The sequence below is a fragment of the Ranitomeya imitator genome, chromosome 2 (assembly GCF_032444005.1).
Source record: "Ranitomeya imitator isolate aRanImi1 chromosome 2, aRanImi1.pri, whole genome shotgun sequence".
Classification (NCBI taxonomy): domain Eukaryota; kingdom Metazoa; phylum Chordata; class Amphibia; order Anura; family Dendrobatidae; genus Ranitomeya; species Ranitomeya imitator.
The window spans coordinates 295,197,149-295,269,237 of record NC_091283.1 but is presented as its reverse complement, the minus strand read 5'-3'; the positions used below and the strand labels follow the sequence as shown (position 1 = coordinate 295,269,237).

The 72,089-nt window shown below is 48.2% G+C and overlaps 1 protein-coding gene and 2 long non-coding RNA genes across 4 annotated transcripts; 2 read left to right on the top strand and 1 right to left on the bottom strand.

The window, feature by feature from the left end:
* The first annotated feature begins 2,367 nt into the window (after positions 1–2,367).
* LOC138663309 (uncharacterized) lies at positions 2,368–5,356 on the top strand. The gene is made up of 2 exons (XR_011318153.1): positions 2,368–2,427; positions 4,176–5,356. It is a non-coding gene; the product is annotated as an uncharacterized lncRNA (long non-coding RNA).
* Positions 5,357–21,031: 15,675 nt separating this feature from the next.
* Positions 21,032–24,642, bottom strand: LOC138663307 (uncharacterized). Its single transcript, XR_011318151.1, has 2 exons — positions 24,500–24,642; positions 21,032–22,216 (listed from the first exon to the last, which is right to left on the bottom strand). It is a non-coding gene; the product is annotated as an uncharacterized lncRNA (long non-coding RNA).
* Positions 24,643–38,342: 13,700 nt separating this feature from the next.
* On the top strand, positions 38,343–49,910 carry LOC138663300 (oocyte zinc finger protein XlCOF22-like). Of its 2 annotated transcripts, XM_069749482.1 has the most exons (7): positions 38,343–39,138; positions 41,654–41,746; positions 41,876–42,055; positions 42,139–42,262; positions 42,342–42,439; positions 42,638–42,728; positions 47,431–49,910. In XM_069749482.1, exons 1-7 carry the CDS (start codon positions 39,136–39,138, stop codon positions 48,525–48,527), a joined length of 1,686 nt encoding a protein of 561 aa, XP_069605583.1. In that variant the 5' UTR covers positions 38,343–39,135; the 3' UTR covers positions 48,528–49,910. The 2 variants fall into 2 exon arrangements, with proteins under 2 accessions (XP_069605583.1, XP_069605584.1); XM_069749483.1 differs by having other exon boundaries at positions 38,344–41,746.
* The last annotated feature ends 22,179 nt before the right edge of the window (positions 49,911–72,089 follow it).

The window sequence follows — 72,089 nt, the reverse complement described above, 5'->3', positions numbered from 1 at the left end:
TCCAGCATGCGCCTGCAGCCCCATGCAACATCACTCCTTTCTCCCCAGGCAGACCCCAGTCCAGCATGCACATGCAGCATCACCCCTTTCTCCCCAGGCAGACCCCCGTCCAGCATGCACATGCAGCCCCATGCATGCATCACCCCTTTCTCCCCAGGCAGACCCCCGTTCAGCATGCACATGCAGCCCCATGCAAGCATCACCCCTTTCTCCCCAGGCAGACCCCCCGTCCAGCATGCACATGCAGCCCCATGCAAGCAGCATCACCCCTTTCTCCCCAGGCAGACCCCCGTCCAGCATGCACACGCAGCCCCATGCAAGCATCACCCCTTTCTCCCCAGGCAGACCCCCGTCCAGCATGCGCATGCAGCCCCATGCAAGCATCACCCCTTTCTCCCCAGGCAGACCCCAGTCCAGCATGCACATGCAGCCCCATGCAAGCAGCATCACCCCTTTCTCCCCAGGCAGACCCCAGTCCAGCATGCACATGCAGCCCCATGCAAGCAGCATCACCCCTTTCTCCCCAGGCAGACCCCCGTCCAGCATGCACATGCAGCCCCATGCAAGCATCACCCCTTTCTCCCCAGGCAGACCCCCGTCCAGCATGCACACGCAGCCCCATGCAAGCATCACCCCTTTCTCCCCAGGCAGACCCCCGTCCAGCATGCGCATGCAGCCCCATGCAAGCATCACCCCTTTCTCCCCAGGCAGACCCCAGTGCAGCATGCACATGCAGCCCCATGCAAGCAGCATCACCCCTTTCTCCCCAGGCAGACCCCAGTCCAGCATGCACATGCAGCCCCATGCAAGCAGCATCACCCCTTTCTCCCCAGGCAGACCCCAGTCCAGCATGCACATGCAGCCCCATGCAAGCAGCATCACCCCTTTCTCCCCAGGCAGACCCCCGTCCAGCATGCACACGCAGCCCCATGCAAGCATCACCCCTTTCTCCCCAGGCAGACCCCCGTCCAGCATGCGCATGCAGCCCCATGCAAGCATCACCCCTTTCTCCCCAGGCAGACCCCAGTCCAGCATGCACATGCAGCCCCATGCAAGCAGCATCACCCCTTTCTCCCCAGGCAGACCCCAGTCCAGCATGCACATGCAGCCCCATGCAAGCAGCATCACCCCTTTCTCCCCAGGCAGACCCCCGTCCAGCATGCACATGCAGCCCCATGCAAGCATCACCCCTTTCTCCCCAGGCAGACCCCCGTCCAGCATGCACACGCAGCCCCATGCAAGCATCACCCCTTTCTCCCCAGGCAGACCCCCGTCCAGCATGCGCATGCAGCCCCATGCAAGCATCACCCCTTTCTCCCCAGGCAGACCCCAGTCCAGCATGCACATGCAGCCCCATGCAAGCAGCATCACCCCTTTCTCCCCAGGCAGACCCCAGTCCAGCATGCACATGCAGCCCCATGCAAGCAGCATCACCCCTTTCTCCCCAGGCAGACCCCAGTCCAGCATGCACATGCAGCCCCATGCAAGCAGCATCACCCCTTTCTCCCCAGGCAGACCCCCGTCCAGCATGCACACGCAGCCCCATGCAAGCATCACCCCTTTCTCCCCAGGCAGACCCCCGTCCAGCATGCGCATGCAGCCCCATGCAAGCATCACCCCTTTCTCCCCAGGCAGACCCCCCGTCCAGCATGCACATGCAGCCCCATGCAAGCAGCATCACCCCTTTCTCCCCAGGCAGACCCCAGTCCAGCATGCACATGCAGCCCCATGCAAGCAGCATCACCCCTTTCTCCCCAGGCAGACCCCCGTCCAGCATGCACATGCAGCCCCATGCAAGCATCACCCCTTTCTCCCCAGGCAGACCCCCGTCCAGCATGCACACGCAGCCCCATGCAAGCATCACCCCTTTCTCCCCAGGCAGACCCCCGTCCAGCATGCGCATGCAGCCCCATGCAAGCATCACCCCTTTCTCCCCAGGCAGACCCCAGTCCAGCATGCACATGCAGCCCCATGCAAGCAGCATCACCCCTTTCTCCCCAGGCAGACCCCAGTCCAGCATGCACATGCAGCCCCATGCAAGCAGCATCACCCCTTTCTCCCCAGGCAGACCCCCGTCCAGCATGCGCCTGCAGCCCCATGCAACATCGCTCCTTTCTCCCCAGGCACTTACCTGATCTGTGACTATAGAGAACGACCCAAAACACTCCAAATCTTGCACGAAATCCCGCCATGACATCCACAGTTTCCTCCTGTCTGCTCTGCTCTATGGAGGAAGAGGCAAATCCTGCTCAAAACACTCAAAATCCAAATCCTGCACGAAATCCCGCCATGACATCCACAGCTTCCTCATGTCAGCTCGGTAAATGCTAGAGTGTATGGGCTCCTTCCAGGTGTGACGTCATTTCCGGGGGCGTGTCCGGGGCAAAGCAGCATGATTCTAGCTTGTGGACGCCATGGCACATGGAGGTTGGTGGTTTCAGGGTGAAAAAATGCTACTTGCTGCTCGCTATTGGGGGGAGGCTCTGTGGTGGGCGACCTGCTTGTCTGTGTGGGGGGCACCGCTGCTGCTGTGGGGGACCCCCGTGGTGGGCTTTGTGGGGGGGGGGGCACCGCTGCTGCTGCTGTGGGGGACCCCCGTGGTGGGCTTTGTGGGGGGGGGCACCGCTGCTGCCGGCTGTTGTGGGGGACCCCCGTGGTGGGGGGGGCACCGCTGCTGCTGTGGGGGACCTCTGTGGTAGGCTTTGTGGGGGGGCACCGTGGTGGGCTTTGTGGGGGGGGCACCGCTGCTGCTGTGGGGGACCCCTGTGGTGGGCTTTGTGGGGGGGGGGCACCGCTGCTGCCGGCTGTTGTGGGGGACCCCTGTGGTGGTGGGGGGCACCGCTGCTGCTGTGGGGAACCCCCGTGGTGGTGGGGGGCACCGCTGCTGCTGTGGGGGACCCCCGTGGTGGTGGGGGGCACCGCTGCTGCTGTGGGGGACCCCTGTGGTTGGATTTTGGGGGGCACCTGCTGGCTGTTGGGGGGGACCCCTGTGGTGGGGTTTGGAGGTGACCTGCTTACGGGGTGGACCCCTTTTAGTGGGGGACCCCTGTTGTGGGATTTGAGGGCTATCTCATTGTGGGATGTGGGGGGAGACCTGCTGCAGGCTATTGGGGGACCCCTGTGGTGGGACGTGGGGAGGCGACCTGCCTGTGGTGGGACGTGGGGAGGCGACCTGCCTGTGGTGGGACGTGGGGAGGCGACCTGCCTGTGGTGGGACGTGGGGAGGCGACCTGCCTGTGGTGGGACGTGGGGAGGCGACCTGCCTGTGGTGGGACGTGGGGAGGCGACCTGCCTGTGGTGGGACGTGGGGAGGCGACCTGCCTGTGGTGGGACGTGGGGAGGCGACCTGCCTGTGGTGGGACGTGGGGAGGCGACCTGCCTGTGGTGGGACGTGGGGAGGCGACCTGCCGCTTACGGAGGGATCCCCTTTATTGGGGGGTGACCTGCTTATGGGTTGGGTTTGGGGGGCTGATGAGGGCTTAGGCTGGGTGGAGTGGACGTCCGATAAGAGTTTAGGCTGGGTCGGGGGTGGACGTCCGATGGGGGGTTTGTGCTGGGTGGGGTGTCCGCGTCTGATGGGGGTGTGTGCTGGATGGGGGGGTCCACATCCTGTGGGGGTTTGGCCGTCCGGTGGGGGTTTATTATTGGGTGGGCGTGGTGTGCGATGGGAGTAATGCTTGGAGGAGGGGTGGACGTCCGATGGGGGTTTATGCTGGGGGGTTAAGCTGGGGTGGCATCCAATTGGGGGGGTGTCTGATGGGATTTATGGTTGGGGGCAGGGGGCGTCATATGGGGATTTACGCTTGTGGGAGGGAATGTCTGGTGGGCTTTGGGTTTATCCTGTGGGGTCCGCTGGTTAATGTGAGGTGGAGGTTTCTGACTGGAGGAGTGAGGTTATGCTGTGTGGCCTTCTGGTTGATGTGGGGGAGCTAATGCTTCATTGGGGTACACAAAAAAAAAATGGGTGTATGCTGCTTATGCTATGCAAAAAAAATTTTTAGGTATTTCCTGTAGAGGAGGGTACACCACCAACTAGCACGAAGCTAATCTGTTTTAACTTAATGTCAGTAGGAGGAAGACATGGGTCTGGACCGCCCAGCCCAGTTTAGGCCTTAGGTTTTGGGAGGTTTTTTTATTAACGATTTTTCTTTTTAATTTTTTTTTTTTCTTCCCAGATATGGCTTTTGAGGGCGACAGTGGAATTGTCACTCTAATCTCCCACCTAGAATTGTCACTACCATATCATCTGTGGTCTACGAGGAAAGGCCCTAACACATCAAGAGTGTTTGGGGTTCCCCGGAGGACCGTTCATGCCACGAATCGCCCTACCCTCTCGCCTCTCTGCGTCCAGGTTATTCCATGCCCATCTTCATCATCGCTCTGCGTAAAAGGATTTGTGATCTTAAGGACTGGTATATCCTACGAGGCAGTAAGGGGGCTACTTTAAAAAAAAAAAAAAAACACAGGACAAATATGTCCTAGTTTTCCCCTGAGCAATGTGGACGTCTCCTGAGGAAACCTTCCTATTCATGCAGCCTCCACGTTTTCCAGAGGCTCCAGTGACCTTGCTCTTAAAATATCCAGGCTTTGGTCTAGGCCTTCTCTGGTGGCCGGTCCACACCGCCAGCGCCCTGAACAATCATGCACGCCAACTTTCTAGTGCGTCCTACTCTGCGCCTATCAGTTTAAGAGTACTTCGCTTCTGCAACAGAGGACTAAAGTCTGCCTCCCAAGAGATCTGTTCAAATTTGGTTGTTTTGGAAATGTTCTGTCCAAAAAAAAAAAAACCACGGGACAACTTCCTGACCCGCCAGGAAAAGACGAGACCTTCCTTTAGGCCAGCTCCCTCCTGGCATCCATGAACCCACCAGTACTGGTCTGCTAGGCCTGGATCTAGCAGACTCTCTTTGACATGATGGGGCATTCCCACCTTGGATGTTTCTCAGGATCGGCTGCCGTGTCCTTCACAATTCAAGGCCGGCATTATGATCTCAGGTCCGGGACACCGAAATCTCAGACACCGGAGGCAGGCCTGAGGGGGGGGGGGCTTCAGAGCCGCATACCCTACCGACAGTCCTGCCCGCATGCACCAACAGCATATTACATTTTTACAATACTTTAGAAATGCATAAAATGAAACAAGCAAAGGCATAAAATGAAACAAGGAAAGGCATAAATTTTTCTATGCAAAAAAAGGCAGTTTTATAAAATTAGAAATATTTCTATATCTATTGTTAAAATGATATTTATCCAGTATTTCTATAAGTAAAAGTCTGAGATTTCTGTGAGAAATGGTAATTGTTTACCTCTTAAACCAGTTCTGAATGTAAATAAAACATTGCTCTGATTAAGTCTCCACATTGTATTTGTCTTTCATTTCATGCGTAGGGCAGGACAAGCCCATGATGTATCTGTGTAAAGCTAGGTTCACATTGCGTTAATGGGTTAACGCTAACGGACTGCGTTGCACGGCGAAAATGTCGAAATTAACGCCGTGCAACGGGTCCGTTAGCGCACCCATGGACAGCAATGTTACTTTTAGCTGAAGCGCATCACTAGCGCATGCCATTTTCGGCACGCGCTAGGGATGTGCCGTTCTTTTGAGGCCCGTTCCTCGCTACCGCAGATCGGGGATCTGCGCTAGCGGGGAGGGTGAACGCCGACCCTCTAGAAACATTGCGTTAGCGCAATCCGCTAGCGCTATGCGCTTAACGGATTGCACTAACGCAATGTGAACCTAGCGTAAGACGTAAGGTGCTATAATAACAGCCTTGGGCTGGTTTAACACCAGCATTCGGCAGGGCTGTGGATGGCAGCCTTCTTCCTCCGTTAAGCCCCGCCCAATGCCGCACCTCTTCCTTCAGTTCCGCCTACGTCTGCATGCGTCCTGCATCTGCATGCGTCCTGCATACCCTATCTTTAACATTGGGTACGCAGGCCAAGCGGATGCCTCTGCATGCGTTGTTTTAATGCTGCGCCGACCGCAACAAAATGCAACATGTTGCGTTCGACGCAGTTCAGTGCATCGTCAAAACGACACGTGCCTGTGTACCCAATGTTAAAGATAGGGGATGCATGCAGACGTAGGCGGAGCTGAAAGGTGTAGCAGTGGGTGGGGCTTAACGGAGGAAGAAGGCTGCCGAACGCTGGTGTGAAACCAGTCTTAGACAGGTAAACCACTTTTGAAACAATGTTCACTTGTACAAGCATTTAACCCCTCAGTGACGGGGCCAATTTTTTAAAATCTGACCAGTGTCACTTTATGTAGTAATAACTCTGGAATGCTTCAACATATTCCATTGATTTTGAGGTTGCTTTTTTTCCTGACATATTAGACTTTATGATAATGGTAAACTTGGGCTAATGATAAACTTGGGTTAATGTTTTGCTTTATTTTGTAAAAATATCAGAAATTTTAAAAAATTGAAATTTTCAAATTTTGAATGATTTTCCCTTTAAGGCCGGAGTCACACTAGAGAGGAATACGGACGAGTGCTATGCGAGAAAAAAAAATTGCATAGCACTCGGACCAATGTTAATCTGTTGGGCAGCTCCCATCACTTTTTTTTTTTTTTTCACGGCCGTATTATATGTGCGAGTGAAATTGCACTATGCTGCGATTTGCACCGTATATCAGCCGAGAATCCCCAATGAAAGTCTGTTTATGCAAGAAAAACTCATACCACACGGGCCATCAGTTTGACTTGCGAGAAATACGCAATGGTGTCCTTTTAAAGGCTTGCAATTCAGGTGCAGTGTACAGTAAAATCACACTGACAGCTTACAATACAGGTCCTTCTCAAAAAATTAGCATATAGTGTTAAATTTCATTATTTACCATAATGTAATGATTACAATTAAACTTTCATATATTATAGATTCATTATCCACCAACTGAAATTTGTCAGGTCTTTTATTGTTTTAATACTGATGATTTTGGCATACAACTCCTGATAACCCAAAAAATCTGTCTCAATAAATTAGCATATTTCACCCATCCAATCAAATAAAAGTGTTTTTTAATAACAAACAAAAAAACCAACAAATAATAATGTTCAGTTATGCACTCAATACTTGGTCGGGAATCCTTTGGCAGAAATGACTGCTTCAATGCGGCGTGGCATGGAGGCAATCAGCCTGTGACACTGCTGAGATGTTATGGAGGCCCAGGATGCTTCAATAGCGGCCTTAAGCTCATCCAGAGTGTTGGGTCTTGCGTCTCTCAACTTTCTCTTCACAATATCCCACAGATTCTCTATGGGGTTCAGGTCAGGAGAGTTGGCAGGCCAATTGAGCACAGTAATACCATGGTCAGTAAACCATTTACCAGTGGTTTTGGCACTGTGAGCAGGTGCCAGGTCGTGCTGAAAAATGAAATCTTCATCTCCATAAAGCATTTCAGCCGATGGAAGCATGAAGTGCTCCAAAATCTCCTGATAGCTAGCTGCATTGACCCTGCCCTTGATGAAACACAGTGGACCAACACCAGCAGCTGACATGGCACCCCACACCATCACTGACTGTGGGTACTTGACACTGGACTTCAGGCATTTTGGCATTTCCTTCTCCCCAGTCTTCCTCCAGACTCTGGCACCTTGATTTCCGAATGACATGCAAAATTTGCTTTCATCAGAAAAAAGTACTTGGGACCACTTAGCAACAGTCCAGTGCTGCTTCTCTGTAGCTCAAAAGTGGCTTTACCTGGGTAATGCGGCACCTGTAGCCCATTTCCTGCACACGCCTGTGCACGGTGGCTCTGGATGTTTCCACACCAGACTCAGTCCACTGCTTCCTCAGGTTCCCCAAGGTCTGGAATCGGTCCTTCTCCACAATCTTCCTCAGGGTCCGGTCTCCTCTTCTCGTTGTACAGCGTTTTCTGCCACATTGTTTCCTTCCAACAGACTTACCATTGAGGTGCCTTGATACAGCACTCTGGGAACAGCCTATTTGTTGAGAAATTTCTTTCTGGGTCTTACCCTCTTGCTTGAGGGTGTCAATGATGGCCTTCTTGACATCTGTCAGGTCGCTAGTCTTACCCATGATGGGGGTTTTGAGTAATGAACCAGGCAGGGAGTTTATAAAAGCCTCAGGTATCTTTTGCATGTGTTTAGAGTTAATTAGTTGATTCAGAAGATTAGGGTAATAGGTCGTTTAGAGAACCTTTTCTTGATATGCTAATTTATTGAGACAGGTTTTTTGGGTTATCAGGAGTTGTATGCCAAAATCATCAGTATTAAAACAATAAAAGACCTGACAAATTTCAGTTGGTGGATAATGAATCTATAATATATGAAAGTTTAATTGTAATCATTACATTACGGTAAATAATGAAATTTAACACTATATGCTAATTTTTTGAGAAGGACCTGTATTTACAAATAGTTAATTTGTCGGCTTCTGTCAAATCATTGCAGGATAGGAGACATGGTTTGCATACAGTAAACCATTGCAGAACGGTTAGATTTATATAGGTCAGTGACTAATACGGTTAGTAGTATGTGTGTGTGCAAAATTTGGGACCTGTATGTATTTAATAAAAATGTTTTCACTGAAAAAACTGGCGTGGGCTCCCACACAATTTTCTGTGCCACAGAGGGAAAGTCAGTGACTGAGGACAGATATTATAGCCTAGAGAGGGACCATGGTTATTGCCACCCCAGAAAAGGTGCATCTGTAAGATGCGCCAATTCTGGCACTCAGCCTCTGTTCTCACTGCCCTGTAGCGGTGGCATATGGGGTAATAAGGGGTTAATGTCACCTTTTGTATTGTAAGGTGACAGTAGGCCAGCTTACTTATGGAGAGGTGTCTGATAGATGCTTCTCCATTACTTACCTGTGGGCTTGATGTTACTTGACAATAAAATGGTGACATCAACCCCACAAATCTGAGCCCCACTGCTACAGGGCAAGTGGGAAGAGCGAGGCTAAGTACCAGAATTGGCAGATCTATAAGATGCGCCATTTCTGGGATGGCTGAGAGCTGATGGTTTTTAGCCTCTGGGGCTGCCAATATCCATGGCCTCTTCACAGACTATTAATATCAGCCTACAGCTTTTATAGGGGGACCCCATGTCAATATTTTGTGTCCCACTGTAAAATAGCCAGTAAAGGCTAAGCAAACAGCTGTGAGCTGATATTAATAGCCTGGGAACCTTTATGGTTATTGGCTCCTTTCCAGAATATTAACATCAGCTGTCAGCTTTCCCTCTGCTGGTTATGAAAATTATGCCGTGCTAGATATAGACACTGACATTCACAGCAGCGCGTCCGCCCCGATGCTCTTTTCTGACTCCTTTCTCAGGCCCCCAAAAAAGTGTTAACTAAGTACCCTTTATTTTCTTGCACTGTAGCCGTTCACTTACTACAGGGTATTCAAACATTGTTTCTGCGCCCCACCCCCCCCACATAAAGTACGACCACTATCTATATGCCTTTATATACAGCATTCTAGAATGCTGTGTATATATAGTAGGCCCACTGCCTGTATACCCTTATATACAGCATTTTATAAAGCACAACCACTATCTGTATGCCCTTAAGACTTGCCTAGCCCCATACAATGGGCTTTGCTAGTCTTAATCCGGGGCCTTCTCCTCTTCTATCACCGTCCTTCTTTCTTTGAGTCGATGATGCGTCCTATGTCATCCACACGGTGTCTTCCATCGTGCTCCTGTGCATCGCACTTCTTTCTGCTCGTTGCAGTACTTTGCTTTGTGCTCGGCAGAGAAGTGTTCCTGCACAGAAGCGTGATGAGGGAGGTTGTGTGGATGATGTAGAACACATCATCCACGGGAAGGACTGTGCCGGATGAAGACCAGCGCCAAACATAACACCGGACCGCCCCGTAGGTGAGTATAAGAAGTTATTTACATTATGCACGTTGGCTTAGGGACATACCGTATATACTCGAGTAGAAGCTGACCACCCCCCCCCCCCTAATTTTGCCACAAAAAACTGGGAAAACTTAATGACTCGAGTATAAGCCTTAGGGTGGAAAATGCAGCAGCTACTGGTAAATGTCAAAAATAAAAATAGATACCAATAAAAGTAAAATTAATTGAGACATCAGTAGGTTAAGTGTTTTTGAATATCCATATTGAATGAGGAGCCCCATATAATGCTCCATAAAGTTTATGATGGCCCCATAAGATGCTCCATATTAAAATATGCCCCATATAATGCTGCACAAATGTTAATAATGGCCCCATAAGATGCTTCATAGAAACTTTTGCCCCATACAATGCTGCATAAAGGTTGATGGCCCCATAAGATGCTCCATAGATTTTACTCCATAGATTATGCCCCATGAGATGCTCCACACATTATGCCCCATTTGCTGTTGCTGCGAATAAAATAAAAAAAAAAACACATACTCGCCTCTCTTCGCTCAGGCCCCCGGCACTTTCCACTGCTGTGCGCTGCTCTGTCTTCCATCCTCTGCACTGACTGTTCAGGCAGAGGGCAGCGCGCACACTAACTACGTCATCGTGCCCTCTGACCTAAACAGTCACAGCCAGAGGACAGAGCGGCCCGCAGCGGTGGAAAGGAGAGAGGTGAATATTGCGCAATGCTCACCTCCCCCGTCATACTCACCTGCCCCCGACGCGGTCCCTGGCAGCTTCTCACTGTCAGATGGTCTCCGGGAGTCGGCAGCGTCTTCCTATGTTCAGCTGTCACGGACAGCTCATTAAAGTAATGAATATGCATCCATATTCATTAATAAGCGGTTCCACGTGACCGTTGAACAAAGGAAGAGCTGCCCGGAGACCATCGGACATGCAGGGACCGCGCCGGGAGCAGGTGAGTATGTGACAGCCGCCGCTCCCCCTCCCCCGCCGACAATGACTTGAGTATAAGCCGAGAGGGTCACTTTCAGCCCAAAAAAGTGGGCTGAAAATCTGGGCTTATGCTCGAGTATATACGGTATGTACGGTACAGCACTGTAGAAGGGTGTGTATAAGGGCATATAGGTTCTGGTGGTACAATATATGGGGAAAACCTGGTGACAGGTTCCCTTTAAGAAACTTATGGAACTAGGTAAAAAATAGCATTTTTTGGATGGTGAAAAACTTGTAATTTAAATATTGATGAAGGCTGAGCTGCAGGTGGTCTGTGTCTCTTCATAAGTTTAAGGCCGGGGTCACACTAGCGTAGAATACGGACGAGCGCTATGTGAGAAAACATCGCATGGCACTCGGACCAGTGTTAATCTATGGGGCAGATCACATCTGTGATTATTTTTTCATGCCGAATCGGCATACGAGAACAATCGCAGCATATATACCTGACAGGGGCCCATACATTCTGATATCATCAGTAATATATACCTGACAGGGGCCCATACATTCTGATATCATCAGTAATATATACCTGACAGAGGCCCATACATTCTGATATCATCAGTAATATATACCTGACAGGGGCCCATACATTCTGATATCATCACTAATATATACCTGACAGGGGCCCATACATTCTGATATCATCAATAATATATACCTGACAGGAGCCCATACATTCTGATATCAATAATAATATATACCTGACAGGGGCCCATACATTCTGATACCATCAATAATATATACCTGACAGGAGCCCATACATTCTGATATCAATAATATATACCTGACAGGAGCCCATACATTCTGATATCATCACTAATATATACCTGACAGGGGCCCATACATTCTGATATCATCACTAATATATACCTGACAGGGGCCCATACATTCTGATATCATCAATAATATATACCTGACAGGAGCCCATACATTCTGATATCAATAATAATATATACCTGACAGGGGCCCATACATTCTGATACCATCAATAATATACCTGACAGGGGCCCATACATTCTGATATCAATAATATATACCTGACAGGAGCCCATACATTCTGATATCATCAATAACATATACCTGACAGGGGCCCATACATTCTGATATCAATAATATATACCTGACAGGAGCCCATACATTCTGATATCATCAATAATATATACCTGACAGGGGCCCATACATTCTGATATCAATAATATATACCTGACAGGAGCCCATACATTCTGATATCATCACTAATATATACCTGACAGGGGCCCATACATTCTGATATCATCACTAATATATACCTGACAGGGGCCCATACATTCTGATATCATCAATAATATATACCTGACAGGGGCCCATACATTCTGATATCAATAATATATACCTGACAGGAGCCCATACATTCTGATATCATCACTAATATATACCTGACAGGGGCCCATACATTCTGATATCATCAATAATATATACCTGACAGGGGCCCATACATTCTGATATCAATAATATATACCTGACAGGAGCCCATACATTCTGATATCATCAATAATATATACCTGACAGGGGCCCATACATTCTGATATCAATAATATATACCTGACAGGAGCCCATACATTCTGATATCATCACTAATATATACCTGACAGGGGCCCATACATTCTGATATCATCAATAATATATACCTGACAGGGGCCCATACATTCTGATATCAATAATATATACCTGACAGGAGCCCATACATTCTGATATCATCAATAACATATACCTGACAGGGGCCCATACATTCTGATATCATCATTAATATATACCTGACAGGGGCCCATACATTCTGATATCATCACTAATATATAAATACCACAACCTCAGTGACATAATAGCTATGCCACACCTATATGGCTCAATTGAGCCAGGCTATCATAAACAACCTTGCTCAGAATAACATATTGTGTTTACGGAGAAAAAAGAGCAATCAGGTATCACTTAAAATTCAACAAAATTTATTAATACCATTAAACTACAACATACAATAATACAAAAAATGGCAAGAGGAAGCACCATACGGGAAACACAGGGCTCCACACCAAAAGCCTAGCCAGAAAATGCAAAGCAGGTAACATATATAGTATAAGGTGCAAGTGCAATGTCCATGCTGCATATAGGCAGCATCCCCATACGCCCCAAGAGTAATCACAGTATAGATATATCAAAAAGAAGCCATTGGGGGTGGAATGCTTACCAAGGGCCAGAGTGTGGAGGTCCAGGACCGAGTGTGCGTGCCCCGACGCGCGTTTCGCGGGTAAAACGCCCCGCTTTATCAAGGGGATACAGTGCTTTGCCCAGACAGGACCTTATATTGAACTCTGAACCGGCATGTGATAACCGTCCGGCCAATCACGGGTGAGGTAAGCGGCGCATGCGCGTCGCGGATCCCAGACTCCCGGCCAGTGAGGCAGAGCGTCAGCATCGTCTCGCGCGAGGGGGGAGGAGGAGCAATCCCCCCTCGCACAGACGAGGACAAAGACGCGCCGCCGCACAGCCCGGAGACGGGACCGCGGCACGCACGCGCACCCCCACTGTGACACCAATGGTAAATACATGCCCCAGGAACATATGCAAACAAATAAATACATAAAAGGGGGCAGAGGACAACAGAGATAAGACAGTATGAAAGCGATGTGCACATAATTGATCATAGTGACACAACAACAGCAGGTAAGTTTTAGTGTGATCCAGTCCAGTGCACATCGCAGCGTCCTGAATCATCCTCGGTCCCTTTGTTGTCATGCTCCAGGGGTAGAAAATGATTCCATCATTGGCAAGTCCATAACAGATGATCATGGCCAGATTTCAAAGTCCTGCTTGGAACAGATGGTAAATCAAAAAGAAGAAAAATAAGGAGTAAAAAACGACAAATAGCAATAATAAAAACAATAAATTAAAAACAAAAAACCGCACACCCAAACCCGAGGGTATAGGAGACAAGAGAGGATAACTATATATACATATAACTAATTTTGGGTGAAATCAGAAGAAAATAAATAACTTATATTCACAGAAAAGAGGAAAAGGAAAGTGACTCGTTTAGACCCCTAGGGGTCATAGTGTCTAGAGTCACTATCCACTTTGCTTCGACCTGCGCTAGTTTCTTTTTGTAATCACCCCCTCTAATCCCCAAATGAATCATATCAATACCCCGCACCATAAATGATGAGGGGTCACATCCGTGAAACTGCCTAAAATGGCGTGGGATTGTTTTGAGGAGGGAAACATCAGTCACTGTCTTGGCCGCACGAATGTCCCGCACATGCTCACGCACCCGTATCCTAAGTTCTCTAGAGGTCAAACCGACGTAGATTTTTGCACAGCCACAAGTGGCATAGTAAATAATATTGATGTTCCCACACGAAATACGATGTCTAATATCGAACTTTCTTTTACCGTCGGAAGAGCAGAAAGTAGTGCAGCGCAGGACATTCGTGCAGGCAAGACAGTGACCGCAAGGTATGGATCCAGCGTTAGGCCCTTTGGATCCAAACGGATTCTCTCGAGATGGAACATAATGACTACTCGTCAAAAGATCCTTTAAGTTCTTGGACCGCCTGGCCGTCATGGACGGACCCGTCCCCAATGATACCTCCAGAGAGGATTCGACACCTAAAATGGGCCAGTGTTTTTTTAAGATGTTTCGCATCTCCTCCCATTCATGATTGTACGTAGAAATGTATCTAATCGGGCCGTTGTTAGAAAACCCCTTTCTCGTCCTAGGAGGTCGTAGCAGATCACTGCGCGGAGTGGCCTTAGCTCGTTGGTAACCACGTCTAATGCATCTATTAGAATAGCCACGTACAGAAAAGCGTGATCTTAGGTCTGCAGCTTGATTTTCAAATCTAGCATCGGACGAGCAAATCCGCCTCATCCTCAGGAACTGACCGACCGGGACAGCCCTAATCGTAGATGGATTGTGAGCTGAGGAGGCATGAATAAGTGCATTAACAGATGTTGGTTTGCGATATACATCCGTCTGGATGCGACCAGTCTGGTCTACCTCAAAAGTGACATCCAGAAAATCCACCTTCTTGATATCATAGGTGTATGTTAAGCGGATGTTCAGAGTGTTTTGATTAAGCGTCTCCATAAATTCCCCGAGCTGCCGCACCGTCCCGTCCCACAAGAAAAAAACATCGTCTATATAACGATGCCAGCACAGCACATGGGAGGCGGCCCGCGGGCCCTCGTCGCCAAACAGAAATCTCTCCCATGAACCAAGGAAGAGATTTGCATACGAGGGCGCGCAGGCCGCGCCCATGGCTGTGCCACGCATCTGGAGATAGAATAAATCCTTAAAAACAAAAAAATTGTGGGTAAGGACATAGTGCAGCAGCTCGAGGATAAACTCACAAAAAGGGCCGGCCCGGTCGGACGCCCCGAGGAAGAGGCGGACGGCCTCGATACCATGCTGATGGTCAATACAAGTGTAAAGACTTTCTACATCCGCCGTTACTAATAACGTATCATGATCCACAAGAATGCCGTCGACCCTCGTCAGAGCATCCGTAGTGTCGCGTACATAAGATGGAAGGGTTTCTACGAGTGGTTTCAAATAAAAGTCTATAAACTGGCATATTGGATCACATAAACTGCCAATTCCAAGTCTTTACACTTGTATTGACCATCAGCATGGTCCCGGCTCACTACTGTAGATGCTAGAGTGTATGGGCTGCAGTCAGGTATATATTATTGAAGATAGCAGACTTTATGGGCTGCTGCCTGGCCCTGACTGCAGTAAATACATGACACTAGACTGTATGTGCTCCTTCAAGGTATAAATTATTAAAGCCAGCAGAATATATGGGCTCCTGCCAGGTCCTGACTGCAGCCCATACAGTTTAGTCAGCTCACTGGTGAAGACACTAGACTGTATGGGCTCCTGTCAGGTATATAGTATGGTAGATACAGACTATACGGGCTCCTGTCAGGTATATAGTATTGTAGATATAGACTGTACGGGCTCCTGTCAGGTATATAGTATTGTAGATACAGACTGTACGGGCTCCTGTCAGGTATATATTATTGTAGATATGGACTGTACGGGCTCCTGTCAGGTATATATTATTGTAGATATGGACTGTACGGGCTCCTGTCAGGTATGTATTATTGTAGATACAGACTGTACGGGCTCCTGTCAGGTATGTATTATTGTAGATACAGACTGTATGGGCTCCTGTCAGGTATGTATTATTGTAGATACAGACTGTACGGGCTCCTGTCAGGTATGTATTATTGTAGATATAGACTGTACGGGCTCCTGTCAGGTATATATTATTGTAGATACAGACTGTATGGGCTCCTGTCAGGTATATAGTATGGTAGATACAGACTGTACGGGCTCCTGTCAGGTATATATTATTGTAGATACAGACTGTACGGACTCCTGTCAGGTATATATTATTGTAGATACAGACTGTACAGACTCCTGTCAGGTATATATTATTGTAGATATAGACTGTACGGGCTCCTGTCACGTGTATATTATTGATGTCAGAATGTATGGGCCCCTGTCAGGTATATATTAGTGATGGTATCAGAATGTATGGGCCCGTCAGGTATATATTAATGATGGTATCAGAATGTATGGGCTCCTGTCAGGTATATATTATTGATGTCAGAATGTATGGGCTCCTGTCAGGTATATATTATTGATATCAGAATGTATGGGCTCCTGTCAGGTATATATATTATTGATGGTATCAGAATGTATGGGCCACTGTCAGGTATATATTATTATTGATATCAGAATGTACGGGCCCCTGTCAGGTATATATTACTGATGATATCAGAATGTATGGGCCCCTGTCAGGTATATATGCTGCGATTGTTCTCGTATGCCGATTCGGCATGAAAAAATAATCACAGATGTGATCTGCCCCATAGATTAACACTGGTCCGAGTGCCATGCGATGTTTTCTCACATAGCGCTCGTCCGTATTCTACGCTAGTGTGACCCCGGCCTTAAACTTATGAAGAGACACAGACCACCTGCAGCTCAGCCTTCATCAATATTTAAATTACAAGTTTTTCACCATCCAAAAAATGCTATTTTTTACCTAGTTCCATAGGTTTCTTAAAGGGAACCTGTCACCAGGTTTTCCCCATATATTGTACCACCAGAACCTATATGCCCTTATACACACCCTTCTACAGTGCTGTACCGTACATACCGTATATACTCGAGCATAAGCCGAGATTTTCAGCCCACTTTTTTGGGCTGAAAGTGACCCTCTCGGCTTATACTCAAGTCATTGTCGGCGGGGGAGGGGGAGCGGCGGCTGTCACATACTCACCTGCTCCCGGCGCGGTCCCTGCATGTCCGATGGTCTCCGGGCAGCTCTTCCTTTGTTCAACGGTCACGTGGAACCGCTCATTAATGAATATGGATGCATATTCATTACTTTAATGAGCTGTCCGTGACAGCTGAACATAGGAAGACGCTGCCGACTCCCGGAGACCATCTGACAGTGAGAAGCTGCCAGGGACCGCGTCGGGGGCAGGTGAGTATGACGGGGGAGGTGAGCATTGCGCGATATTCACCTCTCCCCTTTCCACCGCTGCGGGCCGCTCTGTCCTCTGGCTGTGACTGTTTAGGTCAGAGGGCACGATGACGTAGTTAGTGTGCGCGCTGCCCTCTGCCTGAACAGTCAGTGCAGAGGATGGAAGACAGAGCAGCGCGCAGCAGTGGAAAGTGCCGGGGGCCTGAGCGAAGAGAGGCGAGTATGTGATTTTTTATTTTATTCGCAGCAACAGCAAATGGGGAATAATGTGTGGAGCATCTCATGGGGCATAATGTGTGGAGCATCTCATGGGGCATAATCTATGGAGTAAAATCTATGGAGCATCTTATGGGGCCATCAACCTTTATGCAGCATTGTATGGGGCAAAAGTTTCTATGAAGCATCTTATGGGGCCACTATTAACATTTGTGCAGCATTATATGGGGCATATTTTAATATGGAGCATCTTATGGGGCCATCATAAACTTTATGGAGCATTATATGGAGCTCCTCATTCAATATGGATATTCAAAAACACTTAACCTACTGATGTCTCAATTAATTTTACTTTTATTGGTATCTATTTTTATTTTTGACATTTACCAGTAGCTGTTGCATTTTCCACCCTAAGGCTTATACTCGAGTCATTAAGTTTTCCCAGTTTTTTGTGGCAAAATTAGGGGGGGGGGGGGGGTGGTCAGCTTCTACTCGAGTATATACGGTATGTCCCTAAGCCAACGTGCATAATGTAAATAACTTCTTATACTCACCTACGGGGCGGTCCGGCGTTATGTTTGGCGCTGGTCTTCATCCGGCACAGTCCTTCCCGTGGATGATGTGTTCTACATCATCCACACAACCTCCCTCATCACGCTTCTGTGCAGGAACACTTCTCTGCCGAGCACAAAGCAAAGTACTGCAACGGGCAGAAAGAAGTGCGATGCACAGGAGCACGATGGAAGACACCGTGTGGATGACATAGGACGCGTCATCGACTCAAAGAAAGAAGGACGGTGATAGAAGAGGAGAAGGCCCCGGATTAAGACTAGCAAAGCCCATTGTATGGGGCTAGGCAAGTCTTAAGGGCATACAGATAGTGGTTGTGCTTTATAAAATGCTGTATATAAGGGTATACAGGCAGTGGGCCTACTATATATACACAGCATTCTAGAATGCTGTATATAAAGGCATATAGATAGTGGTCGTACTTTATGTGGGGGGGCGCAGAAACAATGTTTGAATACCCTGTAGTAAGTGAACGGCTACAGTGCAAGAAAATAAAGGGTACTTAGTTAACACTTTTTTGGGGGCCTGAGAAAGGAGTCAGAAAAGAGCATCGGGGCGGACGCGCTGCTGTGAATGTCAGTGTCTATATCTAGCACGGCATAATTTTCATAACCAGCAGAGGGAAAGCTGACAGCTGATGTTAATATTCTGGAAAGGAGCCAATAACCATAAAGGTTCCCAGGCTATTAATATCAGCTCACAGCTGTTTGCTTAGCCTTTACTGGCTATTTTACAGTGGGACACAAAATATTGACATGGGGTCCCCCTATAAAAGCTGTAGGCTGATATTAATAGTCTGTGAAGAGGCCATGGATATTGGCAGCCCCAGAGGCTAAAAACCATCAGCTCTCAGCCATCCCAGAAATGGCGCATCTTATAGATCTGCCAATTCTGGTACTTAGCCTCGCTCTTCCCACTTGCCCTGTAGCAGTGGGGCTCAGATTTGTGGGGTTGATGTCACCATTTTATTGTCAAGTAACATCAAGCCCACAGGTAAGTAATGGAGAGGCATCTATCAGACACCTCTCCATAAGTAAGCTGGCCTACTGTCACCTTACAATACAAAAGGTGACATTAACCCCTTATTACCCCATATGCCACCGCTACAGGGCAGTGAGAACAGAGGCTGAGTGCCAGAATTGGCGCATCTTACAGATGCACCTTTTCTGGGGTGGCAATAACCATAGTCCCTCTCTAGGCTATAATATCTGTCCTCAGTCACTGACTTTCCCTCTGTGGCACAGAAAATTGTGTGGGAGCCCACGCCAGTTTTTTCAGTGAAAACATTTTTATTAAATACATACAGGTCCCAAATTTTACACACACACATACTACTAACCGTATTAGTCACTGACCTATATAAATCTAACCGTTCTGCAATGGTTTACTGTATGTAAACCATGTCTCCTATCCTGCAATGATTTGACAGAAGCCGACAAATTAACTATTTGTAAATATTGTAAGCTGTCAGTGTGATTTTACTGTACACTGCACCTGAATTGCAAGCCTTTAAAAGGACACCATTGCGTATTTCTCGCAAGTCAAACTGATGGCCCGTGTGGTATGAGTTTTTCTTGCATAAACAGACTTTCATTGGGGATTCTCGGCTGATATATGGTGCAAATCGCAGCATAGTGCAATTTCACTCGCACATATAATACGGCCGTGAAAAAAAAAAAAAGTGATGGGAGCTGCCCAACAGATTAACATTGGTCCGAGTGCTATGCAATTTTTTTTTCTCGCATAGCACTCGTCCGTATTCCTCTCTAGTGTGACTCCGGCCTTAAAGGGAAAATCATTCAAAATTTGAAAATTTCAATTTTTTAAAATTTCTGATATTTTTACAAAATAAAGCAAAACATTAGCCCACGTTTACCATTATCATACAGTCTAATATGTCAGGAAAAAAAACAACCTCAAAATCAATGGAATATGTTGAAGCATTCCAGAGTTATTACTACATAAAGTGACACTGGTCAGATTTTAAAAAATTGGCCCCGTCACTGAGGGGTTAAATGCTTGTACAAGTGAACATTGTTTCAAAAGTGGTTTACCTGTCTAAGACTGGTTTCACACCAGCGTTCGGCAGCCTTCTTCCTCCGTTAAGCCCCACCCACTGCTACACCTCTTTCAGCTCCGCCTACGTCTGCATGCATCCCCTATCTTTAACATTGGGTACACAGGCACGTGTCGTTTTGATGATGCACTGAACTGCGTCGAACGCAACATGTTGCATTTTGTTGCGGTCGGCGCAGCATTAAAACAACGCATGCAGAGGCATCCGCTTGGCCTGCGTACCCAATGTTAAAGATAGGGTATGCAGGACGCATGCAGATGCAGGACGCATGCAGACGTAGGCGGAACTGAAGGAAGAGGTGCGGCATTGGGCGGGGCTTAACGGAGGAAGAAGGCTGCCATCCACAGCCCTGCCGAATGCTGGTGTTAAACCAGCCCAAGGCTGTTATTATAGCACCTTACGTCTTACGCTAGGTTCACATTGCGTTAGTGCAATCCATTAAGCGCATAGCGCTAGCGGATTGCGCTAACGCAATGTTTCTAGAGGGTCGGCGTTCACCCTCCCCGCTAGCGCAGATCCCTGATCTGCGGTAGCGAGGAACGGGCCTCAAAAGAACGGCACATCGCTAGCGCGTGCCGAAAATGGCATGCGCTAGTGATGCGCTTCAGCTAAAAGTAACATTGCTGTCCATGGGTGCGCTAACGGACCCGTTCCACGGCGTTAATTTCGACATTTTCGCCGTGCAACGCAGTCCGTTAGCGTTAACCCATTAACGCAATGTGAACCTAGCTTTACACAGATACATCATGGGCTTGTCCTGCCCTACGCATGAAATGAAAGACAAATACAATGTGGAGACTTAATCAGAGCAATGTTTTATTTACATTCAGAACTGGTTTAAGAGGTAAACAATTACCATTTCTCACATAAATCCCAGACTTTTACTTATAGAAATACTGGATAAATATCATTTTAACAATAGATATAGAAATATTTCTAATTTTATAAAACTGCCTTTTTTTGCATAGAAAAACTTTATGCCTTTCCTTGTTTCATTTTATGCCTTTGCTTGTTTCATTTTATGCATTTCTAAAGTATTGTAAAAATGTAATATGCTGTTGGTGCATGCGGGCAGGACTGTCGGTAGGGTATGCGGCTCTGAAGCCCCCCCCCCCCCCTCAGGCCTGCCTCCGGTGTCTGAGATTTCGGTGTCCCGGACCTGAGATCATAATACCGGCCTTGAATTGTGAAGGACACGGCAGCCGATCCTGAGAAACATCCAAGGTGGGAATGCCCCATCATGTCGAAGAGAGTCTGCTAGATCCAGGCCTAGCAGACCAGTACTGGTGGGTTCATGGATGCCAGGAGGGAGCTGGCCTAAAGGAAGGTCTCGTCTTTTCCTGGCGGGTCAGGAAGTTGTCCCGTTGTTTTTTTTTTTTGGACAGAACATTTCCAAAACAACCAAATTTGAACAGATCTCTTGGGAGGCAGACTTTAGTCCTCTGTTGCAGAAGCGAAGTACTCTTAAACTGATAGGCGCAGAGTAGGACGCACTAGAAAGTTGGCGTGCATGATTGTTCAGGGCGCTGGCGGTGTGGACCGGCCACCAGAGAAGGCCTAGACCAAAGCCTGGATATTTTAAGAGCAAGGTCACTGGAGCCTCTGGAAAACGTGGAGGCTGCATGAATAGGAAGGTTTCCTCAGGAGACGTCCACATTGCTCAGGGGAAAACTAGGACATATTTGTCCTGTGTTTTTTTTTTTTTTTTTAAAGTAGCCCCCTTACTGCCTCGTAGGATATACCAGTCCTTAAGATCACAAATCCTTTTTCGCAGAGCGATGATGAAGACGGGCATGGAATAACCTGGACGCAGAGAGGCGAGAGGGTAGGGCGATTCGTGGCATGAACGGTCCTCCGGGGAACCCCAAACACTCTTGATGTGTTAGGGCCTTTCCTCGTAGACCACAGATGATATGGTAGTGACAATTCTAGGTGGGAGATTAGAGTGACAATTCCACTGTCGCCCTCAAAAGCCATATCTGGGAAGAAAAAAAAAAATTAAAAAGAAAAATCGTTAATAAAAAAACCTCCCAAAACCTAAGGCCTAAACTGGGCTGGGCGGTCCAGACCCATGTCTTCCTCCTACTGACATTAAGTTAAAACAGATTAGCTTCGTGCTAGTTGGTGGTGTACCCTCCTCTACAGGAAATACCTAAATTTTTTTTTTGCATAGCATAAGCAGCATACACCCATTTTTTTTTTGTGTACCCCAATGAAGCATTAGCTCCCCCACATCAACCAGAAGGCCACACAGCATAACCTCGCTCCCCCAGTCAGAAACCTCCACCTCACATTAACCAGCGTACCCCACAGGATAAACCCACAGCCCACCAGACATTCCCTCCCACAAGCGTAAATCCCCATATGACGCCCCCTGCCCCCAACCATAAATCCCATCAGACACCCCCCCAATCGGATGCCACCCCAGCTTAACCCCCCAGCATAAACCCCCATCGGACGTCCACCCCTCCTCCAAGCATTACTCCCATCGCACACCACGCCCACCCAATAATAAACCCCCACCGGACGGCCAAACCCCCACAGGATGTGGACCCCCCCATCCAGCACACACCCCCATCAGACGCGGACACCCCACCCAGCACAAACCCCCCATCGGACGTCCACCCCCGACCCAGCCTAAACTCTTATCGGACGTCCACCCCCGACCCAGCCTAAACTCTTATCGGACGTCCACTCCACCCAGCCTAAGCCCTCATCAGCCCCCCAAACCCAACCCATAAGCAGGTCCCCCCCAATAAAGGGGATCCCTCCGTAAGCGGCAGGTCGCCTCCCCACGTCCCACCACAGGCAGGTCGCCTCCCCACGTCCCACCACAGGCAGGTCGCCTCCCCACGTCCCACCACAGGCAGGTCGCCTCCCCACGTCCCACCACAGGCAGGTCGCCTCCCCACGTCCCACCACAGGCAGGTCGCCTCCCCACGTCCCACCACAGGCAGGTCGCCTCCCCACGTCCCACCACAGGCAGGTCGCCTCCCCACGTCCCACCACAGGCAGGTCGCCTCCCCACGTCTCACCACAGGGGTCCCCCAATAGCCTGCAGCAGGTCTCCCCCCACATCCCACAAGCAGATAGCCCTCAAATCCCACAACAGGGGTCCCCCACTAAAAGGGGTCCACCCCGTAAGCAGGTCACCTCCAAACCCCACCACAGGGTCCCCCCCAACAGCCAGCAGGTGCCCCCCAAAATCCCACCACAGGGGTCCCACCACAATAGCCAGCAGAAGCAGGTGCCCCCCACAACAGCCAGCAGCAGTAGGTGCCCCCCCAAATCTCACCACAGGGGTCCCCCCACAACATCCCACCACAGGGGTCCCCCACAACATCCAGCAGCAGCGGTGCCCCCCAAAAAGCCCACGACGGGGGTCCCCCACAACAGCCAGCAGCAGCGGTGCCCCCCCAAGAGCCCACCACGGGGATCCCCCACAACAGCAGCGGTGCCCCCCCCCCCCCACAAAGCCCACCACGGGGGTCCCCCACAGCAGCAGCGGTGCCCCCCCCCCCACAAAGCCCACCACAGGAGTCCCCCACAGCAGCAGAGGTGGCCCCCCCAACAACAGCCGGCCGGCAGCAGCGATGCCCCCCCCCACAAAGCCCACCACAGGGGTCCCCCACAGCAGCAGCAGTGCCCCCCCCTACAAAGCCCACCACGGGGGTCCCCCACAGCAGCGGTGCCCCCCCACCACAGGGGTCCCCCACAGCAGCAGCGGTTCCCCCCCCCCCCACCACGGGGGTCCCCCACAGCAGCAGCGGTGCCCCCCCACAAAGTCCACAACGGGGGTCCCCCACGATGGTCCCCCACAGCAGCAGCGGTGCCCCCCCACAAAGCCTACCACAGGGGTCCCCCACAGCAGCAGCGGTGCCCCCCCCCCACCACGGGGGTCCCCCACAACAGCCAGCAGCAGCGGTGCCCCCCCACAAAGCCCACCACAGGGGTCCCCCACAGCAGCAGCGGTGCCCCCCCCTACAAAGCCTACCACGGGGGTCCCCCACAGCAGCAGCGGTGCCCCCCCACCACAGGGGTCCCCCACAGCAGCAGCGGTGCCCCCCCACCACAGGGGTCCCCCACAGCAGCAGCGGTGCCCCCCACCACCACGGGGGTCCCCCACAACAGCCAGCAGCAGCGGTGCCCCCCCACAAAGCCCACCACGGGGGTCCCCCACACAGACAAGCAGGTCGCCCACCACAGAGCCTCCCCCCAATAGCGAGCAGCAAGTAGCATTTTTTCACCCTGAAACCACTAACCTCCATGTGCCATGGCGTCCACAAGATATAATCATGCTGCTTTGCTTTGCCGCCTTCATGATGTGACTGAAAACACGCCCCCTCCCGATAGGACACGCCCCCGGAAATGACGTCACACCTGGAAGGAGCCCATACACTCTAGCATTTACCCTTAGCCGACTTGGATTTAGCCTCTACCGTGGAGGTAGGTGGTGGAGGCTCCATTATTCTCTATGTGGAGTGTGGCTCTGTGGGTGGAGGTCGGTGCTGGAGGCTCCATTATTCTCTATGTGGAGTGTGGCTCTGCGGGTGGAGGTCGGTGCTGGAGGCTCCATTATTCTCTATGTGGAGTGCGGCTCTGCGGGTGGAGGTCGGTGCTGGAGGCTCCATTATTCTCTATGTGGAGTGCGGCTCTGCGGGTGGAGGTCGGTGCTGGAGGCTCCATTATTCTCTATGTGGAGTGCGGCTCTGCGGGTGGAGGTCGGTGCTGGAGGCTCCATTCTCTATGTGGAGTGTGGCTCTGCGGGTGGAGGTCGGTGCTGGAGGCTCCATTATTCTCTATGTGGAGTGCGGCTCTGCGGGTGGAGGTCAGTGCTGGAGGCTCCATTATTCTCTATGTGGAGTGCGGGTGGAGGTCGGTGCTGGAGGCCCCATTATTCTCTATGTGGAGTGCGGCTCTGCGGGTGGAGGTAGGTGCTGGAGGCTCCATTATTCTCTATGTGGAGTGTGGCTCTGCGGTGGAGGTCGGTGCTGGAGGCCCCATTATTCTCTATGTGGAGTGTGGCTCTGCGGGTGGAGGTCGGTGCTGGAGGCTCCATTATTCTCTATGTGGAGTGCGGCTCTGTGGGTGGAGGTCGGTGCTGGAGGCTCCATTATTCTCTATGTGGAGTGTGGCTCTGCAGGTGGAGGTCGGTGCTGGAGGCTCCATTATTCTCTATGTGGAGTGCGGCTCTGCGGGTGGAGGTCGGTGCTGGAGGCCCCATTATTCTCTATGTGGAGTGTGGCTCTACGGGTGGAGGTAGGTGCTGGAGGCTCCATTATTCTCTATGTGGAGTGCGGCTCTGTGGGTGGAGGTCGGTGCTGGAGGCTCCATTATTCTCTATGTGGAGTGCGGCTCTGCGGGTGGAGGTCGGTGCTGGAGGCTCCATTATTCTCTATGTGGAGTGCGGCTCTGCGGGTGGAGGTCGGTGCTGGAGGCTCCATTATTCTCTATGTGGAGTGTGGCTCTGCGGGTGGAGGTCGGTGCTGGAGGCTCCATTATTCTCTATGTGGAGGTCGGTGCTGGAGGCTCCACTATTCTCTATGTGGAGGTAGGTGGTGGAGGCTCCATTATTCTCTATGTGGAGTGTGGCTCTGCGGTGGAGGTCGGTGCTGGAGGCCCCATTATTCTCTATGTGGAGTGCGGCTCTGCGGGTGGAGGTCGGTGCTGGAGGCACCATTATTCTCTATGTGGAGTGCGGCTCTGCGGGTGGAGGTCGGTGCTGGAGGCTCCATTATTCTCTATGTGGAGTGCGGCTCTGCGGGTGGAGGTCGGTGCTGGAGGCTCCATTATTCTCTATGTGGAGTGCGGCTCTGCGGGTGGAGGTCGGTGCTGGAGGCTCCATTATTCTCTATGTGGAGTGCGGCTCTGCGGGTGGAGGTCGGTGCTGGAGGCTCCATTCTCTATGTGGAGTGTGGCTCTGCGGGTGGAGGTCGGTGCTGGAGGCTCCATTATTCTCTATGTGGAGTGCGGCTCTGCGGGTGGAGGTCAGTGCTGGAGGCTCCATTATTCTCTATGTGGAGTGTGGCTCTGCTGGTGGAGGTCGGTGCTGGAGGCCCCATTATTCTCTTATGTGGAGTGCGGCTCTGCGGGTGGAGGTCGGTGCTGGAGGCTCCATTATTCTCTATGTGGAGTGCGGCTCTGCGGGTGGAGGTCGGTGCTGGAGGCTCCATTATTCTCTATGTGGAGTGCGGCTCTGCGGGTGGAGGTCGGTGCTGGAGGCTCCATTATTCTCTATGTGGAGTGCGGCTCTGCAGGTGGAGGTCGGTGCTGGAGGCTCCATTATTCTCTATGTGGAGTGCGGCTCTGCGGGTGGAGGTAGGTGCTGGAGGCTCCATTATTCTCTATGTGGAGTGTGGCTCTGCGGTGGAGGTCGGTGCTGGAGGCCCCATTATTCTCTTTGTGGAGTGTGGCTCTGCGGGTGGAGGTCGGTGCTGGAGGCTCCATTATTCTCTATGTGGAGTGCGGCTCTGTGGGTGGAGGTCGGTGCTGGAGGCTCCATTATTCTCTATGTGGAGTGTGGCTCTGCAGGTGGAGGTCGGTGCTGGAGGCTCCATTATTCTCTATGTGGAGTGCGGCTCTGCGGGTGGAGGTCGGTGCTGGAGGCTCCATTATTCTCTATGTGGAGTGTGGCTCTGCGGGTGGAGGTCGGTGCTGGAGGCCCCATTATTCTCTATGTGGAGTGTGGCTCTGCGGGTGGAGGTAGGTGCTGGAGGCTCCATTATTCTCTATGTGGAGTGCGGCTCTGTGGGTGGAGGTCGGTGCTGGAGGCTCCATTATTCTCTATGTGGAGTGCGGCTCTGCGGGTGGAGGTCGGTGCTGGAGGCTCCATTATTCTCTATGTGGAGTGCGGCTCTGCGGGTGGAGGTCGGTGCTGGAGGCTCCATTATTCTCTATGTGGAGTGTGGCTCTGCGGGTGGAGGTCGGTGCTGGAGGCTCCATTATTCTCTATGTGGAGGTCGGTGCTGGAGGCTCCATTATTCTCTATGTGGAGGTAGGTGGTGGAGGCTCCATTATTCTCTATGTGGAGTGTGGCTCTGCGGTGGAGGTCGGTGCTGGAGGCCCCATTATTCTCTATGTGGAGTGCGGCTCTGCGGGTGGAGGTCGGTGCTGGAGGCACCATTATTCTCTATGTGGAGTGCGGCTCTGCGGGTGGAGGTCGGTGCTGGAGGCTCCATTATTCTCTATGTGGAGTGCGGCTCTGCGGGTGGAGGTCAGTGCTGGAGGCTCCATTATTCTCTATGTGGAGTGTGGCTCTGTGGGTGGAGGTCGGTGCTGGAGGCCCCATTATTCCCTATGTGGAGTGCGGCTCTGCGGGTGGAGGTCGGTGCTGGAGGCTCCATTATTCTCTATGTGGAGTGCGGCTCTGCGGGTGGAGGTCGGTGCTGGAGGCTCCATTATTCTCTATGTGGAGTGCGGCTCTGCGGGTGGAGGTCGGTGCTGGAGGCTCCATTATTCTCTATGTGGAGTGCGGCTCTGCGGGTGGAGGTCGGTGCTGGAGGCTCCATTATTCTCTATGTGGAGTGCGGCTCTGCGGGTGGAGGTCGGTGCTGGAGGCCCCATTATTCCCTATGTGGAGTGCGGCTCTGCGGGTGGAGGTCGGTGCTGGAGGCCCCATTATTCTCTATGTGGAGTGTGGCTCTGCGGGTGGAGGTCGGTGCTGGAGGCTCCATTATTCCCTATGTGGAGTGCGGCTCTGCGGGTGGAGGTTGGTGCTGGAGGCTCCATTATTCTCTGTGTGGAGTGCGGCTCTGTGGGTGGAGGTCAGTGCTGGAGGCCCCATTATTCTCTATGTGGAGTGTGGCTCTGTGGGTGGAGGTCGGTGCTGGAGGCTCCATTATTCTCTATGTGGAGTGCGGCTCTGTGGGTGGAGGTCGGTGCTGGAGGCTCCATTATTCTCTATGTGGAGTGCGGCTCTGTGGGTGGAGGTCGGTGCTGGAGGCTCCATTATTCTCTATGTGGAGTGCGGCTCTGTGGGTGGAGGTCAGTGCTGGAGGCTCCATTATTCTCTATGTGGAGTGCGGCTCTGTGGGTGGAGGTCGGTGCTGGAGGCTCCATTATTCCCTATGTGGAGTGCGGCTCTGCGGGTGGAGGTCGGTGCTGGAGGCTCCATTATTACCTATGTGGAGTGCGGCTCTGCGGGTGGAGGTCGGTGCTGGAGGCCCCATTATTCTCTATGTGGAGTGTGGCTCTGTGGGTGGAGGTCGGTGCTGGAGGCTCCATTATTCCCTATGTGGAGTGCGGCTCTGCGGGTGGAGGTCGGTGCTGGAGGCTCCATTATTCCCTATGTGGAGTGCGGCTCTGCGGGTGGAGGTCGGTGCTGGAGGCCCCATTATTCTCTATGTGGAGTGTGGCTCTGTGGGTGGAGGTCGGTGCTGGAGGCTCCATTATTCCCTATGTGGAGTGCGGCTCTGCGGGTGGAGGTCGGTGCTGGAGGCTCCATTATTCTCTATGTGGATGTCGGTGCTGGAGGCTCCATTATTCTCTATGTGGAGTGCGGCTCTGCTGGTGGAGGTCGGTGCTGGAGGCCCCATTATTCTCTATGTGGAGTGCGGCTCTGCGGGTGGAGGTCGGTGCTGGAGGCTCCATTATTCTCTATGTGGAGTGCGGCTCTGCGGGTGGAGGTCGGTGCTGGAGGGTCCATTATTCTCTATGTGGAGTGCGGCTCTGCGGGTGGAGGTAGGTTCTGGAGGCCCCATTATTCTTTATGTGGAGTGCGGCTCTGCGGGTGGAGGTTGGTGCTGGAGGCTCCATTATTCTCTATGTGGTGTGCGGCTCTGCAGGTGGAGGTAGGTTCTGGAGGCTCCATTATTCTCTATGTGGAGTGTGGCTCTGCGGGTGGAGGTCGGTGCTGGAGGCTCCATTATTCTCTATGTGGAGTGCGGCTCTGTGGGTGGAGGTCGGTGCTGGAGGCTCCATTATTCTGTATGTGGAGTGCGGCTCTGCGGGTGGAGGTCGGTGCTGGAGGCTCCATTATTCTCTATGTGGAGTGTGGCTCTGCGGGTGGAGGTCGGTGCTGGAGGCTCCATTATTCTCTAAGTGGAGTGCGGCTCTGCGGATGGAGGTCGGTGCTGGAGGTTCCATTATTCTCTATGTGGAGTGCGGGTGGAGGTCGGTGCTGGAGGCTCCATTATTTTCTATGTGGAGTGCGGCTCTGCGGGTGGAGGTCGGTGCTGGAGGCTCCATTATTCTCTATGTGGAGTGCGGCTCTGCGGGTGGAGGTCGGTGCTGGAGGCTCCATTATTCTCTATGTGGAGTGCGGGTGGAGGTCGGTGCTGGAGGCTCCATTATTCTCTATGTGGAGTGTGGCTCTGCGGGTGGAGGTCGGTGCTGGAGGCTCCATTATTCTCTATGTGGAGTGCGGCTCTGTGGGTGGAGGTCGGTGCTGGAGGCTCCATTATTCTCTATGTGGAATGTGGCTCTGCGGGTGGAGGTCGGTGCTGGAGGCTCCATTATTCTCTATGTGGAGTGCGGCTCTGCGGATGGAGGTAGGTGCTGGAGGCTCCATTATTCTCTATGTGGAGTGCGGCTCTGCGGGTGGAGGTCGGTGCTGGAGGCTCCATTATTTTCTATGTGGAGTGCGGCTCTGCCGGTGGAGGTCGGTGCTTGAGGCTCCATTATTCTCTATGTGGAGTGCGGCTCTGCGGGTGGAGGTCGGTGCTGGAGGCTCCATTATTCTCTATGTGGAGTGCGGGTGGAGGTCGGTGCTGGAGGCTCCATTATTCTCTATGTGGAGTGCGGCTCTGCAGGTGGAGGTCGGTGCTGGAGGCTCCATTATTCTCTATGTGGAGTGCGGGTGGAGGTCGGTGCTGGAGGCCCCATTATTCTCTATGTGGAGTGCGGCTCTGCAGGTGGAGGTCGGTGCTGGAGGCTCCATTATTCTCTATGTGGAGTGCGGCTCTGCGGGTGGAGGTAGGTGCTGGAGGCTCCATTATTCTCTATGTGGAGTGTGGCTCTGCGGTGGAGGTCGGTGCTGGAGGCCCCATTATTCTCTATGTGGAGTGTGGCTCTGCGGGTGGAGGTCGGTGCTGGAGGCTCCATTATTCTCTATGTGGAGTGCGGCTCTGTGGGTGGAGGTCGGTGCTGGAGGCTCCATTATTCTCTATGTGGAGTGTGGCTCTGCAGGTGGAGGTCGGTGCTGGAGGCTCCATTATTCTCTATGTGGAGTGCGGCTCTGCGGGTGGAGGTCGGTGCTGGAGGCTCCATTATTCTCTATGTGGAGTGTGGCTCTGCGGGTGGAGGTCGGTGCTGGAGGCCCCATTATTCTCTATGTGGAGTGTGGCTCTGCGGGTGGAGGTAGGTGCTGGAGGCTCCATTATTCTCTATGTGGAGTGCGGCTCTGTGGGTGGAGGTCGGTGCTGGAGGCTCCATTATTCTCTATGTGGAGTGCGGCTCTGCGGGTGGAGGTCGGTGCTGGAGGCTCCATTATTCTCTGTGGAGTGCGGCTCTGCGGGTGGAGGTCGGTGCTGGAGGCTCCATTATTCTCTATGTGGAGTGTGGCTCTGCGGGTGGAGGTCGGTGCTGGAGGCTCCATTATTCTCTATGTGGAGGTCGGTGCTGGAGGCTCCATTATTCTCTATGTGGAGGTAGGTGGTGGAGGCTCCATTATTCTCTATGTGGAGTGTGGCTCTGCGGTGGAGGTCGGTGCTGGAGGCCCCATTCTCTATGTGGAGTGCGGCTCTGCGGGTGGAGGTCGGTGCTGGAGGCACCATTATTCTCTATGTGGAGTGCGGCTCTGCGGGTGGAGGTCGGTGCTGGAGGCTCCATTATTCTCTATGTGGAGTGCGGCTCTGCGGGTGGAGGTCAGTGCTGGAGGCTCCATTATTCTCTATGTGGAGTGTGGCTCTGTGGGTGGAGGTCGGTGCTGGAGGCCCCATTATTCCCTATGTGGAGTGCGGCTCTGCGGGTGGAGGTCGGTGCTGGAGGCTCCATTATTCTCTATGTGGAGGTCGGTGCTGGAGGCTCCATTATTCTCTATGTGGAGTGTGGCTCTGCGGGTGGAGGTCGGTGCTGGAGGCTCCATTATTCTCTATGTGGAGTGCGGCTCTGCGGGTGGAGGTCGGTGCTGGAGGCCCCATTATTCCCTATGTGGAGTGCGGCTCTGCGGGTGGAGGTCGGTGCTGGAGGCCCCATTATTCTCTATGTGGAGTGTGGCTCTGTGGGTGGAGGTCGGTGCTGGAGGCTCCATTATTCCCTATGTGGAGTGCGGCTCTGCGGGTGGAGGTTGGTGCTGGAGGCTCCATTATTCTCTGTGTGGAGTGCGGCTCTGTGGGTGGAGGTCAGTGCTGGAGGCCCCATTATTCTCTATGTGGAGTGTGGCTCTGTGGGTGGAGGTCGGTGCTGGAGGCTCCATTATTCCCTATGTGGAGTGCGGCTCTGCGGGTGGAGGTCGGTGCTGGAGGCTCCATTATTCCCTATGTGGAGTGCGGCTCTGCGGGTGGAGGTCGGTGCTGGAGGCCCCATTATTCTCTATGTGGAGTGTGGCTCTGTGGGTGGAGGTCGGTGCTGGAGGCTCCATTATTCCCTATGTGGAGTGCGGCTCTGCGGGTGGAGGTCGGTGCTGGAGGCTCCATTATTCCCTATGTGGAGTGCGGCTCTGCGGGTGGAGGTCGGTGCTGGAGGCCCCATTATTCTCTATGTGGAGTGTGGCTCTGTGGGTGGAGGTCGGTGCTGGAGGCTCCATTATTCCCTATGTGGAGTGCGGCTCTGCGGGTGGAGGTCGGTGCTGGAGGCTCCATTATTCTCTATGTGGATGTCGGTGCTGGAGGCTCCATTATTCTCTATGTGGAGTGCGGCTCTGCTGGTGGAGGTCGGTGCTGGAGGCCCCATTATTCTCTATGTGGAGTGCGGCTCTGCGGGTGGAGGTCGGTGCTGGAGGCTCCATTATTCTCTATGTGGAGTGCGGCTCTGCGGGTGGAGGTCGGTGCTGGAGGGTCCATTATTCTCTATGTGGAGTGCGGCTCTGCGGGTGGAGGTAGGTTCTGGAGGCCCCATTATTCTTTATGTGGAGTGCGGCTCTGCGGGTGGAGGTTGGTGCTGGAGGCTCCATTATTCTCTATGTGGAGTGCGGCTCTGCAGGTGGAGGTAGGTTCTGGAGGCTCCATTATTCTCTATGTGGAGTGTGGCTCTGCGGGTGGAGGTCGGTGCTGGAGGCTCCATTATTCTCTATGTGGAGTGCGGCTCTGTGGGTGGAGGTCGGTGCTGGAGGCTCCATTATTCTGTATGTGGAGTGCGGCTCTGCGGGTGGAGGTCGGTGCTGGAGGCTCCATTATTCTCTATGTGGAGTGCGGCTCTGTGGGTGGAGGTCGGTGCTGGAGGCTCCATTATTCTCTATGTGGAGTGTGGCTCTGCGGGTGGAGGTCGGTGCTGGAGGCTCCATTATTCTCTGGAGTGCGGCTCTGCTGGTGGAGGTCGGTGCTGGAGGCTCCATTATTCTCTATGTGGAGTGTGGCTCTGCGGGTGGAGGTCGGTGTTGGAGGCTCCATTATTCTCTATGTGGAGTGCGGCTCTGCGGATGGAGGTCGGTGCTGGAGGTTCCATTATTCTCTATGTGGAGTGCGGGTGGAGGTCGGTGCTGGAGGCTCCATTATTTTCTATGTGGAGTGCGGCTCTGCGGGTGGAGGTCGGTGCTGGAGGCTCCATTATTCTCTATGTGGAGTGCGGCTCTGCGGGTGGAGGTCGGTGCTGGAGGCTCCATTATTCTCTATGTGGAGTGCGGGTGGAGGTCGGTGCTGGAGGCTCCATTATTCTCTATGTGGAGTGTGGCTCTGCGGGTGGAGGTCGGTGCTGGAGGCTCCATTATTCTCTATGTGGAGTGCGGCTCTGTGGGTGGAGGTCGGTGCTGGAGGCTCCATTATTCTCTATGTGGAATGTGGCTCTGCGGGTGGAGGTCGGTGCTGGAGGCTCCATTATTCTCTATGTGGAGTGCGGCTCTGCGGATGGAGGTAGGTGCTGGAGGCTCCATTATTCTCTATGTGGAGTGCGGCTCTGCGGGTGGAGGTCGGTGCTGGAGGCTCCATTATTTTCTATGTGGAGTGCGGCTCTGCCGGTGGAGGTCGGTGCTTGAGGCTCCATTATTCTCTATGTGGAGTGCGGCTCTGCGGGTGGAGGTCGGTGCTGGAGGCTCCATTATTCTCTATGTGGAGTGCGGCTCTGCGGGTGGAGGTCGGTGCTGGAGGCTCCATTATTCTCTATGTGGAGTGCGGCTCTGCGGGTGGAGGTCGGTGCTGGAGGCTCCATTATTCTCTATGTGGAGTGTGGCTCTGCGGGTGGAGGTCGGTGCTGGAGGCTCCATTATTCTCTATGTGGAGTGCGGGTGGAGGTCGGTGCTGGAGGCTCCATTATTCTCTATGTGGAGTGCGGGTGGAGGTAGATGCTGGAGGCTCCATTATTTGTTCTGTCCCCTCATGAGGCGAATGGAGGTGTGGTTGGCTAATAAGGGTTGTGAGAGATTTGTACCTTCGGTTTTCCTCGATACGAGGCAGAAAGTGTTGTGAATTCTGTGGCTGAATTCACTCCTGTGGTCACAAGTGGTATTGCAGCCTCTGGGCTTCCTCCCTCAGGTGTTTTGGTGAGCTCGTTGGCTGCCTTGCTATTTAACTCCACCTGAGTCTGTCTTCCTTGCTCCTTGTCAATGTTCCAGTGTTGGATCTGAGCTACTGCATCTTTCCTGTGGCCTGCTGCTCTGCTAGATAAGTGTTACTTTGTTTTTGTTTCCGTTTTTTCTGTCCAGCTGTGCTATTCTCTTTTGCTGGAAGCTCTGAGACGCAAAGGGTGCACCGCCGTGCCGTTAGTTCGGCACGGTGGGTCTTTTTGCCCCCCTTTGCGTGGTTCTGCTTTAGGGTTTTTTGTAGACTGCATAGTTCTCTTTGCTATCCTCGCTCTGTCTAGAATATCGGGCCTCACTTTGCTGAATCTATTTCATTCCTACGTTTGTCTTTTCATCTTGCTAACAGTCATTATATGTGGGGGGCTGCCTATTCCTTTGGGGTATTTCTCTGAGGCAAGTCAGGCTTGTATTTCTATCTTCAGGCTAGTCAGCTCCTCAGGCAGTGCCGAGTTGCATAGGTAGTGTTAGGCGCAATCCACTGCTGCTTTTAGTTGTGTGAGGATAGGTTCAGGTATTGCAGTCTGCAGAGATTCCACGTCTCAGAGCTTGTTCTATTGTTTTTGGGTTATTGCCATATCACTGTATGTGCGCTGATTACTGCACACTGTGTTGCCTGATAGCACAGCATAACAAGAAAGGACCAATGCTGTTCAGCATCCAGAGAGATGATGCACACCAGGGATTGTGCAATCCAGACTTGTTTATTTGGAAATCTGAACATACAGCGTAGAATGGTATACAGTAATTTCTTGGGTAGCAAACCAGACTGAATACAATCAGGGTATACTTAAATAGAAAACCAAAAAAGAAAAATACCCTTAAAAAATACCTTTATTTCTCCTACCCCCATGACGGCACCACGGAGAGAGAGGGATCCGCCCTCAGGGACAGGAAACCCACAGATTAAAAAGGCGGGACCTCTCTTCCACCTCAGTTCGGTTTCCTGTCCCTGACGGGGAACCCACATGTGAACATACCTGCAACGCGGGATCCTGGGGACCATCCGGCCGGGGAGTGCAGCGGGGGGCGTTGCAGCGGTCGGGGTGGATTCCGTTCCCCGAAGGCACCATCCGGGGTCGGCGGGCCCTGAGTCGGTGCAGGGAGGAGGCAGTGAAGAAGGAACCGGTCTGCCTCTTCCCTTTTAACAGCGACCGGTAATAGGTAGGCCTACCTAGTGTAACACTGCCGGTCTGGAGGCACTGGGGTCTTGCTTTAATGCTTGCTCGAGTAACTTTTCACTTCATCTTATGCGATTTCTTCCTCCCATTTCTGTTTGAAGAATTTTTCCTCGAGCCTCTGCTTCTACTTTCTTTGCTTCTGCTTTAGCCTCTGCTTCTGCTTTCTTTTCGGTGTATGAACGTCTCAGTTTGAACCGCTCTGCGTTTATACCGGCCTCTAGAATTATGTCGCTGAGGGCTGAAGTTCTTGAGCAGGATGATTTGTATGACCAAACAGAGTGTTTAGATCGCACAGATCAGCCTCGTCTAGTTACTTGCAGATGGGCGATACGGAGCTCCACTTTCTTTGGCGTCTTGCATGGCAGTGTCCCTTTCTCTGTCTGTGGAATCTGCCTTGCTTAACTCTGATAGGGCTTTGTCGATTTTAGATTGTTTTAGGAAGGTGGCGTACTTTGCAGACAGTCTCTTGTATCTGCCGTATCTAGCTGTCTTATAGTGTCCTGTAAACTCGCAGCATCATCTTTGTGGCATTGGACTCTTGACATGAGGGAGGTGACTCGTTCCCATAGGTCGTTCAGGTTGTCATTGAACTCATCCCTTGTTGAATGGTAATTCTCAAGGACCTTTTAATGTTGGCTTGAAGGAGCGAACTGGTCGTGCATCTTGGTCTGTTTCGGTGGTGGGCTCTGGTCCCTGGTCTTCATAATGGACAGTATCGGGTTGTATTTGCTCTGTTTCAGCATTGGGGGCTGCATAAGGTCCTTTTTGGCCATTTTGATTTAAGGTGCGCTGTCTCTTTAAGAAATTGAACTTTTGAATTGGGGGCTGGAAATCGTGGTGCAGCTTTGTTCCGACCCCCTGATAAGATTCCCAAGGTGTTTTTGGAGAATTGTGGGGTTCTGCAGTCCTACAATCTGCAGCGATGTGGTATAATATACAGACAATCTTTATGCACAATGTGGTCTGAGGTGATGCTGCAGGAGAATTCTTAGCAGAGCAGGGCTGCAGTATGTGAGCAGGCAGAGCGTGGGCACATGGGTTGGGATATATGGGTGATTCTGGCCTGGCTTCAAGGAGTCTTTCGACTGTTCTGTCCCCACATGAGGCAAATTGAGGTGTGGTTGACTAATAAGGGTTGTGAGAGATTTGTACCTTCAATTTTCCTCGATGTAGGGCAGACAGGACCAATGCTGTTCAGCGTCCGGAGAGATGATGCACACCAGGGATTGTGCAATCCAGACTTGCTTATTTGGAAATCTGGACATACAGTGTAGAATGGTAATACAGTAACTTCTCCAGAGTTGGGTCAAGTACAGCAAGTGTACTATTGACCGTGAATGAGCAGCAAGAGGTCGAAAGACTGATGACTTCCTAAGCCAGGTTCAAGCGTGTCCTCTCACAACAGCATGTAAACTAAAAAATGAAATGGATGCCAGAGGAAGAGAAGACTTGACCCCTGAACCGGAAGTGGAAGATATGCCCACAAGAATAAATTAATAACAAGCTGCCATATGGAAAAAGGCCATAGAGTGGCAGCAGAGCAGAAATGTAAGAACACACATGAAAACACACATAAAAACTGAAGAGCATAACTTGCACGGAACAGCACATTATTCTCTATGTGGAGTGTGGGTGGAGGTCGGTGCTGGAGGCTCCATTATTCTCTATGTGGAGTGCGGCTCTGCGGGTGTAGGTCTGTGCTGGAGGCTCCATTATTCTCTATGTGGAGGTCGGTGCTGGAGGCTCCATTATTCTCTATGTGGAGTGCGGCTCTGCGGGTGGAGGTAGGTGCTGGAGGTTCCATTATTCTCTATGTGGAGTGCGGCTCTGCGGGTGGAGGTCGGTGCTGGAGGCTCCATTATTCTCTATGTGGAGTGCGGCTCTGCGGGTGGAGGTCGGTGCTGGAGGCTCCATTATTCTCTATGTGGAGTGCGGCTCTGCGGGTGGAGGTAGGTGCTGGAGGCTCCATTATTCTCTATGTGGAGTGCGGCTCTGCGGGTGGAGGTAGGTGCTGGAGGCTCCATTATTCTCTATGTGGAGTGCGGCTCTGCGGGTGGAGGTCGGTGCTGGAGGCTCCATTATTCTCTATGTGGAGTGTGGCTCTGCGGGTGGAGGTCGGTGCTAGAGGCTCCATTCTCTTTATGGAGTGCAGCTCTGCGAGTGGAGGTCGGTGCTGGAGGCTCCATTATTCTCTATGTGGAGGTCGGTGCTGGAGGCTTCATTATTCTCTATGCGGATTGCGGGTGGAGGTCGGTGCTGGAGACTCCATTATTCTCTATGTGGAGTGCGGCTCTGCGGGTGGAGGTCGGTGCTAGAGGCTCCATTATTCTCTATGTGGAGGTCGGTGCTGGAGACTCCATTATTCTCTGTGTGGAGTGCGGCTCTGCGGGTGGAGGGATGTGGAGATTCCCCATTACTGGCGGATTAATACTAGAAATATATTGCACAGGGGATATCGCAGCCAATTCCCACAAGAAGAATCATGGAAACACAGAATTAGAAATGATTCTTTCTCCGCAGTTTCTATAGGACCTAATACATTCCTGATTCCGGAGAATAAGGAAATGTGCACACGTTGCATATTTGCCTGTGTAATTTTCTGCCAGATTCTTGGTCTTTTGGCAGAAAGCACAAAAAAAAATTGACGCGGATTTGATGCTTTTTTTTATTTTTTTTATGCAGATTTGTATTCGTTTTTGTAAGCTAAATAAAGATCTATTTAACAAAAAAAGAATTGCGATGTCATTTCTTGTCCAACCTCTTAATTTACATACTCCATTGAAGAATGTTTACCATCACAGAAAGATAGATATATCTATAGATAGATAATAACAAGCCCGATGTTTAGTAATAAACATAATAAAATGGTACATAAAGAGTTAAATAAAGGCACACTCGCAAGAGTCTCGCATTGCTGACTGCACTCGGAACCGGAATGTTCAGCTGCACAGAAATACATGCAGCCGCACACTCCAGTCCCGAGTGGCAGTGTCGGGTATTGATGCGAGAGACTCGTGTGAGTTTCTTGTAAGTGTAACCCTAGCCTTAAGCGCAATATCTGTTTAATTTTTAAAAAAATTTAGAAAAAAAAAGGCCTTGGCTCTCGCGTAATTTTCTGCGTCAGAGAGGGAAAGTCAGTGACTGGGGGCTGATGTTTATAGCCTAGGAAGGGGTTAATACCCATGGATCTTCCCAGGCTATGAATATCAGCCCGCAGCTGTGTATTTAGCCTTTACTGGCCATTAAAATAGGGTGACCCCCCCCAAAAAAAAAACAAAAACAAACCTATAACCCCTTATAATTAATAGCCAGGAAAGGCTATGCAGACAGCTGCAGGCTGATGTTCATAGCCTAAGAAGGGGCCCTGGCTACAAGCACCAGCTCATAGCTGCCCCAGAAAGGGCACATCTGTAATATGTGCCAATTCCGGCACCTAGCCTCTCCCTTCCCACTGCCCTGTAGTAGTGGCACATAGGGTAAATGTCACCTTTGTATTATAACGTGACATGGAGAGGCGTCAATAAGACACCTATCCATTACTAATCCTGTAGATGTGAATCCGTTAAATAAAGCCACAGCCAGAATAAAGTATTATAATGAAATAAAACACTACACAGTTTTGCCATCTTTATTCTGCCAATCCATGCGATTCCCTGTATCTCCTGTAAAAAATAAAAAATCAACACAAATTATCCCTGGTTCAACGCAGTCCATTTAATAATGAGTGTCCCACGATGATCTCCCTTACAGGGCCTCTAGTGACACACTGACAGGAGACAATGGCTCCTGAAGTGTTATCACTGAGGGTTCAGTGTGTTCAGGTTCTCACTTTATAGCACTGCTGTGAGAATTATCTCACGCAGCGGTGCCACAAGTGACAGTATAAACTCTGCTGTACTAGGCAGAGGGATACAGGGCGGAGGATTATCTCCTGTCACTGTATCACCAGAACCCCTGGAAAGCGGTCACATCTGCTGATGAGACAGCTCTCCACGGGAGATCGTCGTGGGACACTTGATATTAAATGGATTACATCAGACCAGGAAGTATACTGTTGGTTTATTTTTATTTTTTTTTTTACAGGTGATGGAGGGAGTCAGGGACTAGGTGTATGGTGAGTATATACTGTATGTTGTATGTGTATTTTTTCTTTTTTTACACCGTAGCTGGATGATTGGACTACTACTGGCCCATCATCCGGCTAGCTGTCTCTATAGCAGGCATAGCCAGATGGGACTTGTAGTATCATCAGACGATGCCTGCCTACACACAGCCCTGCACACAGACTCAGATACACACAGACATGCACAGCTCCGCCCACACACTGTCTCTGCCCACACAGTCTTCCTCCTCCCGATCTGCAGCGTTTCTCGCACCTAAGGCTATATTCACACTTAGCGGTTTTTACCGCGGAACCGCCGCGATTTTGATGCTGCGGGTCCGCAGCAGTTTCCATAGCGTTTACAGTAAAATGTAAACCCTATGGAAACCGCAAACCGCTGTGCACATGCTGCGGGAAAAAACGCGCGGGAACGCAGCGGTTTACAACCCGCAGCATGTCACTTCTTTGTGCAGAATCGCTGCGATTCTGCACCCATAGGAATACATTGAACCGCTTACTTCCCGCATGGGGCTGTGCCCACGTTGCGGGAAGTAAGCGGATAATGTGCGGGTGGTACCCGGGGTGGAGGAGAGGAGACTCTCCTCCAGGCCCTGGGAACCATATTTGGGGTTAAAAAATAAAAAATCTGGTTATACTCACCCTCTGATGTCCGGAGCTCCTGGGCGCTGCACGCGGCTGTCCGGTCAGAGTTGCTGTGCGCCCAGGACCTGCGGTGACGTCGCGGTCACATGACCGTGACGTCACGAAGGGTCCTTCTCGCACAGCATCTCTGGAACCGGACCGCCGGGTGCAGCGCCGAGGGATCGGGACGTCAGAGGGTGAGTATAACCAATTTTTATTATTTTTAACATTACTATTGATGCTGCATATTGCTGCATATGCAGCATCAATAGTATAGGCGGAAACCCGCAGCGGAAAACGCGGAACAAACCGCGATAAATCTGCAGGGAGAACCGCAGTTGTTTTGCCCTGCAGATTTATCAAATCCGATGCGGGAGAACCCGCAGGGACCCGACGCAAGGTGTGAACATAGCCTAACTATGCAGCAAAACTGTAGATCTTTTTAAACCTGCGGTTGTGCTGCAGATTTGACTGAATCAATGGAAGTCAATGGGTGCAGAAATGCTGCAGATCCGCAAAAAGAATACACATGCTGCGGAAAATAAAATGCTGCTAATCTGCGAGTTTTTTTCCTCAGCATGTGCACACCAATTATCATTTCCCATTAACTTACATTGGTTGTGCACTACACTGCGGATTTGATGCAATTCCGCGCGTCCAAAAATGCTGCGGAAAACACAAAACTCTGCAACATTTGCACATAGCCTAATAGAAATACTGCAGAAAAGAGAGGAAGAAAGTTCAGAGAAGAAGCTTCATAGAAAGACATTGAAGTTACAGACGCCATTTAACCCTTTGGGAGAAAGTGATTCCAGCACTTTACCGAGTAAATCCCCCGAGAACTGTAGCAGGTAAAGACCCCAATATCCACAGATGTCCCTTCTAATTGGGGGAAACTGTCACCTCTAATAATCCTCGGACAGTTCTGACAAACATTGAAAAATACCCCTTTATGGAGGTGACAGAAAGTCTGTTTAGTCTCTTTAGCTTCATAGTATCAGCTCTAATCCAATGGGGAGAGAGCGATTTACCCTGAAAAGTCACAGATTGTGGGGTTGTTATAAAATGTTATATTTAGGGGGTTTGTGTTGTCTCTTTATAAGAATCACAATGGTTTTGTTCCTTTTCCGCTGATAGATACAAACGACCCAACTATGAAAGGCGGAAACCAAGGAAACATGTATTACTCTCATAGTACGGGGCCTCCACACAGTATAATGTTTCCCAGTTCCTCCATAACCAATTTTATTTTTGTGTTTTTCATGTAATATATACGTAGAAGTCAAAGCTAAAATACTTAAAAATCCCATCATATTCAGAGAAAAAAAACCTGTACATGGAGAATTTGAAACACATGACTCTTGTCTTGTTGTTCTTACCAACCATCTTTTCTAAAAACCTCAAACTTCTGTGTGTGAATCAGAGCTGAGATCTGACGTGATAGAAGATTACAGTGCGGGGAAGACGGGAAACCTTCATATAGACGGCCGGTGGTGATGGAGTCAGTGACGGACTCTGGACAAATCTGTTTCTAGAGCCGTAGTAGAAGATGAAGATGTCGTCCTCACCATGAAGTAGTTATTTCTCCTGTCACGTATAATGAATATCTCCTGCAGTATTGCTAATGCCGATTCCAGGGTCGGTAAATGAGACGAGAATTAGCGTTATGGAAGATGAGTCTATGAGGAACGTATTCAGCTGCCGACTCCGAGGAAGAAACTGCTTGTTGTCTGTGGCCTAAATATATAGGTTTTATTAGTAGATGTAAAGAAGGAAAATAAATACTGTAAAATAATAAATCTCATATGTTTCCCTTATTATCTCCAGTAATTGTATTATTACACGGGATTTTTATGATGTTACATCGGCTCATCTTCTCATTCAGGTTTACCCATCAAAGATGGATATGGACAGAGACAAGATGGTGGAGAGGATATTACACCTCACCCTAGAGATCCTCTTCCATCTTACTAGAGAGGTGAGAGATGCTGATGACGTCACATAACATCAGTTCTGTCCATCTGTTATTCCCATAGATAAGAATGGAGAGGTGAGGACTCTGGAAATGTCTGTAGTGAGATTTATTAATGTGTCTCTCCATAACCAGGATTACACAGTAGTGAAGAAGACCTCTAGTGAGCGCTGTCAGGACCCTGTGTCTGAGGGATGGGGAAGACCCCTGAGCGCAGTCACGGGGTCTCCACCTCACCCCCTGATACAAGAGGACATCAATGACCAGAAGATCCTAGAACTCACCTACAAGATGATTGAGCTGCTGACTGGAGAGGTGACACTGCTGGGAATGCTGGGACATTATACAATAAAACTATGAAGGGATCAGAGTGATGATGGTATCATTGTATGTGTCAGGTTCCTATAAGGTGTCAGGATGTCGCAGTTTATTTCTCCATGGAGGAGTGGGAGTATTTAGAAGAACACAAAGATCTGTACAAGGACGTCATGATGGAGGTTCCCCAGCCCCTCACATCACCAGGTAATAGGACTAAATTCACACGGCCTATAATTATCTGTATGTAAAGAATGAATTCAGTCCCTGTATGTGTTTCCTCCAGATCTATCCAGTAAGAAGACAACACCAGAGAGATGTCCCCGTCCTCTTCTTCCACAGGACTGTAAACAAGAAGATCCCAATGTTCCTCAGGATCATCAGGTAGATGGAGAGAAGGTGTCATGAGATCTCCCCTATGATGTGTAGATGGCTGTGAAGGTCTTGTGCTCAGTCTTGTTTTATCCACCAGTATTATATGTTTTATACTTGTGTAATGAGAATGGTGGAGATGGCAGGATTAGAGCTGATCATAGATGTGACTTCTCCATCTCTCTGTGACTTTTACAATATTTGTTTCAGGGTGAAGATCTGACCCATATTAATACTACAGAGACATATGTGAGGGGTGATGAGTGGTGTAAGGAGGAGATGCCTACATATGACTACCCAGGTGAGTAGTGACCACTAAATGCAGTGATGTTTCAGATTCTTCTCAGTCATCGTAGTAGTCCAGCCGTTTTACAGTCGTGTGATCATCATTTTTCCGCTAGAGCAGAACATTCTCCTTCATCCAAAAATGTTCAAACTACTTAGTGTAATTGTGAAAGCCCTTTTCTAAGTAATTTACAACCTGGTGGATCCAACTAACCCTGGAATTTAAAATGCTGATTCTTACCTTCCGTGATCTACAACACTAAATGACACTGTATGTAGAAATGTGCTGACAAGTTAGAAAATCACTTGGAAAAAAGTATTAAGATGAGACTGTAAGATAAAGTGGAGGGTAATGATGCTCTTGGCTTCCTAGAATCCTGATATCTTATCGGATGACTCTACCTTCTCTCGCTTCTGTGCTGCCTTGCTTATCACCTTTTAACTCCTGTATGGATCTGGATTTACACAGAGACCATAGTGTTACCTGCTGTACTGTAGTGTAAGATAGCAAAAGGAATAGTTATGTAGTTGGGTCAGAACCAGGACCGCAGAGATAATAAAAAGTAAGAAGATGCAAGAGTAGTCAGTAAAAGGGCCGGAATCACAACAGGAAACAAATACACATGCCGAGACCTGAGCACAGAGAACTGAACCAGAGGAGAACAAGACTGTATCTGGCAGCTTCCGGCAATATGCAGATAGTACTATTGGTCTCAGGCACCCTAATCTTAGTCGTTGGACAGAACCTGTGCCACCCAGACCATGTCCTCCCTCCATCACTAGTGCCACCTGTGAAATGAATATGGTAGCTCCTGGTGACAAAAGCAGATGTCACTGGAGCAGATCCCAGTATAAATGGTACACACCATTTGCAGAAGCTTTAATATGACAAAATGGCAGAATATCACAGTAGTAGAAATCCACATGAAGTGACTCCTTTTTTAAATTAATTCGCCAAGGGTTATAATCTATAAGAGTAGTTACTTTTTGGATTCCACAGCCACTTTCCAGAAATTAGCACTTAGGGGATGTTGGGAAGTGAAAATTTCAAATGTATGATTACCCAACACATAATGCCAAGATTGTGCTACAGGAGACACACTGTTAAAGCTGGCGGAACGCACCGAGTATATATAAAGATAGTAAAGATGCGTTCGCAGCCCGGGGTCCACCATGCAGGAGTGGAACCTGCTGCTAGTTAACTGTGGCACTCAGGGGCGCCGCTATCATGGGGCAAGTTGAGCCCTTTGCTTCAGGCGGCAGTCACTGAAAGACAGGGGTTGGCAGAGCGGCGGTCAGAACACCTGGTGCCGACTGCCCATAACCCCTGACATTTGCTGAGTGTCACTAGTGCGGTGCGCGCGCCCCTGCTCCCAACCCACAACCTAACCGTTAGGTTAATCACAACCCACGGTGTGCAATATCAGCCGGTCATCCCTGCACCCGCAGAGTAGCACACCACATATTGGCTGCTCTGTGCAAACAGGACCTGTGATGAGGTCACAGGAGGGGAGGAGTCGGGGTCACATGATTGGGACCTCCATAGATTTCAGGACTCTGCTGTAATGGTTGCCATGGTAAGCTGCCTTATGTGGGGTCAGGAGGGGTTTACAGTGTGGATGTAGCAGAGCCGTGTGTGTACGAGGTGTACGGAGCGGAGCTGAATGTGTACGAGGTGTACGGAGCGGAGCCGTGTGTGTATGAGGTGTATGGAGCGGAGCTGTGTGTGTATGAGGTGTATGAAGCAGAGCCCCTGAGTACGGTGCCCAGAATACTGTATGGAGGACTATACTGTATGATTTATGACCTATTGGAGAATGTACAATAGTTATCACTCATGTAATGTATGGTGGGGACTGTATATGAGATGGGAGCCCTATAGGGGGGCTGTACTGTATATGTGTTTGGGGGGCGCCGTATTGAAGTTTGCCTCAGGCAGCAGTGTGGTTGATTCACCCCTGGCGGCACTATATGGTGGTACTACGCCAGAATAGACATGGGTTCCGTCACCCGGTCTGTATAGGAGCTAACTATGTTGCTTCACAGAGTCGCAGGGAATAAAGGTAACGCTGTGCCCTGCTGGCAGTCACAGGGTGCAGCACATGGATACTAGTGGGATCCCTGCAAATCACCCCCACTATGCTGGTGATTGATCCCGCTCTGACCCTCGGTGGCTTCTGAGCCCGCGCCTGAGGACGCCCTGAGTCAGATGCTGGGATCAAGCGGGAGTTCCCACCCTACACTGACGGATTGTCAGGAGAAACGAGATAGCCGCACAGAGTGCGTACAGAACCAACCTGGCTTTCAGTGCTGGTTAGACACAGTACAGATAGTGCCATCCAGCACCAGGCACAATCTGGCGCTAGACAGCTCCATCATTCATCAACTCTAAGGATGGGAATGATTTGGAGCTTTCGTGAGAACAGGCATACATCCACACACACACAATTACTGATTTATACTAGCGCATGGCAATGTGAACCTTTTATAGAGAAAGCTCTCCAGGACCTTCCTAGTGGTCCAATAGGAGCTGCTATTGGACTGGAGCATGTGACCCCCGACCTCCAATGAGGTCTTCCCTTGGGCATGCCCAGTAGAGGAAAAGTAGGACTTAGTCCCAGGAGCGTGTAACGCTCGTGCGCAGACTGGTTGGTGCGGGCGTCTGGGGGTGTGGACCCACTGGACCACTGACCAGACTTCCCTGGAAGGGGCGTAAATAAGTAGCTTCCTAGGTGTTCGCTGGAGCCTCTGATGGTGAGTTCAGACTTGTGCGGCAGGTAGCTACCAGGTACCACTCCAGGGTGGAGTCTGGCTGTGGATGCTGATCCCACCGGAGGACAGGACACAGGCAGGCATGGCTGTGACACTGGCTGGCGGACGGGTATGGCAGAGGCCCTGACGGGCAGATGGGCTTGACAGAGACACAGGCAGGCTGGCACTCTGGCAGATAGGCGGGTGTATGGAGGCAGGTAAGATCCTGTTCAGACTGGAGGGTATATGGAAACAGGTAGGGACCTGTTCGGACTGGTGAATATAAAAGAGACAGGTGGAGACCTGTACGGCAAGTTGCAGAACAGAGATAGAGCAAGAGCGGATGCAAGCAGAACCACAGGAGGGGGAGTTAGGAGCAGGAGGCGGAGCCAAGAACAGAAACGCAGGAAAGAGCAAAGAAGGAGAAGACTGAGCTAAGAGAAGAGGAAGGCGGAGCTCAGAGTAAAGAAGGAGAAGGTAGAGAAGGAGAGGGAGGAGCCAAGAGCGGAGACGCTAGATGTAGAGCCAAGAGTGGAGATGCTGGAGGCGGAGCCAACAATGGAGATGCTGAAGGCGGATCCAAGAGCAGAGATGCTGGAGGCGGAGCCAAAAGCCAGAAGGCACAGAGCCACAGGTTGTGGTGAGCAAAGCAAAGAGGCACAGAGCCACAAGAAGTGGCGAGCAAACAGAGAAGCACAGAACCACAGACAGTGGCAAGCAGAGGAGAGAGAGAGTGCAGAGATACACACAGCAGAGTGGGAATGGCAACAACCAAAGCAGGAACAGACAAACCAGAGTTCAGACAGGAACGGACATAGACCAGAGTTCAGACACAGAAGTAACGGAACACAGATTCAGACAAGGGTATGACGCCCCACTGGGTGGCGAACACAGAACAGAACCAGACGCCTCAGCAGCAAAGTACTGACTGAGGAAGTAAGTTTGCTCCGGCGTCCTCCAATGGGTGAGGACGCCTTAAGAATCAGAGGCCTCTAGGCTATTGGCCAGAGACACCTTAGGGAGGTGCACACAAACTGAATAAGAAACAGGAGTTGCTGGCGCCGCCCCCCTATGCACACAGACAGAAAGTGTACACAGAGCAAGCGGCCATGAAGCACACGGCATGGAGCTGGCAGCAGACAGATCTCACAGCATAGCAGAAGGTGAGTGAGTTGATGTAACAGGCAGACAGGGGATGGAAGGCCATGCAGTGATGCCGGCAGGGTTGTTACAGAGCGTCTGCTCGCTGTTGAACAGTGCTGGTTACAATGGCTGAGCCTAGAAGATCAGCAGTAACCAAGCGCACAGTATCTGCCGGAGCCAGACGATGGGACTGACATCTCTGCTGAGCAGGCTTCATTGTGGCTAGAGAAGAGACTGCAGCGGAGGTGGTTTGAGATTCCCCCTGTGCAGCAGCGGGAACTCGACACCTAACACACACTGTAAATTAAGTGGGTTCTTCTCACTTTAGTAATGCCAAATACATGGATGCTAAATGTGGTTTGAGTTCACTGCAAGGCTCAGAAGGGGAGTTTTGACTTTCGGAGAGCGGATATTGCTGGATAGGTTTGTGGAAGCCATGTTGCTTATCAAGAGCCTTTTGAGACACTAATAATGTGGGAACCTCTGTTTTTCCACTGACAGATGATGGACCTGTGTGGGCGCTTTTTTTTTTTTTTTTTTTTAAGGATGAGTAGAAGTTTTTATTGGTATTATTTTTGCCTACATAACATTGGTTGCTTTTTATTCCATATTTGGGAGGCAGAATGAACACACAGTTTAACACCACCCTGTACTGGTTCATCCTATGAGGTTTTCTATTAGCCTGTGAACTGCCATTGTCTTGGTGAATAATTCAATTTTTTTTTTACATAATTTGCCATTTTTATGGACAGTTTAATGTACAAAAATATATAAATTTCAAGGATATTTTATTAAAAAATTATAATTGGTTTCATTCTTTGCAGATGACTGTACCAGAAGATCAGAGGGACAATTGACATCTTTAATTTTTAAATCAGATGATCTAAAGATCCCACAGGATACAATTGAAGGGAATGCTATTACTCCAGATATTCCTTCATCCCTTCACTGCAAAGATCTAATATCTGGTCCATTGAAACGGGTTTCGTCTTCTGATTCATTACTGACTATTAAGGAAAATCATAGTTGCAAAATAATCATTAAAACACAAATTGCTCCTAGTGCATTGAAGCCATTTTCACCTTCAGATTGTGGAAATGGGTATTCCCCCGAAAAATCTTTTTTTAAACATCAAAAAATTCACGCAGCAGATAATAGATTTTATTGTTCCAAGTGTGGGAAATGTTTTAACCAGAAATCACAACTTGTTAGTCACCAGAGAATTCACACAGGGGAGAAGCCTTTTTCATGTTCAGAATGTAAGAAATGTTTTAAATGGAGAACAAGTCTTGATAGCCACCTAAGAACCCACCTAGAGGAGAAGCCTTTTTCTTGTTCAGAATGTGGGAAATGTTTTAAATGGAAAGCAAATCTTGATAGCCACCAGAGGACCCACAGACAGGAGAAGTGTTTTTCATGTTCAGAATGTGGGAAATATTTTAACAAGAAAGTGAATATTGATAGCCATCAGAGAACTCACACAGGGGAAAAGCCTTATTCATGTTCAGAATGTGGGAAATGTTTTTCACAGAAATCAACTCTTACTAAACATCAGAGAACTCACACAGGGGAAAAGCCTTATTCATGTTCAGAATGTGGGAAATGTTTTTCACAGAAATCAACTCTTACTAAACATCAGAGAACTCACATAGGGGAGAAGCCCTTTTCATGTTCAGAATGTGGGAAATGCTTTTCAGAGAAATCAACTCTTACTAAACATCAGATAACTCACACAGGAGAGAAGCCATTTTCATGTTCAGAATGTGGGAAATGCTTTTCAGAGAAATCAACTCTTACTAAACATCAGATAACTCACACAGGAGAGAAGCCATTTTCATGTTCAGAATGTGGAAAATGTTTTAACCAGAAATGGATTCTTGTTAGACATCAAAGAACTCACATATGGGAGAAGCTGGTTTAATGTTCAGAATGTGGGAAATGTTTTATACTGAAATCATATCGCACATCAGGAAACTCACATTTCACTTGCATAGGATGTGGGAGATTTTTAAACTCAAAATCACATCTTGTTAGACACCAGAACAGTCACACAAGGAAGAAGCCATTTTCTTGTTTAGAATGTGGGAAACTGTTTAACCAGAGAGTGCATATTGATAGCCACCGGAGAACCCACACATTGGAGAATACCACAAGTACATCCAACTGGTCTCTACACATTAGAAAGGCCATAGCTGCACAACTAAAAACACCACCTCGGACCTAACTCCATAATAGGCCATTGTGGAGTTTCTCGTACCTCCTGAGGAACCAGAGGGGAGGTTGCAACACACAGTCAACAAGGGGAAGGGAAGGTGCGAAGTAAGATACGAAAACCCTGGTTAAGAAAACTAAAACACTTTTTTTAGGGCAAAGAAAGCAAGCTAAGGAAATAGAAAAATAAAAGGAACACGTATAAGCTCTCAGAACCCTAACAGTGGTAGAAAGAAAAGGTGCTGGGAGGGAAATAAAACAAACTGCAAGAATGAAACTGGATCTTACCAAGCAAGGTAAACCACTGAGCTGAAGGGCTGAAACTCCTGAACACGCATCCACCAAGAGGTAAAGCCAGCAAGGAAATTCAGTGAAGGGAAGAGTGAACACATAAAATCCCTCCCAGAATGTGATAGGGCAAACCAAAAAGGGAAAATGAGAAGCCGTTGGAGAGGAGCAAATCTAGAAAGGAGAGGAGCAAATCTAGAAAGGAAAATAGACAATAGAAACCATCAGCATTTGGACAGGGAAGAAAAGCAGACAGAAGAACCGACTATTCAGCAACAGCTATGACAGTACCCACACTTCTACGAGGGGCCACAGGACCCTCAGATACCCCTGATTTCGCTGATGGAACTCTCTCATCAAGTGATTCATAGATACATAGGTTGAGAAAAAAACTTAGGTTCACTAAATTCAACCGTTCTCCACCAAATTTATTTTTTTTTGTCACTACATTTTCTACCAAAATGCCTTCCAACATATAGAGAATGCTAAAGACTATACCAAAACATTTCCAACTGTGCCATAATTCTGTTCCACGTGGCCTTAAAGTCTTTGGCAGCGATAGGATACATGGGGGTATTAGAGGGGGGAATTTGAAACAACTGTTGGCACAATCTGAAACTAAATGGATTGTGGAACTGGGCACTATGTCCCCTGTTGGACTCAATGAAAAGTTGAGCTTTGCTCCGTTTTTATAGTTCTCTGCTTTTTATTATTTTTCTGTTTTGTCGTTATTGTGTAATTTTAAAGGTTTTTTTCTGTAATTTCTTTACTCCAGTAATAATTACGAAAAAACTATCTTCAATAATTGTCTTGGTTTGAGATATCACCCTTCTCACTCATCCGCATTGATTGACATCTCCTAGCTCTTCGGCACTTCAGCAGAATCATGTAAGGACTTCATCCTATTAAAGACTGGTGATGTCAATTTTAAAATCCTTTACTGACGTCGCCTGGAGATCAAGACCATATGAAATGGATTCTCTTTTATTGTTGTGCTTTTGAAAATTTACTTATATATTTCTGATTTTTCTTGATGGCCTAATATGTTAATATGGTCTGCATGCATTATATGTTAGAATTGAGCACTGTTTAACCCCATTAACCACCGCCGATACGCCTTTTAACGGCGGCAGTTAAGGGTACTTAAACCACAGCGGCGTTAATTAACGGCGCTGTGGAAAAAGTAAATAGCGCCCCCCAGAGTCGGATTTTCTCCGGGGTCTCGGCTGCCGGGGGTAGCCGAGACCCCAGAGAACATGATTCGGGGGTTTTTTTACCGACCCCGCTTTTGCGATCGCCGGTAATTAACCGTTTACCGGCCATCGCAAAAAAAAAAAAAAAAAAACGCGATTTCCCTTTTAATTTCTCTGTCCTCCGATGTGATCGCACATCAGAGGACAGAGAAATGGGGTCCCAGATAGCCCCCCAATACTCACCTGTCTCCCCCGGTGCTCCTCGTGGCTCCCGATGGGCGCCACCATTTTTTTCCGGCAAAAAAATGCCGAGTGCATGCGCAGTGCGCCCGCCGGCCGGTACCGGGAGGATCTTTGGGGTCTGGGCTGCCGAGGGTAGCCGAGACCCCAAAGAACATGATCGGGGTCGGTTATACTGACCCCTGTTTGCAATCGCCAGTAATTAACTGTTTACCGGCGATTGCAAAAAAAAAAAAAAGTGGTGTGTAATTCTCTGTCCTCTGATATGATCGCACATCAGAGGACAGAGAAATAGGGGGATTCGGGGACCCTGTCATACTTACCGGTGTCCCAGGGTCCCCCTGCGTCCTCTCCTGCCCACCGGCGTCTTCTTTGGGAAACGAAATGGCGGGCGCATGTGCAGTGCGCCTGCCATCTGTCGCCATCTGCCGGCCGGCAGGAGAAAGCAGTTGGGGCTAAAATTAGGGCTAGGGTTAGGGCTAAATTTAGGGTTATGGTTGGGGCTAAATTTAGGGTTAGGCTTCTTTCTCACTTGCGTCGGTACGGGGCCGTCGCAATGCGTCGGCCTGACATACCGACGCACGTTGTGAAAATTGTGCACAACGCGGGCAGCGGATGCAGTTTTTCGACGCATCTGCTGCCCAATCTATGTCCTGGGGAGGAGGGGGCGGAGTTACGGCCACGCATGCGCGGTCGGAAATGGCGGACGCGACGTACAAAAAAACGTTACATTGAACGATTTTTTTGTGCCGACGGTCCACCAAAACACAACTGATCCAGTGTATGTCGCGATCCGTCGGCAACACAAGTCTATGGGCAAAAAAATGCATCCTGCGGGCACATTTGCAGGATCCGTTTTTTGTCCAAAACGACGGATTGCGACGGATGCCAAACGACGCAAGTGTGAAAGTAGCCTTAGGGTTAGGGTTGGGGCTAAAGTTAGGGCTAGGGTTGCGGCTAAAGTTAGGGTTAGAGTTGGGATTAGGGTTAGGGTTTGGATTAGGGTTGGCATTAGGGTTACGCTTGGGATTAGGGATAGGTTTGGGATTAGGGTTAAGGTTAGGGTTGGGATTAGGGGTGTATTGGGATTAGGGTTAGGTTTGAGGTTAGGGTTGAGATTAGGATTGGGGGTGTGTTGGATTTAGGGTTTTGATTAGGGTTATGGTTAGGGTTGACATTAGGGTTGTTTTGGGGTAAGGGTTGTGATTATCGTTAGGGTTGTGATTAGGATTATGGATCGGGTTGGGATTAGGGTTAGGGGTGTGTTGGGGTTAGGGTTGGAGTTAGAATTGGGGGGTTTCCACTGTTTCGGTACATCAGGGGGTCTCCAAACACGACAGCCAATTTTGCGCTCAAAAAGTCAAATGGTGCTCCCTCCCTTCTGAGCTCTGCCGTGCGCCCAAACAGTGGGTTACCCCCACATATGGGGCATCAGCGTACTCGGGATAAATTGGACAACAACTTTAGTGGTCCAATTTCTCCTGTTACCCTTGTGAAAATAAAAACTTGGGGGCTACAAAATCTTGTTTGTGGAAAAAAAATTTTTTTTTATTTTCACGACTCTGCATTCTAAACTTCTGTGAAGCACTTGGGCATTCAAAGTTCTCACCACCCACACATCTAGATAAGTTCCATGGGGCGTCTAGTTTCCAAAATGGGGTCACTTGTGGAGGGTTTCTACTGTTTAGGCACATCAGGGGCTCTCCAAACGCAACATGGCGTCCGATCTCAATTCCAGCCAATTCTGCATTGAAAAAGTCAAACGGCGCTCCTTCACTTCCAAGCTCTGCGGTGCGCCCAAAAAGTGGTTTACCCCCACATATGGGGTATTGGCATGTTCAGGAGAAATTGCATAACAAAATTTATGGTTACATTTCTGTTTTTACACATGTGAGAATAAAAAAAATGGTTCTGAATTAAAATGTTTGCAAAAAAAAGTTAAATGTTAATTTTTTTCCTTCCACATTGTTTCAGTTCCTGTGAAGCACGTAAAGGGTTAATAAACTTCTTGAATGTGGTTTTGAGCACCTTGAGGGGTGCAGTTTTTAGAATATAACCAAGTGTAACACCATTCTATCATAGACCCCTCAAAATGACTTCAAATGTGATGTGGTCCCTAAAAAAAAAAATGGTGTTGTAAAAATGAGAAATTGCTTGTCAACTTTTAACCCTTATAACACCCTAACAAAAAAAAAAATTGTTTCCAAAATTGTGCTGATGTAAAGTGGACATGTGGGAAATGTTATTTATTAACTATTTTTCGTGACATATCTCTCTGATTTAAGGATATAAAAATACAAAATTTTAAAATTGCAAAATTTTAAATTTTTTTTGCCATATTTCCGTTTTTTTCATAAATAATCGCAAGTAATATCGAAGAAATGTTACCACTATCATGAAGTACAATATCGAATACAAAGCTGTCCAAAAACATACTAATGCTAAATATATAGGAACCTCCAGCAAGGAAGGTTTATCCATCAAAGCATTAAATATAGGGGTGTGTTAACCTATCATAATCTAACAACCGGGTACCAAGTACCCAAACACACCACTCTCACAAAAAGTGTTTAGAAAAATTAACAAATTATATTATTAAAAACACAGAAAATATCAAAATGTCGTATTCATTAAGAGGAAAGGATGAGTACCCAAGTACATAGCACAAAAAAGTGATACAGGAAATAGTATACAGGCTTCTGGGATCATATAGTCTGTGTCATAGCATATGGGCATCCCAAATATATAAGCCCTAGTCTAAATAGACCTAAAGTGCATAGTGCCAAGTTCCCAGTCCAGTTTAACACATATAGAATACCTTACACATACCCATGTGGTGAGCCTGTCCTTAGTATCACACACGTCCCGACGTACGTTTCGCGTCTTCCGCTTTCTCAAGGGAGAAAAAGATAATTGTGCATGTCATGTCTGCATAGTTGCTGGCTTATGTGGTATCCCCACTCACCTATTGCCCAATAGTGTGTCGCGCACGGCTCCGCCGCCCCCGGGTCTCAGGTGCATCTAATGCCGGCACTCCGCTTCAGCGTGCAGGGAGGAAATCCCCCGTGACGTCATATCTGCACGCCGGAGTTAAAAGAGGCCTTCAAAAAGATGTCGGATCCCGGAGTGTGGTGCACATGTGCGTCGCCATTTTGTTGAAGTCCAACTATCCCACACGCCAGCCTCTAATGCGCAAGTGCGCAGCCCTTTCTCTTGATGGAATAAGGTGGTGCAGAGATCAAGCCCTGACCTGTGCATACTAATGAGAAGGATCGCATATCTCCCTACGCTTTCCCTATGTTGATGTTTAGATCATTTAGATGTCCAAATTGCTCAAAAAATACAAGCAGTGATATATCACACAGTGATCAAGGGGCATTCAGGGGGAAAAAAAGGCAAGAAAGATCATATATAATCAAAATAAACAAACACAGATTTATAGCCTCCAGGTTAATTTGGGGGATTCTTCAAACATATAGTGCAACCAAGTCGGCTTTCATGTGATCTTCAGAGGTTGTCAGTGAGTGCAGGATCTTAATCATCATAGGGGAACCATATCTCAAGCCATAGCAAAGTATGAGGTTTCATATAACTGGATTACTAAAATACAACAATAAAACACATTACTAAAGACACAACAGAATTAAAAACAAGCAGGGATTATAGGTACAGGGAAAAGCTCAATTTCCCGTTTAAGCCACTAGGGGACATAGTGCCAAGCTCCACGATCCATCTGGTTTCGGGTGTGCTAGCATCTGCTTCAGATTTCCACCTCTTATGCCCCCATGTATTCTATCGATTCCCTTTACTTTAAGGCCATGTGGGTCAGAGTTGTGGTATAGCCTGAAGTGTTTGGGCAGGGTCTTCAACAGCAAAAGGTCCTCCACCTCCTTTGCCGCGAGTATGTCCCTGACGTGCTCCCTTACCCTAATGCGCAGTTCCCTGGAAGTTAGGCCAATATAGACCTTAGAACAGGGACACTGCGCAAAATAAATCACATATGAAGTGGTACAGGAAATGTAATGGCTAATAGTGTATTCCCGAGTACCATCCATATTTGTAAAGGTTTTAGCCCTTATGATGTTATGCAAATTGCACGCCAAACAATTCCCGCAGGTGAAACATCCCCACCTTTGTTTTGAATTGCCAAAGGGACTTTTCTGGGGAACCACATAGTGGCTCTTCACCAGTTGATCCTTGAGATTTTTGCTTCTCCTAGCCGTGATCAATGGTCTTGTGGAAATTTCTTTCCTCAAGATCGGATCAGTTTGGAGGGTGGGCCAATGTTTAGTGAGAATCTGGCGAATAGTGTTCCACTGGCAATTAAAAGTTGAGATAAATCTCATTTGGGGGTCACTCTTATCCTTCACTTTACCACAGCTACCAAGTAGGCCTTGTGGGGTATATTTAGCCCGATGGTATCCCTGTTTGATATACCTTCGACTATAGCCTCTCTCCTGGAAACGGGCTCTCAAATCCCTAGCCTGTGCCTCAAACCCATCCACAGTAGAGCACGTCCGTTTGGCCCTCAAGAATTGGCCCGTGGGGATGGCTCTAATCGTGGAATGGGTATGTCCAGAGGAGGCGTGCAGAAGCGAATTGACCGAGGTCTCCTTTCGGTAGATGTCGGTCTGGACGAACCCAAGGTCATCCACCATCAATGTAATATCTAGAAAGTCTATTTTACGTTCATGCCACTTGTATGTTAACCTGATATTATAACTATTATTGTTCCGAGTGGACATGAACATCTCCAGCTCAGGGACTGGACCTTGCCAAATAATGAAGAGATCGTCGATATAACGAAACCAGCACTGCACATGGTCGGCGGCGCATGCCCCCTATCCGCAAAACACCTCCCTCTCTCATAGGCCGAGGAAGAGGTTTGCGTAATCGGGCGCACACGCCGCCCCCACGCCTCTGCAAGTAGAACCGGTCCCTGAAGGTAAAGAAATTATGGTATAATACAAATTGCAAAAGTTCCAGTAGTAGATCGACAAGGGGTGCGTCCAAACTACTCATCTCCAAGAAGAATTTTACTGCACGCAGGCCATGATCATGGTCAATGCACGTGTATAAGGACTCGACGTCCGCGGTGACAAAGAGCATATCGGAGTCTAAAGACAGACCATCGACCCTCACCAGGACGTCCGCAGAGTCCCTGACATAGGAGGGCAGCGTCTCCACCAGAGGTTTTAGATAGTAATCAATAAATTTACATATTGGATCGCAAAGCCCTCCTATGCCAGAGACTATCGGACGCCCTGGGGGGTCCGTAGGGTCCTTGTGTATCTTTGGGAGGAGGTAAAAGGTAGGGACTTTGGGAAATTTTGTCACCAGCCCATCCAGCACTTTTTTGGGAATAATCCCCTTTTCCCATGCATGGGTCAGGATTGAGTCAAGTTTTAAAGAAAAAGTGGTCAAAGGGTTTTGAGGGAGAAGGGTATAGTTATTTTTATCTCTAAGTTGTTTAAATACTTCCTTCTCATATTTGTCCATAGGCCAGATCACGACATTTCCACCCTTGTCCGCTGGTTTAATGACTACATCGTCGAAAGCTTTAAGTTGTTTTAAAGCACGTCTTTGATTTGGACTGAGATTGTCTTTCCTTGTATTGGTGGAGATCTGTTTAAAATCTTCAGTCACCAGGCGTGCAAAGATATCAATTTGTGGACAGATGGACAAGGGGGGAAATGTAACGGATCTGGGCATCTGTCGCGGATATGTGTTAAACTGGACTGGGAACTTGGCACTATGCACTTTAGGTCTATTTAGACTAGGGCTTATATATTTGGGATGCCCATATGCTATGACACAGACTATATGATCCCAGAAGCCTGTATACTATTTCCTGTATCACTTTTTTTGTGCTATGTACTTGGGTACTCATCCTTTCCTCTTAATGAATACGACATTTTGATATTTTCTGTGTTTTTAATAATAAAATGTGTTAATTTTTCTAAACACTTTTTGTGAGAGTGGTGTGTTTGGGTACTTGGTACCCGGTTGTTAGATCATGAAGTACAATATGTCACAAAAAAACAATCTCAGAATCACTGGGATCCGTTAAAGCGTTCCAGAGTTATAACCTCATAAAGGGACAGTGGTCAGAATTGTAAAAATTGGCTCGGTCATTAAGTACCAAATTGGCTCTGTCACTAAGGGGTTAAGTATACTATTGGGTGTATTATCACCGTTATTTGTATGCTATTACCTTTGCGATGCAAATCTATTTGTCCTGCGGTTGGGATATGTGGCGATACGCCATTTCGGTGTGCGCCGCTGTTTGGATGCGGTGGTATTCCTCATTACTGTTAGGCTCCCATAATATGGCGACGTGCATGCGCACTGCACTCGGGATCCGGCATTTTGTTGAAGGCTTCTGATACCATCGACAGTGCGGATGTGACGTCATGGAGGATTTCCTCCCCGCACGTCGATTAGGAATGCCTGAAACAGATGCGTCTGGAACTGAGGGCGGCGGTGCTATGCGCGACGCGTCATTGGATGTAATGTTAGTGCGGACGCCTTTATAAACCTGGACTTTTGGAGACATGTCAGGCACACTTTTCTCTCCCCTTGATAAAGCGATCAGCGAAACGCGCGTCGGGGTCTCAGTGATTGAGGACAGGCGAACGATATGGGTATGTGTTGGTTACTATTTTGATCTACTCTTGCATGTATTTTGCACTATGCACTTTAAGGTTAACCTTGTTATGGTTCTTTATGCTTGTTAATATAATCATGCCTTACACATGATCCCAGAGCCTGAGTATACTCACTTCCTCCATCCTGTTTGTGCACTTTGCTTGAGTAAAAATCCTTCCTCTCAAATTCTTATTTTATTTATAGGTAGTATTTATATTATATGTGCTTCAATAAAATTCGTTATCTTTTTACCTTCTCTCTTTGAGTGGTGTGTTAAGGTATGTCTGTACCTGTTTATTGGGTTTAGTGTTTATGCACACACCCCTTCCATTCTTTCTGGGATTTCTCTTCACGGTGAAGGAACCCTATTATTAGCATAGATATGCTTTTGGACATCTTTTTGTATACAACATATAGAGAATGTACAAATAAATATTAGGGTATGTGCCGACGATCCAGAACAGACAGCGCTTTGGACAAAATGCATGCTCACTATGTCCAAAGCGCTGACAGCTATTCAACGCAGGTGAATCTGCATGTGTTCACTGAACTCGCATCTCCGCAATAGAAATTGACATGCTACAATCTGGAGAGACGTGCCGCATGTCCATCTCCGCGGGTGAACCACCGGTATCTCTGGACACATAGTGGGCATGGGATTTCTTGAATTCCTATCCACTATGCGGTAACAGCTGGAGACTGCATGTTGGACACTCCACAAGTATGCAGCGTCCAACCCACAGCATTTACTGATCTTTTGTACATAACCTAATAGACACACCAAAGACATGAATACGTTCCAAAGAAAAAAAGTGTACAGTCTTAAACGTCATTAAAAATTAAACAATTAAAGTTACATATAAAATTCAACAGAGAGATGCAATGGAAGACCACCCGCTGTGTTATATAACTACGTACAGACCAAGGAATAATTTAGAATATAGTAAAAATAAAAAATGTAGATATATGCAAACACTACCTCATTAGCCAAAATATTTGCATAGTGCAAAAAAATGCATGAAATATTAATGTTGATTGCATAAAGATAATTGGACAGCTATAAGAAAGCTTACTTTCCAGGTCACCACCTGACAGCACACTGGAGGACGTCCTTCTTATCCTTGATGGGACAGGAAACGCGAGAGGTTAAAAGGACCCTCCCCCTACCACCCTTCAGTGTTTTTCCTGTCCCATCATGGATAGGAACGGACGAGAGGATCTACCGTTCTGTGCGGGGGGGATGTGGATCGGGGGGCCTCTGCCTCACCAATCCCTCCATGAGACACCCGCTGGCTGACACCCGCCCGAGGGTCCATCGGCCTACCAGTGTAGCGCTGCTCCTGGCATGGGGATCGCTTCTCCCTGGCGGGGGCTCTCGATCCTTCCGTCGCGTCCCCTGGTGCGAGCGATCCCAGCGGCGGCCTCTGCAGATGCCGGTGTCTCCATGTGGCCGCTGGGGGAACCAGATCCTCGCCGCACCTTCCTCTCTTTCTGGCCGCACGTCACTTCCGGTTTGCGGCTCAGGGGGACAGACAGGGTCTCTGCAACAGCAAGTGCAGAGGGAGAGCGGTGGAGAGTGCGGGAGCGCTGAATTGAACAGAGGAACAGAATAAAAAGGTATGGTGCAGGGGCAGTAGCGATCTCTAGAGCATCATGGAGGACGCAGCTAGAGCAAAGGGGCAGGAGTCGGCAGCGCTAGTAAGTAGGGAAGCCCTGGATAAAAAAAAAAAAGGACGCTAGTGTTTGCTATATATATATATATATATATATATATATATATATATATATATATAGCAATTTTATAGGCAGCCTCCTTGCATGCACCTGCAAAATCATAGGAGAGGAACAGGCGTCTCTTATGACAAATATGAGAGCCATGATAAGGGAGGAAGTTCAGGCTTCAGTTTCAAGTCTGGTACTCCCTCAAGTCTCACCTTCACCTTCTGAGAGGCCAAGGAAAAGGCCGAGGGTCGATTACTCTTCTGAAGACTCATCATCCTTTGGGTCGGAGGTAGAGGAGGAAGATGAGACTAGAGATCCTCCGGAGAAAGGGAGAAGATATTTGTTCTCCGCCGCAGACACAGGAGAACTGTTGGAGGCAGTGCGGCATACCATCCAGATCGAGGAGCCTCAGCCGTCTTGTTCTGTTCAGGATGAGATGTTCGGGGGCTTGCGCTCGCAGACCTCTAAAGTCTTCCCTGTAAACTCCCATATCAGATCCATGATTCTGGAGGAATGGGAGGAAGCCGAGAAAAGACTGACTATCCCTAAGGACTTCAGACTTCGCTTGCCATTTGATCCAGACGAAGTCAAAGAGTGGGTCGATATACCGAAGATAGACATACCTTTGGCTAAAGTATCCAAAAGGACTGCAATTCCTTTTGAGGACTCTTCCAATCTAAAAGAGCCCATGGACAGGAAGGCAGACGGCCTTTTAAAAAGGGCCTGGGAAAGTTCTTCGGCGATTATTGGGGCTAATATTGCAGCGACATCAGTGGCTCGCTCCATGGACCTTTGGTTAGATGATCTTCGAGATCAACTGATAGCCAAAACTCCCAGGGAAACTATCCTGAAATCCCTACCTTTGCTAAAGTTAGCAACCACCTTTTTGGCAGACGCGTCTGCAGAGTCTGTTAGGTTTGCGGCTAGGGGGTCAATCCCTATCTAATGCAGCCCGAAGAGCTATTTGGCTCAAAAGCTGGTTGGGTGACATGCATTCTAAAAACAAATTGTGTTCTATACCCTTTTCTGGGGGCAGGGTCTTCGGACCGATATTATAGAAAAAGCCGCAGACGTAAAGAAACGGTTTCCGGAAGAAAAACCTAAAAAATTCCAGCCCTTTTGGAGACCCCGCTATAATCAAAAACCTGATTACAGGGGTAAAGGAAAACAGGGTAGATGGAGCTACCAGAAAGGAGGGGATAACAGGCCTAAAAGCAAAGACGTGAGCTACTCGGGATCAGGGTCTAGCTACCTCAGGAAATGACGCCATCAGAGTAGGGGGCATCTGGCCGGATTCCTGGGAGGATGGAGGGAGATTACAACAAGTCCATGGGTCTTACAGATAGTATCCCAGGGGTACAAAATAGAATTTACATCCCTTCCTCCCGAAAGATTCCTGGTGTCCAGCTCCCATCTAAAATCAGCATCCCCCATGTGGTCAGATATACAGGACCTCTTAAAAATGGCGGCTATTGTTCCGGTACCCCCTCGTGAAGAGTGCAGGGGTCACTACTCCAATCTCTTCTCGATAACAAAACCGTCGGGGGAATCATGGACAATTATAAATTTGAAACATCTGAACAATTGGGTCCTTTACAAAAGGTTCAAAATGGAGTCGATTCGGTCTACCATCCCTCTGTTGGGAAGAGACATGGTAATTTGCACTCTAGATTTAAAGAGTGCATATTACCATGTACCCATTTACCGTCCTAAGTCACCAGAGGTTCCTGCGGTTCGCGGTAAACATGGAAGGAAAGATCTACCATTTCCAATTCCGCTGTCTCCCCTTCGGCCTGGATTCCGCTCCCAGGGTTTTTACAAAACTTATGGTGGAAGTGGTCGCTTACCTGAGGAATCAGGATATAATGGTGATTCCCTACTTAGACGACTTTTTAGTAGCGGCAGACTCAGAAGTCCAGCTCAGGATCAACTGTCAGTCCCTCATCTCAACACTAGAGAATCTGGGATGGATTATAAATTGGGAAAAATCAGATCTAATTCAAAACCCAGAATAAAATTCTTGCTCGATTCGCAAGCAAGAATGTCCTTTCTTCCAGAAGACAGGCTAAAGGGCATAATAAAGAAGATCCGTCACTTTTCTCGAGGCCGAAATACGATAAGAGACGGGATGAAAGTACTAGGTCTAATGACGGCCTGTATCACTTGCGTAAGATGGAGCCAATTTCACTCTCGACAGCTTCAGCAGGGAGTTCTGAGGAGCTGGAACAGAAGACAGAACTCACTGAACCAGATTCTGAACCTTACTTCTCAGGTCAAAAGATCTCTGGTGTGGTGGACTCTCTCCAGAAACCTCCGACTGGGGGTGCCATGGCTTCAAACACAGAGCGTATCAGTTATGACAGATGCAAGTCAGCTCGGTTGGGGAGGTCATGTCCAAGGAAGATATTTTCAAGGTTGCTGGGAAAGGAAAGACAGCAACCAGTCATCGAACCACAGAGAACTACATGCGGTTTGGAAGGTCTTAACGGCGGCGCAACATCTGCTGCAGAACAAACATGTGAAGGTCTTCTCAGACAACAATACAACGGTAGCCTTCCTGCGGCATCAAGGGGGCCCAAGACATCTGGCATTACAGGACCTGGCGGAACAGATCTTCAGGTGGGCAGAAAGGTCGGTTCTGTCAATCTCGGCGGTCCACCTGGAGGGTTCCAAGAACCAGTTGGCAGATTTCCTCAGCAGGAAAAGTGTATCCCCTACGGAGTGGGAACTGAACAACGAGGTATTCAGAGATCTGTGTCAACGTTGGGGGAAGCCAACGGAGGACCTATTTGCTACAAAAGAAAATGCAAAGGTCAAGATCTTCTACTCCCTAAACTCCTGGGAAAATCCAGCCGCGATCGATGCCTTCTCACAACCCTGGAACCGCGGTTTTTTGTATGCATTCCCTCCTCTAGCAATGATCCCGAAGACACTCAGGAAGATCTGCGAGGACGAGGCCAAAGTCATCGTCATAGCTCCTCACTGGCCGAAACGAAGTTCGTTTCCTTTGTTAAGAAAACTGTCAGTGGAAAAACCCCTCCTGTTATCAGAAAGAGAGGATCTTCTTCTACAGGGTCCAGTTCTACACCAGAATCCAAGAGCACTTCAGCTGGCGGCCTGGATCCTGAACGGAAGGTCTTGAGGGCAAAAGGGCTTTCAGATGACGTCATTTCTACCCTTCAAGCCAGCAGGAAGCCGGTGACATCGGCTATCTATACAAAAATATGGAAGCGATTCTGTGGGTTTTGCGGAGAGATGACAGTTGATACTGACCATCCAAATATCCCCAAAATTCTTGACTTTTTGCAGTCAGGGTTTCAAAAAGGTCTTAGACCGAGTACATTAAGGGTCCAAATAGCGGCCCTGAGTGTATTCTTCGATTCTTCCCTATCTGCCCATCCCTGGATTAGTCGATTCTCTAGAGCAGTCCAGAGATTAAAACCATTGATTAGAAGATCAGTCCCGCCGTGGGATCTGAACTTGGTTCTAAATTTCCTATGTGAACAGGCGTGGGATGTAACAGGGGATATAGAAATCAACAAACTCTCCCTTAAAACCGCATTTTTAGTTGCGATCACGTCGGCAAAAAGATTGGGGGAACTACAGGCTCTATCGGTGCAGAATCCATATTTGCAGATCTTCGAGGATAAATTAGTACTTAGACTCGATCCGGCTTTTCTCCCTAAGGTCGTTTCAGATACTAATATGAATCATGAGATTGTTTTACCATCGTTTTGCCAGTTCCCTAAAAATCAAAAGGAAAGATTTTACCACAACTTAGACGTAAGAGACACAGTACTTAGGTACCTTGATTTATCTAGACCCTGGAGACGGGACAACAATTTGTTCATCCAGTTCAGGGGTCCAAATAAAAGGAGAAAAGCGTCTAAAGCGACTATCGCACGGTGGATAAAATCCACAATCAGTTTAGCTTATAAAGCTAGAGAGCAATATTCCCCGGTCAACATCAAAGCCCATTCATCTAGGGCCATGGCCACATCATGGGCAGAGAAAAGGGGGGCTACGGCAGATCAGATCTGCAGGGCTGCATCATGGTCTAGCCTTAGTACCTTTTCTAAACACTATAAGTTAGATGTAGTGTCACCTCAGTTGGCTTTCGGTAGAAAGGTACTTCAAGCAGTGGTCCCTCCCTAAATACCAGTCTCCTTTGGTATTTCTCCAGTGTGCTGTCAGGTGGTGACCTGGAAAACAGTAATTAGACCTACTAGTAATTGTATTTCCAGGAATCCATCCTGACAGCACTATTAGTTCCCTCCCTAATGTATGATCTTTATACTCATGTAATGTAACATTTGTATGATTGATTATTTTGTTGGAATAAACCTTTGTTTTTGCATCCATCCAGATGTGTTACTTTGGAAAAGCACTGAAGGGTGGTAGGGGGAGGGTCCTTTTAACCTCTTGTGTTTCCTGTCCCATCAAGGATAAGAAGGACGTCCTCCAGTGTGCTGTCAGGATGGATTCCTGGAAATACAATTACCAGTAGGTCTAATTACTGTTTTTTTTTTTGCAAACTGATGTTATGTTTGGACCTTATGTCCCTTATAAACATTTGCCTAGAGCAAAAAAAAATTATACCTTGTTTAACTGAGCTAATGGTGCTGTTTGCTTAAATGATAATCAAATGGCAGTGAAATAACTTACATATTATGCAGACTGGAGTAATTGTGTGGTCCTGGTTCCCCAACTTACGTTTCACCCTTCTGCTTTATAAGGGGTATTACCACAAACGCTGTCCTTACAATGTGACTGGCACTTCCCAACTCGTATAAACTACTCAGAACAATCGGACTGGCGTGACAGACAGCCGATAAAATGAAGAGATCCAGCGATTAATTAGATAAAGGCTTTATTATTAAAAATATATATCTAGTGCCATAGTGCACAAGCACCTAAACAGGAAATGGGATGCCAAGTTGTGCAGATTGCTACAAGCATATATAGCCGCACAATATAGAGCAGATGCCGCACATATACTTAACGATTAATACCAAAGTTGCCTAAGCATACTAACAGTGTGACCATGGTGAGCATAATAAGCATATATAATTATAGGAGACAAATGCCATATCTACCTGCGGCTGACCCGGCGTCCCACCTCACCCCAACGCGCGTTTCGCATCCAGCTTCTTCCGGGGGCGTGTCTGGGGTGGGTAAGTGCAGAGTTCTCAATTGTAACTCTCGTGGAGTCATTTACCATGCCCAATGTCCCTGTGGTAAAATATACATCGGGCTAACCACCAGGGAGCTTAAGGTGAGGACACGGGAGCACATCAGGGACATTAACAGGGCAAGAATGGTGGAGGATGAGACAACGCATCCAGCTTCTTCCGGGGGCGTGTCTGGGGTGGGTAAGTGCAGAGTTTTTATCGTGCATGAACACCAGTGAAAGACGAGGCCTGAGTCATGTGATCGCCGGAGGTTGCCAGGTAACGCCAGACCATCAGTGGCGCGTGCGTCGCTCTATCCCCATATCCTAGATTAAAACGTCACTTCCGGATCAGCGCTCAGTGGAACGCCTGTGGAACGCAAGCGGTCCAGTACAGAGCGCTCCCGGAAATGAATAGGATGGGAGAGCGACGCATGCGCACAGCCTGGGCGATACACTCCGCAAAGAAAAAGTGCATAAGTGACTACGGATTAGGAAGGCGCCGTTTAGGAGGAACCACCGTATGGCTCATGCATGGCCCCCACAAAAGGACCCTGCAGGGCCACACCGTAGCCACTCCGATTGTCCCGCAGCTTGTTAAATACCGGGCGGGGGTCATAAGAGAACTGACAAGAGCTAAAGGGATCCGAAATAAATAGATAAAGTGCTTTTGTGCTCAATTAAATCCTATTCAGGATTATATATCATTATATACCCTTATCCAGAGTGTTATATTTTAGAAGTATTAGTGCAAATAGAATAGTACAAAGTGTCAAGTGCATAATATAAAGGTGATTTATTAATAAAGTGCAAATATTATTATCTTTATAAAAAGCAACATGCTATCCTCCGCCCTACAAAGGCAGTATAATTATAACAGTATACAGTGTATATATGTAAAAAACCACCCACTATTCCCTCCCAAATATATCCCCTCTAATCTCCCTCCATCCATATGCCCAACGCGGTCATGGATACATCAGTACGGAGAGATAAACCTCCAAGGTAAAAACCCTCTATGTAGCCCCCATGATTTAAAAATCACAGAAAAAATATAAATCGTGAAAGAGAAAAAATGTCCATATTATAACATCTTGCAGCTCTTTAATTCTTAGACGGCCAGTATCCGGTCTCACTTCCTCCGTTGTTTTCCTTCCACCGATGTCCACTAAGATAAAGGGAGGCATATTCCCAATGCGATACATCATAATAGAGAAATAAGGAAGGCAAAAATCAGAGATCACATGTTCCTTTAGACCAATAGAAAAGACGTTAAAATCATAACATACAACATTTTTTATTCTTAAAAATATACATAAAAACATATACATCAAGCACCATCAGAAATAACCCTTAACCCATCCCGTAAAAGAATGTCTCGTGAGTATCAAAGAAGATCACATGAAGGATAGTCATACCCTGCATAAAATCCAATTGGAATATTATAGGAAAGAGGCGAATCCAAGGCTCTCATTAAGGCCCTGTGGTGTCATAGTCCCTAGTCTGTATATCCATCTACTCTCTAACTGAGATAAACTCCTACCCACATCTCCTCCTCGTATATTTATATTGATCTGGTCAATGCCCTTTATTTTTAGGCCCCTGGCTTGTCCGTCATGATGTCTCTTAAAATGCCTAGGCAGCGTCTTCAAAGTTGTCTCATCCTCCACCATTCTTGCCCTGTTAATGTCCCTGATGTGCTCCCGTGTCCTCACCTTAAGCTCCCTGGTGGTTAGCCCGATGTATATTTTACCACAGGGACATTGGGCATGGTAAATGACTCCACGAGAGTTACAATTGAGAACTCTGCACTTACCCACCCCAGACACGCCCCCGGAAGAAGCTGGATGCGAAACGTGCGTTGGGGTGAGGTGGGACGCCGGGTCAGCCGCAGGTAGATATGGCATTTGTCTCCTATAATTATATATGCTTATTATGCTCACCATGGTCACACTGTTAGTATGCTTAGGCAACTTTGGTATTAATCGTTAAGTATATGTGCGGCATCTGCTCTATATTGTGCGGCTATATATGCTTGTAGCAATCTGCACAACTTGGCATCCCATTTCCTGTTTAGGTGCTTGTGCACTATGGCACTAGATATATATTTTTAATAATAAAGCCTTTATCTAATTAATCGCTGGATCTCTTCATTTTATCGGCTGTCTGTCACGCCAGTCCGATTGTTCTGAGTAGTTTATACGAGTTGGGAAGTGCCAGTCACATTGTAAGGACAGCGTTTGTGGTAATAGTCAGGAGGCTGTTTTTAGAGCAGCAATTTGTCCATGTATGATTAAGCATATTAGCCATAGATACGTTCTGTGGCGTAGGAATATTGTTTATCATAGTGTATTTATATTTTGTTTGTTTGGAATAGACTATCTATTGAGATGGATCTCAAAGCCAAAGAAAGTTCTTGGCGGAGTAAGGCTTCGGATATTTTTAAACAAAGCACCTTAACGGTTTCGCAGGATGTCTCAAAAGATTACAAGGAGGTTATGCACCGATACAGAAATGTATTATATCGTAAAACAAAACTGTGGTGGAACCGGACCACACTTGAAAATTATATATCTAAAGGAATAATACCAAGAGGCCTAAGAGTCCAATTATATCCTACGTTTGAACTACAGGAGGAGAATCTGATAAAGAGGTGGATGGCGGCAGCAAATACATGCTCCTGTGAGTTCATTCAGATCCTCATAGAAAAGAACACTCTTACCCTGGCGGAAATGGATGAGGAGTTGGAGAGTATAAAAAGCACTTTACACAAAGAGGTACCAAAGGAGGCCTTAGATAAGTGGCTCAAGGAATTGGATATGGACACCGTCAAATGGGAAGAGGAAGTGAGCCAGGGTAAGCTTAAGAAATTTAAGCGGGATATGACGGATTATGATACCGAGAGGGTATATAAATGGCAAAACAGGAAGAAGAATATACCCAATAGAAGTAGATCCAGAGAACCCTCTGTAACATCAAATACTTCAGGCGCAGAAAGTCACACTACAGCGAGTGATGTGGAGGACCAAAGGGACTTTGGTCTTAGAGCAGGAGCACGCAAGAGACAGTTTCCAGACATGTTCAATAAGACGTATAAACGCCAGAAGAATAGGGATCAATTCAAGGTAGTGAATCTATCACATCATGAAATAACTCCTATTCAAATAGAGGTATTGGAACGTGGCCTAAATTTTTCTCCCTCTTCTCGAATAGACGCATTCGTAGCCATCAAGGACACTCATCACTGTCCAGAAAAATCATTTTTTAAAAATTACACTTTAAGAACGTTACACCGAACCTGGTTGCTACACCTGATGAAGCTGAGGCATTGGAGGCACTTATTTCCTTGGAGGAGGAAAATGCAGCAGCGGAGGTGAGTAATATACCTAATCACCTGTACAATAGTTCAAAGAAATTTCCGGCGCTGAGCCTGTGCCCGGCAGTTGAGGTCTTTACTAGACTTGTAACACGAGATATAGAACAACTTGCAAAGGGATGTAGAAATCCATCAAATTTGAATAGAACAGAACGTATGGCCCTGGAAGAACTAAAGTCCTGGAAGGACGTAGTCTATAAACCAGCGGACAAAGGGGGCAACCTCGTCATCTGGCCTTGCCAGATGTACGAGAAACAAGCATATAAGCTACTTGATGACGTTACATGTTACCGGAGAGTAACATTTAATCCTCTACTTTCCTTCCAGGAAAAGCTAGTGAATATTCTGGACAAGGCGTTTAGTGAAGGGATCATCTCCAAAAAACTGCTGGACTCTGTAAGAAATTTGCACCCAAGATTACCAACTTTTTACATCATTTCCAAACTGCATAAGAATCCTGTGGACCCACCTGGACGTCCAATTGTGGCAGGTATTGGGGGATTGTGCGAGATAGTCTCTGATATAGTGGATTACTTCTTAAAGGCCATTGTCTCTACACTGCCTTCGTATATTAAAGACACCACGGCTGTCCTCCAACGCATTGATCAGCTACAAGTAGAAGAGAGTGTCATTTTGGTAACAGCAGACGTTGAGGCGTTGTACACGTCTATCCGTCATGTGGATGGTCTACGGGCCACTAGGTGGTTTTTGCAGTCTAGTAATGTAAACCCCCCCATTGCCGACCTGATTTTGATTTTGTTAGAATTCATTCTTAATCATAACGTGTTTACGTTCAATAAAGAGGTTTTTCTTCAGACACAGGGTACGGCAATGGGGGCGTCCTGCGCCCCAGCTTATGCAAACTTATTTTTAGGGGCGTGGGAAAGGAGTATTTTCCAGGAAGACCTCATCCAGGATGTGGACTTGGTCCACAACTGGATGAGGTATATCGATGACGTTTTGTTTTTTGGGAGGGCTCGTTGGAGGGTCTTAACCGCTTCATGAGTGCCCTTAATAACAATAATATCAATGTCAAACTTACTTTCCACACTGGCAGAAGCCTGGATTTCTTGGACCTAAAGATCACGGTGACACAGGAAGGACGGATTAGTACAGACGTATTCAGGAAACCCACGGCTACGAATGCGTTACTACAAGCGGATTCGTCTCACCTCAAATCGACTATAAGGGGAATTCCCATAGGGCAATTCCTGCGCCTGAGAAGGATATGCTCAGAGGAGAAGGTGTTTGAACAACAAGCTACTGACCTGACTCGGAGGTTCAAGGCGAGAGGATACAGTTCACGATGTATAAGGAGAGGATATGTGAAGGCCAAAAGATCTAATCGGGATGAATTGCTCTATAAACAGAAAATGGAACCAAAGAGTGAGGATAATCAGGTGAGATTCATCTCTACTTACAACTGTCAATGGTCAGGCTTAACGGACATTATTAGAAAACATTGGGAAGTCTTAATGGTAGATCCCACCTTAAAAAAGGTATTGCCCCCTGCCCCATCTTTTGTGGCTAGACGGTCCCCGAACCTTAAAGATGCTTTGGTCAGGAGCCATTATGAAGCCCCAGGCTCTGGACCTTCGAGAATGCTAGGGGGAGAACGAAAAGGTTTTTTCCCCTGCGGGCTATGTAAGGGATGCCTTAACTTTGTTAGGGCCACTGATTTTTGCAATTTTGACGGCTCAAAAACATATGAGATCCGGAAAAATCTCAATTGTAACTCTCGTGGAGTCATTTACCATGCCCAATGTCCCTGTGGTAAAATATACATCGGGCTAACCACCAGGGAGCTTAAGGTGAGGACACGGGAGCACATCAGGGACATTAACAGGGCAAGAATGGTGGAGGATGAGACAACTTTGAAGACGCTGCCTAGGCATTTTAAGAGACATCATGACGGACAAGCCAGGGGCCTAAAAATGAAGGGCATTGACCAGATCAATATAAATATACGAGGAGGAGATGTGGGTAGGAGTTTATCTCAGTTAGAGAGTAGATGGATATACAGACTAGGGACTATGACACCACAGGGCCTTAATGAGAGCCTTGGATTCGCCTCTTTTCTATAATATTCCAATTGGATTTTATGCAGGGTATGACTATCCTTCATGTGATCTTCTTTGATACTCACGAGACATTCTTTTACGGGATGGGTTAAGGGTTTTTTCTGATGGTGCTTGATGTATATGTTTTTATGTATATTTTTAAGAATAAAAAATGTTGTATGTTATGATTTTAACGTCTTTTCTATTGGTCTATAGGAACATGTGATCTCTGATTTTTGCCTTCCTTATATCTCTATTATGATGTATCGCATTGGGAATATGCCTCCCTTTATCTTAGTGGACATCGGTGGAAGGAAAACAACGGAGGAAGTGAGACCGGATACTGGCCGTCTAAGAATTAAAGAGCTGCAAGATGTTATAATATGGACATTTTTTCTCTTTCACGATTTATATTTTTTCTGTGATTTTTAAATCATGGGGGCTACATAGAGGGTTTTTACCTTGGAGGTTTATCTCTCCGTACTGATGTATCCATGACCGCGTTGGGCATATGGATGGAGGGAGATTAGAGGGGATATATTTCGGAGGGAATAGTGGGTGGTTTTTTACATATATACACTGTATACTGTTATAATTATACTGCCTTTGTAGGGCGGAGGATAGCATGTTGCTTTTTATAAAGATAATAATATTTGCACTTTATTAATAAATCACCTTTATATTATGCACTTGACACTTTGTACTATTCTATTTGCACTAATACTTCTAAAATATAACACTCTGGATAAGGGTATATAATGATATCCTGAATAGGATTTAATTGAGCACAGAAGCACTTTATCTATTTATTTCGGATCCCTTTACCTCTTGTCGGTTCTCTTATGACCCCCGCCCGGTATTTAACAAGCTGCGGGACAATCGGAGTGGCTACGGTGTGGCCCTGCAGGGTCCTTTTGTGGGGGCCATGCATGAGCCATACGGTGGTTCCTCCTAAACGGCGCCTTCCTAATCCGTAGTCACTTATGCACTTTTTCTTTGCGGAGTGTATCGCCCAGGTTGTGCGCATGCGTCGCTCTCCCATCCTATTCATTTCCGGGAGCGCTCTGTACTGGACCGCTTGCGTTCCACAGGCGTTCCACTGAGCGCTGATCCGGAAGTGACGATTTAATCTAGGATATGGGGATAGAGCGACGCACGCGCCACTGATGGTCTGGCGTTACCTGGCAACCTCCGGCGATCACATGACTCAGGCCTCGTCTTTCACTGGTGTTCAAGCACGATAAAAACTCTGCACTTACCCACCCCAGACACGCCCCCGGAAGAAGCTGGATGCGAAACGCGCGTTGGGGTGAGGTGGGACGCCGGGTCAGCCGCAGGTAGATATGGCATTTGTCTCCTATAATTATATATGCTTATTATGCTCACCATGGTCACACTGTTAGTATGCTTAGGCAACTTTGGTATTAATCGTTAAGTATATGTGCGGCATCTGCTCTATATTGTGCGGCTATATATGCTTGTAGCAATCTGCACAACTTGGCATCCCATTTCCTGTTTAGGTGCTTGTGCACTATGGCACTAGATATATATTTTTAATAATAAAGCCTTTATCTAATTAATCGCTGGATCTCTTCATTTTATCGGCTGTCTGTCACGCCAGTCCGATTGTTCTGAGTAGTTTATGCTTTATAAGGGGGCATATTTATAATGTACCCTCCTGGCTATTGACCTTGGCCTCCTTGTCTATCCTGACTCGGCTGGTCCGTGAGAAGTGATTCACCATCACTCTAGCTTCTGAATAACCTTTTAAAAATGTAGATCCAAAAGTTGGATTCCATGATGTTGTCTTACAAGTGATTAATAGAGGGGTAACAATACATTATAATAATATAATAATAATTTTTATTTATATAGCGCCAACATATTCCGCAGCGCTTTACAAATTATAGAGGGGACTTGTACAGACAATAGACATTACAGCATAACAGAAATACAGTTCAAAACAGATACCAGGAGGAGTGAGGGCCCTGCTCGCAAGCTTACAAACTATGGGGAAAAGGGGAGACACGAGAGGTGGATGGTAACAATTGCTTTAGTTATTCGGACCAGCTATAGTGTAAGGCTCGGGTGTTCATGTAAAGCTGCATGAACCAGTTAACTGCCTAAGTATGTAGCAGTACAGACACAGAGGGCTAATACTGCATAAAGTGTATGAGAACATGATGCGAGGAACCTTTTTTTTTTTTTTTTTTTTTATTATAAATAGGCCACACAGGGATCGTTAGGTTAATGCATTGAGGCGGTAGGCCAGTCTGAACAAATGAGTTTTTAGGGCACGTTTAAAACTGTGGGGATTGGGGATTAATCGTATTAACCTAGGTAGTGCATTCCAAAGAATCGGCGCAGCACGTGTAACGTCTTGGAGACGGGAGTGGGAGGTTCTGATTATTGAGGATGCTAACCTGAGGTCATTAGCGGAGCGGAGGGCACGGGTAGGGTGGTAGACTGATACCAGGGAGGAGATGTAGGGTGGTGCTGAGCCATGGAGTGCTTTGTGGATGAGGGTAGTAGTTTTGTACTGGATTCTGGAGTGGATGGGTAGCCAGTGTAATGA

What these genes read in the sequence shown, in the direction of transcription:
- LOC138663300 (XM_069749482.1), top strand. An exon ending in TCTTCCATCTTACTAGAGAG is followed by an intron (nt 41,747 to 41,875) that starts GTGAGAGATGCT and finishes CTCCATAACCAG; the next exon opens with GATTACACAGTAGTGAAGAA. An exon ending in CCAGCCCCTCACATCACCAG is followed by an intron (nt 42,263 to 42,341) that starts GTAATAGGACTA and finishes TGTTTCCTCCAG; the next exon opens with ATCTATCCAGTAAGAAGACA.